This window comes from Ranitomeya imitator, chromosome 1 (genome assembly GCF_032444005.1).
Source record: "Ranitomeya imitator isolate aRanImi1 chromosome 1, aRanImi1.pri, whole genome shotgun sequence".
In the NCBI taxonomy this organism is placed as follows: Eukaryota; Metazoa; Chordata; class Amphibia; order Anura; family Dendrobatidae; genus Ranitomeya; species Ranitomeya imitator.
This window is the reverse complement of record NC_091282.1, coordinates 1248908309-1248980397: the sequence shown is the minus strand read 5'-3', so window position 1 is coordinate 1248980397 and position 72089 is coordinate 1248908309. Positions and strand designations below refer to the sequence as shown.

The 72089-nt window shown below is 44.8% G+C and overlaps 1 protein-coding gene across 1 annotated transcript; it reads left to right on the top strand.

The window, feature by feature from the left end:
- Window positions 1-32394: 32394 nt before the first annotated feature.
- Window positions 32395-68759, top strand: LOC138657452 (vomeronasal type-2 receptor 26-like). The gene is made up of 5 exons (XM_069745250.1): window positions 32395-32569; window positions 33400-33584; window positions 44205-44328; window positions 61730-62632; window positions 68638-68759. The coding sequence occupies exons 1-5, from the start codon at window positions 32395-32397 to the stop codon at window positions 68757-68759; spliced, it is 1509 nt and encodes a 502-aa protein (XP_069601351.1).
- The last annotated feature ends 3330 nt before the right edge of the window (window positions 68760-72089 follow it).

Sequence of the window (72089 nt, the reverse complement as noted above, 5' to 3'; positions counted from 1 at the left end):
GTTTTTTCTGGCATTGGGTTTGCTCTATGAGGAACCTAACCTAGAGATTCAGGCTGAAAAAGCTTTATTGGCTCTCTCTCAGGGGCAAGATGAAGCAGAAATATATTGTCAGAAATTTCGGAAATGGTCGGTGCTTACTCAGTGGAATGAGTGCGCCCTGGTTGCAAGATTCAGAGATGGCCTTTCTGAGGCCATTAAAGATGTTATGGTGGGGTTCCCTGCGCCTACAGGTCTGAATGAGTCTATGACTATGGCTATTCAGATTGATCGGCGTTTACGGGAGCGCAAACCTGTGCACCATTTGGCGGTGTCTTTTGAACAGGCACCTGAGACAATGCAATGTGATAGAATTCAGTCCAGAAGTGAACGGCAAAACTATAGGCGGAAAAATGGGTTGTGTTTTTATTGTGGTGATTCAGCTCATGTTATATCAGCATGCTCTAAACGCACAAAAAAAGGTTGATAAGTCTGTTGCCATTAGTACTTTACAGTCTAAGTTCATTCTGTCTGTGACTCTGATTTGTTCATTATCAGCCATTTCCGTCGATGCCTATGTGGATTCAGGCGCTGCCCTGAGTCTTATGGATTGGTCACTTGCCAACCGCTGTGGGTTTGGTCTGGAGCCTCTGGAAGTCCCTATTCCTTTGAAAGGAATTGACTCTACACCTTTGGCTATGAACAAACCTCAGTACTGGACACAAGTGACCATGCGTATGACTCCCGTTCATCAGGAGGTGATTCGCTTCCTGGTACTGTATAATTTACATGATGTCTTAGTGCTTGGTCTGCCATGGTTACAAACTCATAACCCAGTCCTTGACTGGAAAACAATGTCTGTGTTAAGCTGGGGATGTCAGGGGGTTCATGATGATGCACCTCCGATTTCTATCGCTTCATCTACTCCTTCTGAGGTTCCTGTATTTTTGTCTGATTATCGGGATGTTTTTGAGGAGCCAAAGCTCAATTCACTTCCTCCTCACAGGGATTGCGATTGTGCTATAGATTTGATTCATGGCAGTAAATTTCCTAAAGGACGTTTGTTCAATCTGTCAGTACCAGAGCATACTGCTATGCGGGATTATGTTAAGGAGTCCTTGGAAAAGGGACATATCCGTCCATCTTCGTCCCCTTTGGGAGCAGGTTTTTTTTTCGTGGCCAAAAAAGATGGTTCCTTGAGGCCTTGTATAGATTACCGTCTTTTGAATAAGATTACAGTCAAATATCAGTATCCTTTGCCATTGTTGACTGATTTGTTCGCTCGCATTAAGGGGGCTAAATGGTTCACTAAGATTGATCTTCGGGGTGCGTATAATCTTGTGCGGATAAAGAAGGGTGATGAGTGGAAAACCGCATTTAATACGCCTGAGGGCCATTTTGAGTATTTGGTGATGCCTTTTGGACTTTCTAATGCTCCTTCTGTCTTCCAGTCCTTTATGCACGATATTTTCCGTGAATATCTGGATAAATTTATGATTGTGTATTTGATGATGTTTTGGTTTTTTCTGATGACTGGGAGTCCCATGTTCAGCAGGTCAGGAAGGTGTTTCAGGTCCTGCGGGCCAATTCTTTGTTTGTAAACGGTTCAAAGTGTCTCTTTGGAGTCCAGAAGATTTCTTTTTTGGGGTATATTTTTTCCCCTTCTACTAGGGGGTTCAAGAGAGGCGAGGGGTTCAAGAGAGGCGAGGGGTTCAAGAGAGGCCTGGATGTCTTCCTGGAGCAGAACAATATTGTATCATACAATTAGGTTCTGTAGAAGGACGTAGATCTGGGGATTTATTATGATGGAATATAGGCTGAACTGGATGGACAAATGTCTTTTTTCGGCCTTACTAACTATGTTACTCTGTTACTATGTTACTATTGAGATGGATCCCGTCAAGGTTCAGGCTATTTGTGACTGGACGCAGCCTACATCTCTTAAGAGTCTACAGAAGTTCTTGGGCTTTGCTAATTTTTATCGTCGTTTCATAACTAATTTTTCTAGTGTTGTTAAGCCTTTGACGGATTTGACTAAGAAGGGTGCTGATGTTGCTGATTGGTCTCCTGCGGCTGTGGAGGCCTTTCAGGAACTTAAGCGCCGGTTTTCTTCTGCTCCTGTGTTGCGTCAGCCAGATGTTTCGCTTCCTTTTCAGGTTGAGGTTGATGCTTCCGAGATTGGAGCGGGGGCGGTTTTGTCGCAGAGAAGCTCCGATTGCTCAGTGACGAAGCCATGTGCGTTCTTTTCTAGAAAGTTTTCGCCCACTGAGCGGAATTATGATGTTGGTAATCGGGAGCTTTTGGCCATGAAGTGGACATTTGAGGAGTGGCGTCATTGGCTTGAGGGTGCTAGACATCGTGTGGTGGTCTTGACTGATCACAAAAATCTGATTTAACTTGAGTCTGCCAAGCGTCTGAATCCCAGACAGGCTCGTTGGTCACTGTTTTTCTCCCGTTTCGATTTTGTGGTTTCATACCTGCCAGGTTCAAAGAATGTGAAGGCGAATGCTCTTTCTAGGAGTTTTGTGCCTGACTCCCCTGGAAATTCTGAGCCCACTGGTATCCTTAGGGATGGGGTGATTTTGTCGGCTGTCTCCCCAGATTTGCGACGTGCTTTGCAGGAGTTTCAGGCGGATAAACCTGATCGTTGTCTGCCTGAAAGACTGTTTGTTCCGGATAATTGGACCAGTAGAGTCATCTCCGAGGTCCATTCTTCTGTGTTGGCAGGTCATCCTGGAATATTTGGTACTAGAGACTTGGTGGCCAGGTCTTTTTGGTGGCCTTCCTTGTCGAGGGATGTGCGTTCTTTTGTGCAGTCTTGTGAAGTTTGCGCTCGGGCTAAGCCTTGCTGTTCTCGGGCCAGTGGATTGTTGTCACCTTTGCCTATCCCGAAGAGGCCTTGGACGCACATTTCCATGGACTTTATTTCGGATCTCCCTGTCTCTCAAAAAATGTCCGTCATCTGGGTTGTGTGTGACCGCTTTTCTAAGATGGTTCATCTGGTACCCTTGCCTAAGTTACCTTCCTCCTCTGAGTTGGTCCCTCTGTTTTTTCAGAACGTGGTTCGTTTGCATGGGATTCCGGAGAACATCGTTTCTGACAGGGGATCCCAGTTTGTGTCCAGATTTTGGCGGACGTTCTGTGCTAAGATGGGCATTGATTTGTCCTTTTCGTCTGCATTCCATCCTCAGACGAATGGCCAGACGGAACGAACTAATCAGACCTTGGAAACTTATTTAAGGTGTTTTGTTTCTGCTGATCAAGATGATTGGGTTACCTTTTTGCCGCTTGCCGAATTTGCCCTTAATAATCGGGCTAGTTCTGCTACCTTGGTTTCTCCTTTCTTTTGTAATTCGGGGTTTCATCCTCGTTTTTCCTCTGGACAGGTGGAGCCTTCTGATTGTCCTGGAGTGGACATGGTGGTGGATAGATTGCATCAGATTTGGAGTCATGTGGTGGACAATTTGAAGTTGTCCCAGGAGAGGGCTCAGCAGTTTGCTAATCGCCGTCGCCGCGTGGGTCCTCAACTCCATGTTGGGGACTTGGTGTGGTTGTCTTCTCGTTTTGTTCCTATGAAGGTCTCTTCTCCTAAGTTCAAGCCTCGGTTCATCGGTCCCTGTAGGATCTTGGAAATTCTTAACCCTGTGTCGTTTCGTTTGGATCTTCCGGCATCGTTTGCTATTCATAATGTTTTCCATCGGTCGTTGTTGCGGAGGTATGAGGTACCTGTTGTTCCTTTGCTTGAACCTCCTGCTCCGGTGCTGGTGGAGGGAGAATTGGAGTATGTTGTGGAGAAGATCTTGGATTCTCGTGTTTCCAGACGGAAACTCCAATATTTGGTCAAGTGGAAGGGTTATGGTCAGGAGGATAATTCTTGGGTGGTTGCCTCTGATGTTCATGCTGCTGATTTGGTCCATGCGTTTCATAGGGCTCATCCTGGTCGCCCTGGTGGTTCTCGTGAGGGTTCGGTGACCCCTCCTCAAGGGGGGGGTACTGTTGTGGATTCTGTTTTTGGGCTCCCTCTGGTGGTTACAGATGGTACTGGGTGACTTGTGTTTTCTGCGGTCTCTGGTGTCCACCTGTTCTATCAGGATATGGGAGTTTCCTATTTAACCTGGCTTTCTTGTCATTTCCTCGCCGGCTTTCAATGTAATCAGTGTGTCTTGTTACCTCTGCTTCCCGCTTCTGTAATCTTCAGGACAATCTAAGTTTTTGATTTTCCTGTTCCACGTTTTGCTTAATTTTTGTCTTAGTCCAGCTTGCAGATATGTGATTCCTTTTTGCTGGTTGCTCTAGTGGGCTGATATTACTCCTCATGTTCCATGAGTTGGCACATGAGTTCAAGCAATTTCAGGATGGTTTTTGTAGGGTTTTTCGCTGACCGCGCAGTTCACTTTTGTATCCTCTGCTATCTAGCTTTAGCGGGCCTCATTTTGCTGAATCTGTTTTCATAACTACGTATGTGCTTTCCCCTCATTTCACCGTCATTACATGTGGGGGGCTGCTATTTCTGTGGGGTGTTTCTCTGGAGGCAAGAGAGGTCTGTGTTTCTTCTAATAGGGGAAGTTAGTCCTTCGGCTGGCGCGAGACGTCTAGGAATCATCGTAGGCACGTTCCCCGGCTACAGCTAGTTGTGTGTTAGGTTCAGGATCGCGGTCAGCTCAGTTTCCATCACCCTAGAGCTTGTTTTGTTTTTTGTGCTTGTCCTTTTGTGATCCCCTGCCATTGGGATCATGACAGTATAGCCGGCCCGAAAGTGGTAATCGTATTGGCTGAAGTAGGAGGAAAAGTAGTCTGAGGAAGTTTTTTTTTTTTTTCCCTCAGAGTTTGCTGCCTAGCCTTAATTGCAGCCTGGCTGCGTCTTACCTCCTCTTAATCCCTGAATGGCTCTGACCTTAGCTGTTTATCATGGACGTCCAGAGTTTGGCTTCCAGCCTGAATAATCTTGCTGCTAAGGTTCAAAATATACAAGATTTTGTTGTACATGCTCCTATGTCTGAACCTAGAATTCCTATCCCAGAGTTTTTTTCTGGAGATAGATCTAGTTTTCTGAATTTTAGGAACAATTGCAAGTTGTTTCTTTCTTTAAAATCTCGCTCCTCTGGAGACCCTGCTCAGCAAGTCAAAATTGTTATATCTTTCCTGCGGGGTGACCCTCAGAATTGGGCATTTGCATTGGCACCAGGGGATCCTGCGTTGCTCAATGTGGATGCGTTTTTTCTGGCATTGGGTTTGCTCTATGAGGAACCTAACCTAGAGATTCAGGCTGAAAAAGCTTTATTGGCTCTCTCTCAGGGGCAAGATGAAGCAGAAATATATTGTCAGAAATTTCGGAAATGGTCGGTGCTTACTCAGTGGAATGAGTGCGCCCTGGCTGCAAGATTCAGAGATGGCCTTTCTGAGGCCATTAAAGATGTTATGGTGGGGTTCCCTGCGCCTACAGGTCTGAATGAGTCTATGACTATGGCTATTCAGATTGATCGGCGTTTACGGGAGCGCAAACCTGTGCACCATTTGGCGGTGTCTTTTGAACAGGCACCTGAGACAATGCAATGTGATAGAATTCAGTCCAGAAGTGAACGGCAAAACTATAGGCGGAAAAATGGGTTGTGTTTTTATTGTGGTGATTCAGCTCATGTTATATCAGCATGCTCTAAACGCACAAAAAAAGGTTGATAAGTCTGTTGCCATTAGTACTTTACAGTCTAAGTTCATTCTGTCTGTGACTCTGATTTGTTCATTATCAGCCATTTCCGTCGATGCCTATGTGGATTCAGCTGCTGCCCTGAGTCTTATGGATTGGTCATTTGCCAACCGCTGTGGGTTTGGTCTGGAGCCTCTGGAAGTCCCTATTCCTTTGAAAGGAATTGACTCTACACCTTTGGCTATGAACAAACCTCAGTACTGGACACAAGTGACCATGCGTATGACTCCCGTTCATCAGGAGGTGATTCGCTTCCTGGTACTGTATAATTTACATGATGTCTTAGTGCTTGGTCTGCCATGGTTACAAACTCATAACCCAGTCCTTGACTGGAAAACAATGTCTGTGTTAAGCTGGGGATGTCAGGGGGTTCATGATGATGCACCTCCGATTTCTATCGCTTCATCTACTCCTTCTGAGGTTCCTGTATTTTTGTCTGATTATCGGGATGTTTTTGAGGAGCCAAAGCTCAATTCACTTCCTCCTCACAGGGATTGCGATTGTGCTATAGATTTGATTCATGGCAGTAAATTTCCTAAAGGACGTTTGTTCAATCTGTCAGTACCAGAGCATACTGCTATGCGGGATTATGTTAAGGAGTCCTTGGAAAAGGGACATATCCGTCCATCTTCGTCCCCTTTGGGAGCAGGTTTTTTTTTCGTGGCCAAAAAAGATGGTTCCTTGAGGCCTTGTATAGATTACCGTCTTTTGAATAAGATTACAGTCAAATATCAGTATCCTTTGCCATTGTTGACTGATTTGTTCGCTCGCATTAAGGGGGCTAAATGGTTCACTAAGATTGATCTTCGGGGTGCGTATAATCTTGTGCGGATAAAGAAGGGTGATGAGTGGAAAACCGCATTTAATACGCCTGAGGGCCATTTTGAGTATTTGGTGATGCCTTTTGGACTTTCTAATGCTCCTTCTGTCTTCCAGTCCTTTATGCACGATATTTTCCGTGAATATCTGGATAAATTTATGATTGTATATTTGATGATGTTTTGGTTTTTTCTGATGACTGGGAGTCCCATGTTCAGCAGGTCAGGAAGGTGTTTCAGGTCCTGCGGGCCAATAATTTGTTTGTAAAAGGTTCAAAGTGTCTCTTTGGAGTCCAGAAGATTTCTTTTTTGGGGTATATTTTTTCCCCTTCTACTAGGGGGTTCAAGAGAGGCGAGGGGTTCAAGAGAGGCGAGGGGTTCAAGAGAGGCCTGGATGTCTTCCTGGAGCAGAACAATATTGTATCATACAATTAGGTTCTGTAGAAGGACGTAGATCTGGGGATTTATTATGATGGAATATAGGCTGAACTGGATGGACAAATGTCTTTTTTCGGCCTTACTAACTATGTTACTCTGTTACTATGTTACTATTGAGATGGATCCCGTCAAGGTTCAGGCTATTTGTGACTGGACGCAGCCTACATCTCTTAAGAGTCTACAGAAGTTCTTGGGCTTTGCTAATTTTTATCGTCGTTTCATAACTAATTTTTCTAGTGTTGTTAAGCCTTTGACGGATTTGACTAAGAAGGGTGCTGATGTTGCTGATTGGTCTCCTGCGGCTGTGGAGGCCTTTCAGGAACTTAAGCGCCGGTTTTCTTCTGCTCCTGTGTTGCGTCAGCCAGATGTTTCGCTTCCTTTTCAGGTTGAGGTTGATGCTTCCGAGATTGGAGCGGGGGCGGTTTTGTCGCAGAGAAGCTCCGATTGCTCAGTGACGAAGCCATGTGCGTTCTTTTCTAGAAAGTTTTCGCCCACTGAGCGGAATTATGATGTTGGTAATCGGGAGCTTTTGGCCATGAAGTGGGCATTTGAGGAGTGGCGTCATTGGCTTGAGGGTGCTAGACATCGTGTGGTGGTCTTGACTGATCACAAAAATCTGATTTAACTTGAGTCTGCCAAGCGTCTGAATCCCAGACAGGCTCGTTGGTCACTGTTTTTCTCCCGTTTCGATTTTGTGGTTTCATACCTGCCAGGTTCAAAGAATGTGAAGGCGAATGCTCTTTCTAGGAGTTTTGTGCCTGACTCCCCTGGAAATTCTGAGCCCACTGGTATCCTTAGGGATGGGGTGATTTTGTCGCCTGTCTCCCCAGATTTGCGACGTGCTTTGCAGGAGTTTCAGGCGGATAAACCTGATCGTTGTCTGCCTGAAAGACTGTTTGTTCCGGATAATTGGACCAGTAGAGTCATCTCCGAGGTCCATTCTTCTGTGTTGGCAGGTCATCCTGGAATATTTGGTACTAGAGACTTGGTGGCCAGGTCTTTTTGGTGGCCTTCCTTGTCGAGGGATGTGCGTTCTTTTGTGCAGTCTTGTGAAGTTTGCACTCGGGCTAAGCCTTGCTGTTCTCGGGCCAGTGGATTGTTGTTACCTTTGCCTATCCCGAAGAGGCCTTGGACGCACATTTCCATGGACTTTATTTCGGATCTCCCTGTCTCTCAAAAAATGTCCGTCATCTGGGTTGTGTGTGACCGCTTTTCTAAGATGGTTCATCTGGTACCCTTGCCTAAGTTACCTTCCTCCTCTGAGTTGGTCCCTCTGTTTTTTCAGAACGTAGTTCGTTTGCATGGGATTCCGGAGAACATCGTTTCTGACAGGGGATCCCAGTTTGTGTCCAGATTTTGGCGGACGTTCTGTGCTAAGATGGGCATTGATTTGTCCTTTTCGTCTGCATTCCATCCTCAGACGAATGGCCAGACGGAATGAACTAATCAGACCTTGGAAACTTATTTAAGGTGTTTTGTTTCTGCTGATCAAGATGATTGGGTTACCTTTTTGCCGCTTGCCGAATTTGCCCTTAATAATCGGGCTAGTTCTGCTACCTTGGTTTCTCCTTTCTTTTGTAATTCGGGGTTTCATCCTCGTTTTTCCTCTGGTCAGGTGGAGCCTTCTGATTGTCCTGGAGTGGACATGGTGGTGGATAGATTGCATCAGATTTGGAGTCATGTGGTGGACAATTTGAAGTTGTCCCAGGAGAGGGCTCAGCAGTTTGCTAATCGCCGTCGCCGCGTGGGTCCTCAAATCCATGTTGGGGACTTGGTGTGGTTGTCTTCTCGTTTTGTTCCTATGAAGGTCTCTTCTCCTAAGTTCAAGCCTCGGTTCATCGGTCCCTGTAGGATCTTGGAAATTCTTAACCCTGTGTCGTTTCGTTTGGATCTCCCGGCATCGTTTGCTATTCATAATGTTTTCCATCGGTCGTTGTTGCGGAGGTATGAGGTACCTGTTGTTCCTTTGCTTGAACCTCCTGCTCCGGTGCTGGTGGAGGGAGAATTGGAGTATGTTGTGGAGAAGATCTTGGATTCTCGTGTTTCCAGACGGAAACTCCAATATTTGGTCAAGTGGAAGGGTTATGGTCAGGAGGATAATTCTTGGGTGGTTGCCTCTGATGTTCATGCTGCTGATTTGGTCCGTGCGTTTCATAGCTCATAGCTCGTTTTCATGGCTCATCCTGGTCGCCCTGGTGGTTCTCGTGAGGGTTCGGTGACCCCTCCTCAAGGGGGGGGGTACTGTTGTGGATTCTGTTTTTGGGCTCCCTCTGGTGGTTACAGATGGTACTGGGTGACTTGTGTTTTCTGCGGTCTCTGGTGTCCACCTGTTCTATCAGGATATGGGAGTTTCCTATTTAACCTGGCTTTCTTGTCATTTCCTCGCCGGCTTTCAATGTAATCAGTGTGTCTTGTTACCTCTGCTTCCCGCTTCTGTAATCTTCAGGACAATCTAAGTTTTTGATTTTCCTGTTCCACGTTTTGCTTAATTTTTGTCTTAGTCCAGCTTGCAGATATGTGATTCCTTTTTGCTGGTTGCTCTAGTGGGCTGATATTACTCCTCATGTTCCATGAGTTGGCACATGAGTTCAAGCAATTTCAGGATGTTTTTTTGTAGGGTTTTTCGCTGACCGCGCAGTTCACTTTTGTATCCTCTGCTATCTAGCTTTAGCGGGCCTCATTTTGCTGAATCTGTTTTCATAACTACGTATGTGCTTTCCCCTCATTTCACCGTCATTACATGTGGGGGGCTGCTATTTCTGTGGGGTGTTTCTCTGGAGGCAAGAGAGGTATGTGTTTCTTCTAATAGGGGAAGTTAGTCCTTCGGCTGGCGCGAGACGTCTAGGAATCATCGTAGGCACGTTCCCCGGCTACAGCTAGTTGTGTGTTAGGTTCAGGATCGCGGTCAGCTCAGTTTCCATCACCCTAGAGCTTGTTTTGTTTTTTGTGCTTGTCCTTTTGTGATCCCCTGCCATTGGGATCATGACACCAGGGACAGCACAAGTAGCAGAGGAACAGAGTGTAGGCCGAAGCCTGATTGTAGCAAGTTGAAAGGGAACCTTTAACCCCACCCAAGGCGTTTGTAGCTGAAAGAGCCATCTTGTGCAGCACTAAGGATGCAAAAAGAAAAGGTGGCTCTTTTAATTATGCTCCTTGCAAACACAGAAGTAAACACTTAAAATATGTCTCCTGATACCGTAAAACCGTCCCGGAGGTGGGAATTTCCTTCGTAATGGGACGCAGCACAGCTGTCATTCATATCCCCTTGGTGCCGTGCGCCGCCTCATCAGCGTTGTTTTAAGCTGTCACGGAACCTGCGCTGTTCTGTTATCCCTTGGCCATGCACACTTAGCGGTGCCCGTCTTCTGACATCATTTAGGTGTCAGGCTGGCAGTGCCTGGGCGTCCACGCTGCCCAAGATCCCACCTCACAGTGTCGTCTAATGTAATCCCACTGCGGGCCTGGGATCCATGGGCATGCGCAGTGCATATCCTCTCCTCTCACTCCCCTCCTTCCCTCTTCTTCAGACTGTGTGGCGTCACAGCCGTGGCATGCTATTAGGGATCAGCTGATGGCGCACAGTCTGAAGAAGGCGGAGGGAGATGAGCGAGAGCCTGAGGGGAAGATGTGCACTGCGCATGCCCATGGATCCCAGGCCCGCAGTGTGATTAAATCAGAAGACACTGCGAGGCGGGATCTCGGGCAGCGCGGCCGCACAGGCGCAGGCAGCCTGACACCAAATTATGTCAGAAGACAGGCAGCGCAAATAGGGCATGCCCAAGGGATAACAGAACAGCGCAGGCTCCGTGACAGCTTAAAACAACGCTGAGGAGGCAGCGCATGGCACCAAGGGGGTAGGAATGACGGCTGTGCTGCGTCACATTGCGAAGGAAAGTCCCAGCTCCGGGACAGTATAACGGTATCAGTGAACACATTTTATAAGTGTTAAGTTCTGCGTGTGCAAGGAGCTAAAAAAAAAGAGCTACCTTTTCCTTGTGCAGCATTACTGCTGCACAAGATGGCTCTTTCAGTAACAAACGACGGGGGGGGGGACAGGTTCCCTTACATTTAGGTTGTTGTGCCAGCGTGGCGGTCGCAGGACACATTGCCGGCTACACAGCTGGGGATCAGCTGACGTTACTGAAACCCAATAACACTGGGTCGTATGTTTTTACTGTGCAGCCTGCACTTCTGAGCCGCAACTGGCGGTGTTGAAGCCCAGGAATTACAGTTCAGGTGGTAGAAAGATGAACACATCAGGAGACCTGGATGACACCCAATTACTTAATCAGGCAGAGGAGTGGCAAATTCCTGCGAGATCCAGGCCTGGTTCATTTTCAGAAAAGTAAGCCGGTCAACGTTATGCATGCGACGGTCTGTTAGTACAGTTCAGGTGGTAGAAACATGAACACAGCTGGAGACCTGGATACTTTTGCCAAGCTAGTATTTAGTCGGGAAGAGGAGTGGCAAATTCCTGCGAGATCCAGACCTTGTTCATTTTCAGAAAAGTAAGCCGGTCAACATTATCGGAGGATAATCGCATGCAACGGTCTGTTAGTACACCACCTGCAGCACTAAAGATGCGTTCCGATAATACACTAGCAGCAGGGCAAGCCAGCACCTCCAATGCATACTGGTTAGCTCTGGCCAGGTATCCAGCTTAGAGACCCAAAACTTGAAAGGGGAAGAGCCGTCTGGGAGTACAGTAGGAGGGCAAGACATGTAGTCTGTCACCATTTGACGGAACCGTTGCCTCCTGCTGACTGGAGCCGCCGGTGATGGTGTAGACATTTGGGGCAGGCACACAAAAGTTTGCCACAGTTGTGCCATACTGGTCTTGCCTTGGGCAGAGGCACTGCTTCTGCTCCCTCTTTGTGCAGAGCCTCCTCCACTGCCTCGACGCACTGAGCTGCACTCCTCTCAGTTGGACTGGAGAAGATGATGGAATTCACCAGTGTGTCGTGGTACTCCCGCATTTTGCGCTCCCGGGTCAACGCTGGGATGAGGTTTTGGACGTTGTCCCGGTAGCGAGGATCGAGGAGGGTGTACACCCAATAATCAGGCATGTTGAGAATGTGGTCAATGCAGCGGTCGTCTCTCAGGCACTGCAACATGAAATCATCCATGTGCTGCAGACTGCCAACTGGCCCAGAAACGCTGTCCCCTGCTTGAGACATGAGCTCTGCCCGCTCTTCATCACCCCACCCTCGCTGTACACACTGACCACTGGACAAAGGTGTAACTCCCTCCACTGGACGGAGCTCTTCCTCCTCCATTGACTCCTCCTCATCCTCCTCACAAAGTGTACCCTGCCGACCCCTTTGTGAGGAACCACGTGGCGCTGACTGTCCAGAAGCTGATGGAAAATGTGACTCCTCATCCTCCACCTCTTCCACAACATCATCCCTTATCCCTTGCAGGGTTTGTTGAAGCAGGCAGATAAGGGGAACAGTCATGCTGACTAGTGCATCATCTGCACTTGCCATCCGCGTAGAATAATCGAAAGGACGCAAAACCTGGCAGACGTCCTTCATAGTGGCCCACTCTGTGGTTGTGAAGTCTGTTCGGCGCTGACTGCGACTTCTTTGCGCCTGATGCAGCTGGTACTCCATTACTGCTTGCTGCTGCTCACACAACATATGTAATGTGGAATTCCACCTGGTAGGTCACATATGATGCGATGTTCAGGAAGGCGAAATCGGCGCTGCAGAGCAGCAATGCGGGATCTTGCCAAGCTGGAACGCCGCAAGTGAGCACACTCTAGGCGGGCCTTGTGCAGAAGTGCATCAAGATCCGGATAGTCCCTCAGAAAACTCTGCACAACCAAATTGAGCACATTTGCCAGACATGGCATGTGAGTGAGGTTGCAAAGGGCCAAAGCTGCCACCAGATTTCGGCCATTGTCACACACTACCATGCCTGGCTGGAGATTCGCTGGCACAAACCACACATCGCTCTCCTGCTTGATGGCATTCCAGATCTCCTGCGCTGTGTGGCTTCGATTCCCCAAAGAAACTAATTTCAAGACGGCCTGTTGACGTTTGGCCACGGCTGTGCTCATGTCAGTCGTAACAGGTAAACGTTCACGGGTCCATGTGGAGGTGGACTGTGACGGCTCCTGCAGCGATGATTCAGAGCAACTTGTGTATGAGGAGGAGTCAATGCGTACAGACTGGATTCCTGCAATCCTTGGAGTGGGCAGGACACGTCCTGCGCCACTCGCACGGTCTGTACCCGGCTCAACAACATTAACCCAATGGGCAGTGACGGAAAGGTATCGCCCCTGTCCATGTTGACTGGTCCACGCATCGGTGGTGAGGTGGACCTTGCTACTGACGGCGTTCAGTAGCGCGTGTTTTATGTGTCCCTCCACATGCTTGTGCAGTGCAGGGACGGCTTGCCTGCTGAAGTAAATGTGGCTGGGCACCTTGTACTGTGGGACTGCCAATGCCATCAAGTCACGGAAGCTGTCAGTCTCCACCAGCCTGAATGAGAGCATTTCTAGTGACAGAAGTTTGGCAATGCCTGCATTCAGAGTCTGTGCTCGGGGGTGGTTTACCGAGAATGCCCGCCTTTTCTCCCTTGCCTGTACTATCGATGGCTGTAGACTAGGCTGGGAATGTGAGGATGACTGGGAACGTGGTGCTGTGGGTGGAATTACACTAGATCTCTGGACAACAGTGCCAGAGGTTCTTCCGTGGCGATCCTGGGAGGAAGCCGAACCAGCTGTGCATGAGCTGGAGGAAGAGGCAACACGAGCTGAAGAGGTGGTAGCTGCCGCTGTTGGTTGGCCTAGGTCTTCAGTGTGTTTTTGTAACTCCACCACGTGCCTGTTCCGCACATGTTTCCACATATTTGTGGTATTGAGGTTGCTGACACTTTTCCCTCTTTTGACTTTCTGATGACACAGCTTGCATTTGACAAAACAAATGTCATCTGCAACTGTGTCAAAAAAAGACCAGGCACTGCAAGTCTTGGGAGCGCCCTTTTTGGCTTTTGGAAGAAATAGGCTCCTAACGGGTGCCAAAGTGGAGGCTACAGGCTCCGCAGTCTTCCCCCTCCCTCTCCCTCTTTGGCCTGCTTGGGGAATCTCTTCCTCAGAGCTGCTCCCACCACCTTCCTGTTCCTCACGCCACGATGGGTCAAGGACCTCATCATCTCCAGTACCCTCTGCCACCAACTTGCTCCTCCTGGGTAGTCTCGGCAGCACAGTATGCACCAGAAAGCGGCACCTGAGTTTCATCATCAGATGCGTACTGCGCTGTGGTCACCGCAGGCACTGGCCCACCCACCTCTTCAGAGTCAGAGAGACAAAGCTGTTGGGCATCACTGCACACTGCCTCTTCTTCCATTTCTCCAATACTGCTTGGCTGGCCCCCTGTTTCCAAGCCAAGAGATTCAGAGAACAGAAGTAGAGACGGCTCCTGTCCTGGGCTCTCTGACTGCCTGGCCAATTTGGCAGGTGGTGAAGAGACAGATGGCTGCTCTCCAGTGGTCTGTGCCTGAGAGGATGTGGCACTAATTGAAGTCGATGCCGATGCGTTAGCTGCCATCCATCCGACAACGGCTTCAATTTGATCTTCACGCAGCAGCGGTGCACGGCGCTCTCCGACAAAGTTGCGCATGAAGGACTGTTCCCTGCTGAAACTGAGTGATGACGAGTCACCGGTGCCCGCAGCAGGCACAGAATCACCACGTCCTCTCCCTGCTCCTCTCCCTGCTCCGCGCCCACGCGCCTTACTCCCTGCCCTCTTCATCTTGGTTGACAGATAAAGATAAGCAGAAAAGTACTAAGGCCTTAGTGTGCTTATTCCTGAAATGCTCCTCCTAACAGGTGTAAGAAACACTAATGTTGTAAAGTGTGGACTAGACTTTATTATTGATAAAATGTGGCCTACACAAGTGTTAAGTGGTGTTTGGTGAACTTTACAATTTTTTTTGTGTGCAGATCGGGCTACAGAGCGAGTTTAACTCACACGGGGACCGTGCAGACAGCCGTAAATGGCGCTGCAAGGCCCAAAAACACTCCTCTAGGTTATCCTATGTAGTGTTTTTTCACAATTTAGCTGGAGATGGGTGGAAAGACACTAATAGGAAATTTTGGAAAAAATGTGCAGCAGGCTGCACTGTTTGCATAAAATGAAAAGTTATTTTACGGTATGAGGCAGTGACAAACCCTGAGCTGAATACACCCGGCTGTGGCTGCACACAGACTACAGGGCGAGCTGCGCTTACACAGAGACCGTGCAGACAGCCGTAAATGGCGCTGCAAGGCCCAAAAACCCTCCTCTAGGTTATCCTATGTAGTGTTTTTCCACAATTTAGCTGGAGACGGGTGGAAAGACACTAATAGGAAATTTTTGAAAAAATTTTCAACAGGCTGCACTGTTTGAAAAAAAGGACAAGTTATTTAACGGTATGAGGCAGTGACAAACCCTGAGCTGAATACAACCGGCTGTGGCTGCACACAGACTACAGGGCGAGCTGCGCTCACACGGAGACCATGCAGACAGCCGTAAACGGCGCTGCAAGGCCCAAAAAAACCCCTCTAGGTTATCCTATGTAGTGTTTTTCCACTATTTAGCTGGAGATGGGTGGAAAGACACTAATAGGAAATTTTTGAAAAAAATTTTCAACAGGCTGCACTATTTGAAAAAAAGGACAAGTTATTTAACGGTATGAGGCAGTGACGCACCCTGAGCTGAATACAACCGGCTGTGGCTGCACACAGGTTAAAGGGCGAGTTGCGCTCACACGGAGACCGTGCAGACAGCCGTAAATGGCGCTGCAAGGCCCAAAAACCCTCCTCTAGGTTATCCTATGTAGGGTTTTTCCACAATTTAGCTGGAGACGGGTGGAAAGACACTAATAGGAAATTTTTGAAAAAATTTTCAGCAGGCTGCACTATTTGAAAAAAAGGACAAGTTATTTAATGGTATGAGGCAGTGATGCACCCTGAGCTGAATACAACCGGCTGTGGCTGCACACAGACTACAGGGCGAGCTGCGCTCACACGGAGACCGTGCAGACAGCCGTAAGCGGCGCTGCAAGGCCCAAAAACCCCCCTCTAGGTTATCCTATGTAGTGTTTTTCCACAATTTAGCTGGAGACGGGTGGAAAGACACTAATAGGAAATTTTAGAAAAAATGTGCAGCAGGCTGCACTATGAGCAAAAAAGGACAATGGAGAGAACTGTATGAGGCAGTGTGAACCCCCCCTGAGCTGAATACAACCGGGTATATGGCTGCACACAGACTACAGAGTGAGCTGCACACACACACACACACACACAGAGACCTTGCAGAACGCTGTTAAAACAGCGCTGCAAAGCAAGAGCAAGAGCAAGGTGAACACACAGCGTTTGCTAAATTAGCCTTAGAAAAGCAAAATAAAGCAATTAGCTATCTCAACTGGCCCTCAGTTAGAACACAGCATCCTGTCCCTAACTGAAATCACAGCAGAGTGAGCGCAAAATGGCGGCAGCGTTTTTTATAGTGCATGGTGACATCATTTCAGCAGCCAATCACAGCCTTGCCAGTAGTTACATGCCCACCATGCTAAACAGGATGTGCCCACACTTCCATTCATTCCTCATTGACTGCTGCGTGCAGTTTGAATTATGGGAACTTCCGATTCCGGTATCCGATACGCGGTGAGTATCGGAAATCGGTATCGGAATTCCGATACCGCAAATATCGGCCGATACCCGATACTTGCGGTATCGGAATGCTCAACACTACTTAAGGACCTTGAGTACTGCAGAAATTCTGTTGTAACCTTGGCCAGATCTGTGCCTTGCAAAATTCTGTCTCTGAGCTCCTTGGCCAGTTCCTTTGACCTCATAATTCCCATAGAATGTAAGTCTGCAAGGACAGGGTCCTCTCCCCTCTGTACCAGACTGTCACTGTAAACTTGTTTACTGTAAACGATATCTATAACTCTGTATGTAACCCCTTTCTTATTAATAATAATAATAATAATAATAATAATAATATTAATAATGATTCTCATTTGGTGTGCGCCTTTCCAAATCAAGTCATATAAGTCTAATTAAACACAGCTTGACTCCAATGATGGAGTAGAACCATGTCAAGGAGGTTCACAAATAAATGGACAGCATGTGACTTAAATATGAGTGTCTGAGCAAAGGGTCTGAATACTTATGACCATGTGACATTTCAGTTGTTATTTTTATTAAATTTGCAAAAATTTGTCTTTTTTTACTCAAGGTGGGGTGCAGAGTGTACAGTAATGTGAAAAAATGAACTTTTTTGAATTTACCAAATGGTTGCAATGAAACAAAGAGAGAAAAATTTAAAGGTATCTGAATGCTTTCCATACCCACTGTATATACTGACAAAGCAGTTCTAAGGACATTAATTCTACAGGCAGGGCGCTGCAGAGTACACACAGCGGCTTTTAGCACAGTACCCTAACAGGCGTGTTTGCAGAACACACATTGAGGCTTTTAGCTCAGTACTAGCATAGTACTCCCAAAAATTACAGGTTGCAGAGGAAACACAGCATTTCTTTTTCTGACTGTGTAGTCAGAATGTGTTCCTACACTAATGAGAGCATAATGATTCAAGCCTTTAAACAGGCCAGATCATGTGCTATGCTGGCTAATCACAACCATGACACTAGATGACTTGGCTGTGATGGCTCCGGAAGTGCCCACAGTCTAAAAGCATATTGATTCGCTGTGCTGCAGAATTTCAAAAAGCTTTAGTAGATTGGAAAACATTTACAGGAAACCGGACGTACAATAAAAGGTCCATGTTCGGGGCTCTGTAATGGACAATAAGTGTCTGGTACAGACCTGAATATTCCCGTTCAGGTTCGCTCATCCATATGAACAAGCGATAAGATGATCGCAGCTTACAGTCCTCTAAGAGGACTAATAAATACAGTAAACAGTTACAAAACTTCAAAAAAATATGAACAATAAAAAACATAAAAGTTCAAATCAACACACTTTTCCTCTATTAAAAATATAAAGATTTGTGCTTTAAAACAGTTTGTATCTGCGCTAGAGAACACTCCTAACTGAACATATGAGCCGATATTAAAAGCCAACGCTAAACATGATTATGAAAAAAACAAATAGCAGCCGAATAACCCGAATAAATCAACTGCAACTGCCGTAAAAGTTGTATAAAAGCACCCAGTGTGTATACAAATAAAACCGTGGAGGTATCAAACATACATGATTGAGCGCAAGCTTCAGGTGTAGCTGAAGGAGATTTACCTGGTATGCTTGATTGTGCTGTTTGATATCGTCCCCTTGTATGATATTCGCCTCTTAGGGATATCTGTATTTAGAGGTCAAATGTAAATCCTTCAGATATAGGGACTATATACTCTGCCCCGGCCGGTGGCAGGATGCCCCTGAAGCCTTTACCGGCGTGTGGTAGATACACGCTGCGCTGTAAAGCCGCTCGGTGCACTGTGCGTACAGGACCTTGCGTCAAGAAGTGTTTTGATACTGTACAACAACAGTCGCACTCAAGAATGAAGTCTTTCGATTTTTTTAGCCAAAAAAACATGTTTTTTTATTGTGAACAAACACCAAAATTAGAGCTATCACCACAGTATTTCAAGGTTTCAGGGTAACATTTCGACCCACCGGGTCTTTCTCAAACCCCACTTTCAAAAGTAGAAACCGAAAAGGGCACAGATCCCTGGAGAGATGCAGGAGTCCCGTTAGGGGCTATAATATGGCAGTTGCGGGTGTCTGCGGTGGTGATCTGTGCCATTTTCGGTTTCTACTTTTGAAAGTGGGGTTTGAGAAAGACCCGGTGGGTCGAAATGTTACCCTGAAACCTTGAAATACTGCGGTGATATCTCTAATTTTGGTGTTTGTTCACAATAAAAAAACACGTTTTTTTGGCTAAAAAAATCGAAAGACTTCTTTCTTGAGTGCGACTGTTGTTGTACAGGACTATATTCTGGAGGATCCCTCCATGTTCAGTCTGCACCACAAATAGCGAGAGTGCACGTCTTGCTCTTTACTTAGAAGTGTTTTGATAACAGATGGCTTTGACATTTTTTGTTTCTATTGCGTAGATGTTCATTTATTCTTACATGCAGGGGATGCTTATTTCTACCTATATATAATTTTTCACATGGGCATTTGATCGAGTAAATATCCCCTTCTGTATTGCATGTTATAAAATCCTTAATTGACCAATCGTTGGTTCCGTTAGATTGTGAGAATTGTTTTTTTGTATTTATTAGCTTACAGGGTTTACATTTTCGGCACGGGTAGAAGCCTGAACATCTATGTTGAAAGGAATGCGGGGAAACAATATGGGGATTTGGGACCGTGGGAGCTATTTTACTGCCCAAGTTGTTTGCCTTTCTATAAATAAATAATGGACGTTCAGGCAGTTTATCACCAATAGTTTTGTCCTCCTTTAAAATGTCCCAATGTCTATTCACTATCTTTGTAAGAATATGCGTATTTGCGTTAAATTGTGTAATAATGGGAACCATTTCAGATAGTCTCTGTTTGTCGTTTTTCTCATTGTTCTGAAATAGTTGTGTTCTGGGTATCCTTTCAACTAGTTGTTTAGCCATGGACAGGGAGCTATTGGAATAGCCCTTGTGTACAAATTTACTGGTAAGCATTTCTGCTTCATGATTAAAATCTTGTGTTTTTGAACAATTTCTATGTGCCCGAATAAATTGGCTCCTAGGGACGTTCAGTAAGCAGCTGGGAAAGTGACAACTTTCAAGAGAGATGTAGTTGTTGGCATCTGTGGGTTTATGGTAGGTTTTGGTATGGATTAGCGAAATTAGGATTATTTAGTCTAGAAAAAAGACGACTGAGGGGCGATCTAATAACCATGTATAAGTATATAAGGGGACAATACAAATATCTCGCTGAGGATCTGTTTATACCAAGGAAGGTGACGGGCACAAGGGGGCATTCTTTGCGTCTGGAGGAGAGAAGGTTTTTCCACCAACATAGAAGAGGATTCTTTACTGTTAGGGCAGTGAGAATCTGGAATTGCTTGCCTGAGGAGGTGGTGATGGCGAACTCAGTCGAGGGGTTCAAGAGAGGCCTGGATGTCTTCCTGGAGCAGAACAATATTGTATCATACAATTATTAGGTTCTGTAGAAGGACGTAGATCTGGGTATTTATTTATTATGATGGAATATAGGCTGAACTGGATGGACAAATGTCTTTTTTCGGCCTTACTAACTACTATCTTTCCATTTTCAATAAAAATATTAAGATCTAAAAAATTTATAGATTCCGAACTGGTGGTACCCGAGAAGTTTAAAAAACACTCATTTTTATTTAAATTAGTGATAAAATCTGCCAGTAGTGTGGGGCCACCAGACCAAATAAAAACAATATCATCTATAAATCACTGCCAGAGTACCAGGTTCGCACACATCGATCCCCATGGTAGATGGTGTGATGCTCCCATCTTCCCACGCATAGGTTAGCATAACTGGATGCGAACCTGGTACCCATGGCATTACCCCACTTCTGAGAGTAGTGGTGCACCTCATATCGGAAGTAGTTATGGTTCAATATAAACCTCATACATTCTAAAATAAAGGAAACTTGTTTCCCAGGTAGTGTTTCCTGTGTGTCTAAAAAGAATTTTGCTGCTTCACATCCTTTGTCATGTTGCATGACTGTATAGAGTGCGGAGATGTCAAGTGTACCCATAATATAGTGTTCTTTCCATTCCATTTTCTCCAAGATTTTAAGAATATGGGTACTGTCTTTCAGATGTCTTTCCATCATATCTGAAAGGCCCACAGTATAGAACCATCAATTCAAACTACTTGAAAAGTATGATACAACATTGCTACGTTTGTGCAAAGGAAGATAAAAGTACTCTGCGCTGCTGATTGAATGACGAGCCTCAATGAGAAGAAGATGGTTTAATGTCAACACATTTCAGAGTCACTCCGACTTGTTCTTCAAGAGGTTGTCCTGAAGAAGAAGTCGGAGTGACTCCAAAGTGCATTGACATTAAACTAGAATTTCTTGACCTTACTGTGACTTTTCCTTCAATCAGCAGAGCAGGATACTTCAGTCGCCCTTGGCACATGTGTACTGTACATTTTTTCAATATTTTATATTGTTACGCTTTGGGATCAGGAAAGCGAGATAAGTGAACCAACTGGACCAAAACAGTGAACCTCCCCAGGACGAGTAGACCAGGTGGACCACCCCCTATACAGGGAGCGTTAGGAGCAGGCCCAGGAGAGACTACTGCATGGCAGCCGGTACCAAAGCAGAGGGAAAGGAAAGGTCAGGGCAGGGACGACGGAAAAGAAAACGAGGAAGGAGATGAGGAACGGGAAACTGACAAAACAGACAGAAAATGAGAGATGTTATGTAGGCAATCCAGTGACACAGTGTGCCAGCAATCAGAGCACATACAGTGATCTGACAATAACCCAAAAAACAATAGAACAAGCTCTGAGACGTGGAATCTCTGTAGACCGCAATACCTGAACCTATCCTAAACACAACTAAAGGCAGCTGTGGATTGCGCCTGACACTACCTATGCAACTCGGCACAGCCTGAGGAGCTGACTAGCCTGAAGATAGAAAAACAAGCCTGACTTGCCTCAGAGAAATACCCCAAAGGAAAAGGCAGCCCCCCACATATAATGACTGTTAGCAAGATGAAAAGACAAACGTAGGGATGAAATAGATTCAGCAAAGTGAGGCCCGATATTCTAGATAGAGCGAAGATAGCAAAGAGAACTTTGCAGTCTACAAAAAACCCTAAAGCAAAAAACCACGCAAAGGGGGCAAAAAGACCCAACGTGCCGAACTAACGGCACGGCGGTACACCCCTTGCGTCTCAGAGCTTCCAGCAAAACGAATTAACAAGCTGGACAGAAAAAGTAGCAACAAAAGCAAAGAAGCACTATCTAAGCAGAGCAGCAGGCCACAGGAAAGATCCAGAAGCTCAGATCCAACACTGGAACATTGACAAGAAGCAAGGAAGACAGAATCAGGTGGAGTTAAATAACAAAGCAGCCAACGAGCTCACCAGAACACCTGAGGGAGGAAGCTCAGAAGCTGCAGTACCACTTGTGACCACAGGAGTGAATTCAGCCACAGAATTCACAACAGTACCCCCCCCCCCTTGAGGAGGGGTCACCGAACCCTCACCAGAGCCCCCAGGCCGACCAGGATGAGCCACATGAAAGGCACGAACAAGATCTGGAGCATGGACATCAGAGGCAAAAACCCAGGAATTATCTTCCTGAGCATAACCCTTCCATTTAACCAGATACTGGAGTTTCCGTCTAGAAACACGAGAATCCAAAATTTTCTCCAATTCCCCCTCCACCAAAACCGGGGCAGGAGGCTCAACAGATGGAACCATAGGTGCCACGTATCTCCGCAACAACGACCTATGGAATACATTATGTATGGAAAAGGAGTCTGGGAGGGTCAGACGAAAAGACACAGGATTGAGAATCTCAGAAATCCTATATGGACCAATAAAACGAGGTTTAAATTTAGGAGAGGAAACCTTCATAGGAATATGACGAGAAGATAACCAAACCAGATCCCCAACACGAAGTCGGGGACCCACACGGCGTCTGCAATTAGCGAAAAGTTGAGCCTTCTCCCGGGACAAGGTCAAATTGTCCACTACCTGAGTCCAGATCTGCTGCAACCTGTCCACCACAGAATCCACACCAGGACAGTCCGAAGACTCAACCTGTCCTGAAGAGAAACGAGGATGGAACCCAGAATTGCAGAAAAATGGAGAGACCAAGGTAGCCGAGCTGGCCCGATTATTAAGGGCGAACTCAGCCAACGGCAAAAAGGACACCCAATCATCCTGGTCCGCAGAAACAAAACATCTCAGATATGTTTCCAAGGTCTGATTGGTTAGTTCGGTCTGGCCATTAGTCTGAGGATGGAAAGCCGAGGAAAAAGATAGGTCAATGCCCATCCTACCACAAAAGGCTCGCCAAAACCTTGAAACAGACTGGGAACCTCTGTCAGAAACAATATTCTCAGGAATGCCATGCAAACGAACCACATGCTGGAAGAACAAAGGCACCAAATCAGAGGAGGAAGGCAATTTAACCAAGGGCACCAGATGGACCATTTTAGAAAAGCGATCACAGACCACCCAAATGACTGACATCTTTTGAGAAACGGGAAGGTCAGAAATGAAATCCATCGAAATATGTGTCCAAGGCCTCTTTGGGACCGGCAAGGGCAAAAGCAACCCACTGGCACGTGAACAGCAGGGCTTAGCCCTAGCACAAATCCCACAGGACTGCACAAAAGTACGTACATCCCGTGACAGAGATGGCCACCAGAAGGATCTAGCCACTAACTCTCTGGTACCAAAGATTCCAGGATGACCAGCCAACACCGAACAATGAAGTTCAGAGATAACTTTACTAGTCCACCTATCAGGGACGAACAGTTTCTCCGCCGGACAACGATCAGGTTTATTCGCCTGAAATTTTTGCAACACTCGCCGCAAATCAGGGGAGATGGCAGACACAATGACTCCTTCCTTGAGGATACTCGCCGGCTCAGATGAACCCGGAGAGTCGGGCACAAAACTCCTAGACAGAGCATCCACCTTCACATTTTTAGAGCCCGGAAGGTACGAAATCACAAAATCGAAGCGGGCAAAAAATAACGACCAACGGGCCTGTCTAGGATTCAAGCGCTTGGCAGACTCGAGATAAGTAAGGTTCTTATGATCAGTCAATACCACCACGCGATGCTTAGCTCCTTCAAGCCAATGACGCCATTCCTCGAATGCCCACTTCATGGCCAGCAACTCTCAGTTGCCCACATCATAATTACGCTCAGCAGCCGAAAACTTCCTGGAAAAGAAAGCACATGGTTTCAACACTGAGCAACCAGAACCTCTCTGTGACAAAACCGCCCCTGCTCCAATCTCAGAAGCATCAACCTCGACCTGGAACGGAAGAGAAACATCTGGTTGACACAACACAGGGGCAGAACAAAAACGACGCTTCAACTCCTGAAAAGCTTCCACAGCAGCAGAAGACCAATTAACCAAATCAGCACCCTTCTTGGTCAAATCGGTCAATGGTTTGGCAATGCTAGAAAAATTACAGATGAAGCGACGATAAAAATTAGCAAAGCCCAGGAACTTTTGCAGACTTTTCAGAGATGTCGGCTGAGTCCAATCCTGGATGGCTTGGACCTTAACCGGATCCATCTCGATAGTAGAAGGGGAAAAGATGAACCCCAAAAATGAAACTTTCTGCACACCGAAGAGACACTTTGATCCCTTCACAAACAAAGAATTAGCACGCAGGACCTGGAAAACCATTCTGACCTGCTTCACATGAGAGTCCCAATCATCTGAGAAGATCAAAATGTCATCCAAGTAAACAATCAGGAATTTATCCAGATACTCACGGAAGATGTCATGCATAAAAGACTGAAACACAGATGGAGCATTGGCAAGTCCGAACGGCATCACTAGATACTCAAAATGACCCTCGGGCGTATTAAATGCAGTTTTCCATTCATCTCCTTGCCTGATTCTCACCAGATTATACGCACCACGAAGATCTATCTTAGTGAACCAACTAGCCCCCTTAATCCGAGCAAACAAGTCAGATAACAATGGCAAGGGATACTGAAATTTAACAGTGATTTTATTAAGAAGGCGGTAATCAATACACGGTCTCAGCGAACCATCCTTCTTGGCTACAAAAAAGAACCCTGCTCCCAGTGGTGATGACGATGGGCGAATATGTCCCTTCTCCAGGGATTCCTTCACATAACTGCGCATAGCGGCGTGTTCAGGCACGGATAAATTAAATAATCGACCTTTTGGGATTTTACTACCAGGAATCAAATTGATAGCACAATCACAATCCCTATGCGGAGGTAGGGCATCGGACTTGGGCTCTTCAAATACATCCTGATAATCAGACAAGAACTCTGGGACCTCAGAAGGAGTGGATGACGAAATAGACAAAAATGGAACATCACCATGTACCCCCTGACAACCCCAGCTGGATACCGACATAGAGTTCCAATCCAATACTGGATTATGGGTTTGCAGCCATGGCAACCCCAACACGACCACATCATGCAGATTATGTAGCACCAGAAAGCGAATAACTTCCTGATGTGCAGGAGCCATGCACATGGTCAGCTGGGTCCAGTACTGAGGTTTATTCTTGGCCAAAGGTGTAGCATCAATTCCTCTCAACGGAATAGGACACCGCAAAGGCTCCAAGAAAAACCCACAACGTTTAGCATAATCCAAATCCATCAGATTCAGGGCAGCGCCTGAATCCACAAACGCCATGACAGAATACGATGACAAAGAGCATATCAAGGTAATGGACAGAAGGAATTTGGATTGTACAGTACCAATGACGGCAGACCTATCGAACCGCTTAGTGCGCTTAGGACAATCAAAAATAGCATGAGTGGAATCACCACAGTAGAAACACAGACCATTCAGACGTCTGTGTTCTTGCCGTTCAACTCTGGTCATAGTCCTATCGCACTGCATAGGCTCAGGTTTAATCTTAGACAATACCGCCAAATGGTGCACAGATTTACGCTCGCGCAAGCGTCGACCGATCTGAATGGCCAAAGACATAGACTCATTCAAACCAGTAGGCATAGGAAAACCCACCATGACATCCTTAAGAGCCTCAGAGAGACCCTTTCTGAACAAAGCTGCAAGCGCAGATTCATTCCACAGAGTGAGTACTGACCACTTCCTAAATTTCTGACAATATACTTCTATATCATCCTGGCCCTGGCACAAAGCCAGCAAATTTTTCTCAGCCTGATCCACTGAATTAGGCTCATCGTAAAGTAATCCGAGCGCCAGGAAAAACGCATTGACATTACTCAATGCAGGGTCTCCTGGCGCAAGAGAAAATGCCCAGTCCTGAGGGTCGCCGCGCAAAAAAGAAATAATAATCAAAACCTGTTGAATAGGATTACCAGAAGAATGAGGTTTCAAGGCCAGAAATAGCTTACAATTATTTTTGAAATTAAGAAACTTAGTTCTATCACGAAAAAACAAATCAGGAATAGGAATTCTTGGTTCTAACATAGATTTCTGATCAATAGTATCTTGAATCCTTTGTACATTTGTAACGAGATTATCCATTGAAGAGCACAGACCCTGAATATCCATGTCCACACCTGTGTCCTGAAACACCCAAATATCTAGGGGAAAAAAAAGACTGAACACAGAGCTGAGAAAAAAAAATGATGTCAGAACTTCTTTTTTCCCTCTATTGAGAATCATTAGGTTGGTTCCTTGTACTATTATGTAGGCAATCCAGTGACACAGTGTGCCAGCAATCAGAGCACATACAGTGATCTGACAATAACCCAAAAAACAATAGAACAAGCTCTGAGACGTGGAATCTCTGTAGACCGCAATACCTGAACCTATCCTAAACACAACTAAAGGCAGCTGTGGATTGCGCCTGACACTACCTATGCAACTCGGCACAGCCTGAGGAGCTGACTAGCCTGAAGATAGAAAAACAAGCCTGACTTGCCTCAGAGAAATACCCCAAAGGAAAAGGCAGCCCCCCACATATAATGACTGTTAGCAAGATGAAAAGACAAACGTAGGGATGAAATAGATTCAGCAAAGTGAGGCCCGATATTCTAGATAGAGCGAGGATAGCAAAGAGAACTTTGCAGTCTACAAAAAACCCTAAAGCAAAAATCCACGCAAAGGGGGCAAAAAGACCCAACGTGCCGAACTAACGGCACGGTGGTACACCCCTTGCGTCTCAGAGCTTCCAGCAAAACGAATTAACAAGCTGGACAGAAAAAGTAGCAACAAAAGCAAAGAAGCACTATCTAAGCAGAGCAGCAGGCCACAGGAAAGATCCAGAAGCTCAGATCCAACACTGGAACATTGACAACGAGCAAGGAAGACAGAATCAGGTGGAGTTAAATAACAAAGCAGCCAACGAGCTCACCAGAACACCTGAGGGAGGAAGCTCAGAAGCTGCAGTATCACTTGTGACCACAGGAGTGAATTCAGCCATAGAATTCACAACAGAGAGACAAACCAGAAGACAGGATGATGAAACGAGACCACGGAAGCGCAGGAGACGAAGGCGGAAGGACTAGGCTGAGGATCAGGAACACCGGGGAAATGGAGGCACAGGAGAACTAGAGCTGAAAGGGAAGCACGGAGACAGGCAATGATTAAACACAGAAACGAAAAATCAGAAACAAAAGACAAGCCACTAGGAGAACGCAGAGTACGCTAGGAAGCGTTAGAGCCACAGGCATTTGCTAGAAAAACAAATGACAGACAGGCACAGACAAAAGGAAGAGGTGGCCTTAAATGCAGAGTGGCAGCGTACCTTCTGGGTCATGGTCCTCCAGGACCACAGAGAGCAGGAGAAAGAGCGTCCAGAGAAAAGGGCAGAGTGCACGTGCGCAGAGAAGCCTGGTGCGCGCGCGCCCGACAGGAAGCAGGAGCTGGGAGAGCGAGCAGAGGAGACGGCGCTGGAGGAAGAACAGGAGCGCGCCAGGACGCCGTGGAGCGGTAAGTAAGAACGGACAGCAGGGGCCGCAGCGGTGATAACGGTGACCTGACAGTACCCCCCTCCTTACCTCCCCCCTTTCTAAGACCAGAAAGAAATCTAGCCAAAACTCGAGGAGCTTGGATGTTCTCCCGAGGCTCCAAGGATCTCTCCTCCAGACCAAAACCCTTCCAGTCTACCAGAAAAAAGGTCCTTCCTCTCACTCTCTTCATGGCAAGAATGTCCTTGATCTCAAAAACATCATTAGCGGAGACCGGCTGAGAAGAAAGTGTAGTAGAGGCATGAAACTGATTGAGGCCACGTGGCTTCAAGAGAGAAACATGGAAGGAATTAGGAATGCGTAGCAAGGGAGGCAGCTTTAACTTGTAATAAACATCATTAATACGGGTCAAGATCTCAAAAGGCCCAATATATCGAGGACCTAAATTACGTGAAGGAATCTTTAAGCGAACAAATTTAGAGGATAACCATACCCTATCACCGGGATGATATAACGGAGGGTCTAGGCGCCTCTTGTCAGCATGCCTCTTCATTCTGTCTTGCGCAAATTAAAGAGTGGTCTTCGTCTCCTGCCAGATCCTGGAGAACTCCATGGACAAAAGATCAGCCGCCGGCACCCCCGAGACAGGAGGAACCGGTAGAGGTACACCAGGATGTTGCCCGTAGACGATAAAGAAGGGCGACTTGGAAGAAGATTCACTGGGATGGTTGTTGTATGCAAATTCCGCCCAAGGAAGAAGATCGGATCAGTCACTGTGATGTGAATTGGAAAAATGACAAAGATAAGTTACCAGAGTCTGATTAGTGCGTTCCACTTGACCGTTGGACTGAGGGTGGTAGGCAGAAGAGAAGTCAAGTGAGATGTTCATATATTTACAGAGAGCTCTCCAGAACCGAGATGTAAACTGAACTCCTCTATCCGAAACGATATGTTGAGGGAAGCCATGAATACGAAAAATATGGCGGACCAAAAATTTTTGCCAAATCAGGTGCAGAGGGTAAACCGGGAAGGGTTATGAAATGAGCCATTTTGGAGAACCTGTCCACAACAATAAGGATGACAGTGCAGCCGGAAGAGCGAGGCAAATCGGTGATAAAATCCATTGCAATGTGTTGCCACGGAGCTGAAGGAACTGGCAGCGGAAGTCCAGAGGGCCGTCGTCTAGGAATCTTGTTCTTGGCACAAGACGGACAGGAGGCAACAAAATCTTGAACATCCTGGGAAAGAGTTGGCCACCAGTATTAGCGGGAGAGAAGCAAGAGCGTCTTCTTAAGACCAACATGACCAGCAAACTTGGAGGCATGGCCCCAACGTAAAACTTGCCTCCTGTTGTGCTCAGAGACGAAGGTCTTGCCCGGAGACAGATTGACGGGAGCTACTACAATGACTTTAGAGGGATCCAGAATATGCGAAGCCTCCTCCTCCGAGTCGATAGGCAAAATGGATCTGGAGAGAGCGTCGGCCTTAAGATTTTTATTGCCAGGACGAAAATGTAACTCAAAATTAAAATGAGCAAAGAAAAGGGACCATCTAGCTTGCCGGGGATTAAGTCTCTGAGCCGAATGAATATAAGCTACGTTCTTGTGGTCCGTATAGATCCTGAATGGGTGAACAGCTCCTTCCAATAGGTACCTCCATTCTTATAAGGCCAACTTTATGGCCAATAACTCCCTGTCACCAATCGAATAGTTTCGCTCAGAAGGGGAGAAGGTCTTGGAAAAGAAACCGCAGGTGACAAATTGCCCAGACGAAGATTCTTGAGTAAGTACTGCCCCAGCTCCTACTGCAGAAGCATCCACTTCAAGAATAAAAGGTTTATAAACTTCAGGGCGATGAAGTACGGGAGCTGTGGAGAAGGCTTGTTTCAAAGACAGGAAGGCATCTTCAGCTTCAGAGGTCCAGATGTGAGGGTCGGATCCCTTATGAATCAAAGAGATGATGGGTCTGATTAGAGAATAAAAGTGAGGAATGAATTGTCGGTAGTAATTAGCGAAACCGACGAATCGCTGGATAGCTTTGGTACCAAGAGGACGAGGCCAGTTGAGCACAGCGGACACCTTTTCCGGGTCCATGCATAGACCAGAGTCGGAGATAATGTATCCCAGGAAAGGAAGAGATGACTGCTCAAAGGCGCACTTCTCGATCTTGGCGAATAGACGATTCTCTCTCAGACGCAGAAGAACAAGACGAACGTCCCTTCTGTGAGTAGACAGGTCAGGAGAATAAACGAGAATATCGTCCAAATATACCACCAAGCAGGAATACAAAAGATCACGGAAAATATCATTCACAAATTCTTGGAATACTGCGGGGGCATTGCATAAGCCGAAGGGCATGACGAGGTACTCGTAGTGACCACCTCTGGTGTTGAAAGCGGTCTTCCACTCATCTCCGGAACTAATTCGGATAAGATTGTAGGCCCCGCGAAGATCCAGCTTAGTAAAAATTCGAGCTCCCCGTAGCCGATCAAAAAGTTCAGGAATAAGAGGTAGTGGATACTTGTTCTTAATAGTAATACAATTAAGACCTCGATAGTTAATGCAGGGACGGAGGGTTCCGTCCTTCTTTTTAACAAAAAAGAAACCTGCACCCGCGGGTGAAGAAGACTTCTGGATGAAACCCTTGGCCAAATTCTCCTGTACATACTCGGACATGGCTTGAGACTCAAGAGTATTCAGCCGGTAAATTCGTCCCCTGGGTGGAGTTGAACCAGGAACGAGGTCGATCGGGCAGTCATATGGGCGATGCGGGGGCAAGTTCTCCGCCTCTTTCTTATCGAAGACATCAGCAAAGGAATGATAGGCTGAAGGCAAACCTGCCGGAGGAGAAGTAGACACGGACGACCTTAAAGGAAGAGCAGGACGTAGACAGTTAGTCTGACAGGAATGACCCCAATGGAGGACATCACCAGACCGCCAATCTAAAACTGGCTCGTGTATTCTTAACCATGGAAGACCCAGGAGAAACGTATGAGATAACTATGGCAACACGTAGAAGACAATCTTCTCCCGATGTAAAGCTCCGATTTGCAGTTCCACTTCTTCGGTGACCAAAGTAACGGTCTCCTGCAAGGGCCGACCGTCAACTGAAGCTAACTGCCGAGGAGAGTCCAAGTATCTGACAGTAATTTGAAACCTACTGACCGCCTCGAGTTGAATAAAATTTCCTGCCACTCCAGAATCAACATACGCTACCTCAGAAAAACGAGAGGAACCGATATGCAACTGAACCGAAAGAGTAAAGGGTAGAGAGGAATCACTATCACCTAGGTAAGCCTACCTTACCTGACCTAGGTGGAGGCATTTCCCGGCCTCACCGGACAGGAACATAGAAGATGGGAGGCACTGCCACAGTAGAAGCAGAGACCCTGTGCAAGTCTCTCCTTACGACGCTGTTCTGCCGGCTTGATACGGTCCACTTGCATTGGTTCAGGAGCAGATACCATAGAAGAAGAGACTTGAAGAGAACGAGGAGGACTGCGAGAAGACGGAACTGGACGAGGCAGTCTCCTCTCCCTGGCAGATTCACGGAGACTTTCCTGAAAACGCAAATCAATGCGGGTCGCCAGGGAACTTAGATCCTCCAGAGTTGTAGGAGTGTCTCTACCCGCCAATTCGTCCTTAATTCGACCAGACAGACCGCGCCAAAAAGCCCCAACCAAAGCCTCATTGTTCCAGCCCAGCTCGGAGGACAAGGTACAAAATTGAATGGTGTACTGGCCGACAGAAAGGGTACCCTGGCATAGATTAAAAAGAGACTCGGTAGTAGAAGCCAACCGCCCCGGCTCATCGAAGACCTTACGAAAAGTCTCCAGAAAAGAAGAAAGTTGGGAGATGAGAGGATCATCTCGTTCCCAGAGGGGGTTAACCCAGGCTAGAGCCACACCCTCCAAGTGAGACACAATAAAGACCACCTTAGCTCGGTCAGTAGGGTATTGTTGTGGCAGAAGTTCAAAGTGCAACTGGCATTGGTTTAGGAAACCTCAACACAATTTGGGGTCTCCACTATATCGCGGCAGCTTAGCCAGATGAGGAGGGGGGTGTGAAGCCGGAGTCTGGGCAGGAGCTGAGGCAGCAGTTTGAAGGGTGAGCAGACGGTTATCCACAGAAGCCATGTAATTTAGTATGTGGCCCTGGGTATCACGTTGCTGGGCGAGCTCTTGCTGGAGACCGGCCAGCTGAGTTGGCCTCCCCAGGTCGGAGGGTTGAAGAGCAGATAAACGGGACTCCATAGATTTAAGAAAACCCATAATCTGGTTTTGGTTCTCCCATAGAAACAAGAGTTCCTTTTGGGTGGAAACAGAGGTACCAGCGGGGTCCATGGCCTGTCTGTACTGTTACTCTTTGGGATCAGGAAAGCGAGATAAGTGAACCCACTGGACCGAAACAGCGAACCTCCCCAGGACGAGTAGACCAGGTGGACCGCCCCCTATACAGGGAGCGTTAGGAGCAGGCCCAGGGGAGACTACTGCATGGCAGCCGGTACCAAAGCAGAGGGAAAGGAAAGGTCAGGGCAGGGACAACGGAAAAAAAAATGAGGAAGGAGATGAGGAACGGGAAACGGGAAACTGACAAAAAAGACAGAAAATGAGAGACAAACCAGAAGACAGGACGAGGACACGAGACCACGGAAGCGCAGGAGACGAAGGCAGAAGGACTAGGCTGAGGATGAAGAACATCGGGGAAATGGAGGCACAGGAGAACTGGAGCTGAAAGGGAAGCACGGAGACAGGCAATGATTAAACACAGAAACGAAAAATCAGAAACAAAAGACAAGCCGCTAGGAGAACGCAGAGTACGGTAGGAAGTGTGAGAGCCAGAGGCATTTGCTAGAAAAACAAATGACAGACAGGCACAGCCAAAAGGAAGAGGCGGCCTTAAATGCAGAGTGGCAGCGTACCTTCCGGGTCATGGTCCTCCAGGACCACAGAGAGCAGGAGAAAGAGCGTCCAGAGAAAAGGGCAGAGTGCGCGTGCGCAGAGAACTCTAGTGCGCGCGCGCCCGACAGGAAGCAGGAGACGGGAGAGCGAACAGAGGAGACGATGCTGGAGGAAGAACAGGAGCGCGCCAGGACGCCGTGGAGCGGTAAGTAAGAGCGGACAGCAGGGGCCGCGGATGGGATAACGGCGACCTGACATATATTCTATTGCTCGTGTATCACAAACGTATTCGTACCAAAATCATAAATAGTATCAAGGAATCAAATAAAAAAAAAAAGTGAACATTCCCTTAAAACTTATCTTTCAATAATTGAATTTAAAAAAAAACACCTACTAGTGAACAAACTGGTAAGATACCAATAATATAAAAAAAAACACAAAAAAAGACTACAATGACCCTGCAATAAGCCTATCTGAATGCCTGCCTTGCTGTGGAGCTTGGCATCATAATGAAGAATTTGGCGCCCCCACTCACCGAGGACTGTCCCTCATTCCCCTGACTTACCCTAACAATGAAGGTGGGAAAACAGTATTAATATAGAGGAAGAGATGAAAAAAGCAAGAAAAATTATATAAAAGCTTGCAGGTATATTGGAGGGGAGTGAGGGACAGTCCTCGGTGAGTGGGGGCGCCTAATCCGTCAGTAGGGTGCCAACCTCCACAGCAAGGCAGGCATTCAGCAAGGCTTACTGCACGGTCATGGTAGCCTTTTTTGTGGTCATTTTTATATTATTGGTGCCTTATCAGTTTGTTCACTGGGTAGGTGTTTTTTTTAATATTGGATTATTAAAAGATAAGTTTTAAGGGAATATATGTTCACTCTTTTTTTGTATCACAAACCTATAAGGTGAGCGCACCTACCCTTTTGTTTTCTCTTTTGCCTTTTTTATGTTCTATTACGCAAATGATGTTTGGTAAATCACCATGTAATGTGTTGTTCATTCTCCTAGTATCTTAGAAGACTACAATTTACAGATCCATTAGGAGAAGATGTTAATTTTAATGAGAAAGGAGAAATGACTTCAGTCTATGACATCATTAATTTGGCAGCTGTCCCCGTTGGAAAAATGTCCTTTTCTTTTGTTGGAAAAGTCATTGCATCACCTAAAGGAAATCAGCTGATGTTGCATAGTGAAAACATAGTTTGGAAAAATTCAGATGTAATTATTTTTCATTGATATATTACTAAGTAATGAATGTCATTTTTGCTTTGTCTTTTAACCCCTTCACCACCTTGCGATTTTCCTTTTTTGCGTTTTCGATTTTTGCTCCTCTTTTTCCCAAAGCCATAACTTTTTACTTTTCAGTCAATATGACCGTAGGAGGCCTGCTTGATTTTTCCATGAGTCTTTAGAAATACCCTGGTTTAGGGAAAGAGGGGAAAAAAAAAAAGAGACAAGTGCGGCGCTTCCTCTGAGCGTAATACGTTTTTACCAACAAGTTAAAAACATTTCTTTTATTTGTAGTTATGCTCACCTTCTATCGGTAAGAAATGCACGTTGAGATTCTCAAGGAATCAATTCTTTAGGCAACTCTTCTTCGTATGTTGTATAATCCAATAAGGTGTGCAGCTCACTTTGGAGAACTATGTGTTGATCCTGCTTCAGATCCACATAGGTGGCAATTTCAAAGAGAAAAAAAAAAAAAAAAACTCCAAGTAAATGTGGCGCTAAGCACCTACGGATTTTTTTAAATTCATCCACTTCAAGTGAAAAATGTTAAAAAATTCATTTATTTTCTCAAAATAAAATATATTTGTAAATTTTTTTAAAAAACAGTACAACGCGTTTCGGCTGCTATTTTTACAGTGCAGCCTTCATCAGGTGATGATGTCATTTTATAGTGCTTATTGTATTGTTTGTTCTTTTTGTTTTTTTACTACCTGATGAAGGCTGCACTGTAAAAATAGCAGCCGAAACGCGTTGTACTGTTTTTTAAAAAAATTTACAAATATATTTTATTTTGAGAAAATAAATGAATTTTTTAACATTTTTCACTTGAAGTGGATGAATTTAAAAAAATCCGTAGGTGCTTAGCGCCACATTTACTTGGAGTTTTTTTTTTTTTTTTTTCTCTTTGAAATTGATTTTTCCATGACAAGTTTTACTTTAAGATGACACCATTGATTCAGCCACATAGTGTACTGGAAAGCAGGAAAAAATGTGAAGCCCTGTGAAATTGCAAAAAAAAAGGAGATCCTACAATTGTTTTGTGTTTTTTTTTTATGTTTACCATGTTCACTAAATAGTAAAACTGACCTGCTAACATGAATCCCCAGGGCAGTACAAGTTCTTTTCTATTTAAGTGCTGAATAAAAATCCAAAATTAGCAAGAACTCTTTGGCCACAACGATCAAAGGTATGTTTGGAGAAAAAAGGGCACAAAATTTAAGGAAAAGAACATCGTGCCAACCATTAAGCATGTGGTTGAATCAATCATGCTTTGGGAATGTGCTTCAGTCAATGACACGGGGGAACCTTTCACAGATAGAGGGAAGAATGGATCCAATGAAATTTCAACAAACTCTTGATGCAAAATTAACACTATCTGTAAAAAAGCTGAATTGGAAAAGGAGATGGCTTCCACAAATGTATAATGATCCTAAACACATGTCAAAATCCACAATAGATGACCTCAAAAGGGGCAAGATGAAGGTTTTACAATGAACCTCACAGTCCCCTGATCTGAACATCATTGAAAATCTGTGGCTAGACTTTAAAATAGCAGAGTATGGAAAAAGACTCGGGAATCTCACAGAACTGGAAACATTTTCAGAGGAAGAATGGATGAAAATCCCTCAAACAAGAATTGAAAGACTCTTGTCTGGCTGCAAAAAGCATTTGCAAGCTGTAAAATTTAAAAATGGGTGTGCTACTGGGTTCTATCCATGTTGTGTTTCCAAACTTTTGCATTAACCCATTTTACTTTTTGCAAGTTTGAAAACGTAAGAGATGAAAACATAATTTTATTTGTCTAAAATAGAAAGGAAATGTGTCATCTTTTACGCCTTTTAGAGATCATTTCATCTTCAATTTGCTTAACTGTTCACAATATCAGTAAGTTTGACCAGGGGTGCACACACTGTTACATGCCATTGTATGTTTGTGACAGCATATTTGTCTGTTTAGAATTGCCTTTCTATTACTGTGTCCAGAAAGGCAATATTTTTATGTATAACACATAACATTATTTTTATGAATAGGAAAAACACCCAGAGTGTTAGGGTTGGCGGAATGCACCGAATATATATTTATTAGAAGTAGTAGGTGCGTTCGCAATCCGGGATCCACCGTGTAGGAAAGAACCTGCTGCTAAGTATGGCGGTACAATATAGTACTATAAACAAACTCTGTTACCTCACAGAGTCTGTTAGCAAAGAGAACGCTGTGCCCTGTTTAGCTCACAGAGGAACACGGCTACTTAGTAGAGCAGATAGTGGTCATGCAGTCAAATGTAAACACGCAGCTCCTCTCCGGTGGAGCCGGAATTCTAATACCTATATGCCAGCCTTGAATGCACTCACATGAAACTCCTCGCCGACGGTGCCAGCATTCTAGGGGCTTATTTCAGCCAAGTCCCTGAATACATACACACACAAAACTCCTCGCCGGAGGTGCCAGCAGTCTAGGGGCTTATTTCAGTCGGGTCCCTGACTGCATACAAGCACGATCACACTGGCACTGAGATCATACATAAATTGACACTAGCCCATGGCCGTGCGGACCTGCGGATGTTTTATAGTTGCAGCTCTACAGGACCTTCCTAGAGGACCAATGGGAGCTGCTACAGGGCCTGAGCATGTGACCCGTGACCTCCAATGAAAGGGGCGGTGGGGTGGAAGGGTCTTCGCAGCCCTTTTGGAGAACACGTCTACATAGGGCCAATAGTGATTGGGGAGAGAGGAAAGATCTGCGGGTACCTCGGTTGTAGCAACCTGAATGCACTCCCTCTGACATTTACCCTCACAGGATTTACTTCATCCCAAAATTCTCCCTGAGGACCACTCTATATGAGGAGAATGGTAGCGTAGCCATGGTATCCCCAACAGGACCTCATACATTGTCAATTCCCTCAGGAATGACCAATAGAGAGATAATCTGATGTGATGGAGACATAGAAAGAGTGAAAGGAATGGTTTGGTGTGTAATCTGTGAGAGTAGTGTCGACCCATTTTCCACTCGAACGGTAACTGGTTTGGCGAGCATCACCAGGGGTATTGCGGGTTGCTGGGCGAAAGTGGATGACATAAAATTACCCTCTGCCCCAGAGTCCACGCAATGCTCTGCCATAAGAGTGGATGGACCTATGGTAATTGTCAACTTAGAAGTAAACGTCGCCGTGTCTAGTGTACCTCCTCCAACTGCCACTAGACGCTGACGTTTGCCCGACCGCTGAGGACACCTGGAGGCAAGGTGTCCTGACTGCCAGCAAACATGACAAACCGTAAGTGCACGAGCGGACCGGGACTTTGATCCCACTCATGACACCTCCATGGCCTCATGTGACTCCGATGCCTGGACCGGAGATTCCAAAGGTTTGGTGAAGGTGGGAACCAGCTGAAACCTCTGCCTACACTGGGCTCGCTCCAACCCTCGCTCGTGAAAATGAAGGTAAATGCAAGTTGATATAGCTATGAGCTCCTCCAGTGTGGTGGGAATCTCCCTAGTGGCAAAAGCATCCTTCACATGGTCAGCCAGCCCCCTCCAAAATACCAGGATGAGGGTTTTATCTGACCACTCCAGCTCAGACGCTAATGTCCGGAAGTGGACGGCAAAATGGCTGACCATTGTCGAACCCTGAGTCAATGCCAATAGTTGGAGCGCCGTATCATGGGTGACTTGGGGTCCCAGAAAGACCTGTTTCAGAGTGCCCAGAAACCGAGGAACACTCTGCACCACATGATCATTGCGCTCTCAAAGCGGTGTAGCCCACTCCAAAGCTCTGTCTGACAGGAGAGAAATTATGAATCCCACCTTTGCCCGTTTGTGGGAAAACGTGAAGCCTGGAGCTCGAGATGTATAACACACTGGCTCATGAAACCCCTACAGGATTTACTGTCCCCAGAGTATTTTTCAGGCAGCGGGAGGTGAGATAAGGTCAGAACAGAGGTGGCAGTGGGTAAAGCTGCTGCAGCCACGCTAGCAGCCTGAACATCTATTGCGGTAACATCCACCGCCGCGGTTGCATGCTCGAGAGAAGCCAACCTGCCCTCCAGCAACTGGATGTACCCCTGCAATCGCTGTTCATCCACCATAACTTAGCCAGATCCTGGCGCTAGTGTACTGTTAGGGTTGGCAGAAAGAACCGAATATATATTTATTAGTAGTCGCCGGAGGTGCCAGCATTCTAGGGGCTTATTTCAGCCGGATCCCTGACTGCATAAAAACAAGACCACACTGGTGCTGAGCTCATACATAAATTGACACTAGCGCATGGCCATGCGGATCTGCGGATGTTTTATAGTTGCAGCTCGACAGGACCTTCCTGGAGGACCAATGGGAGGTGCTACAAGATCTGATCGTGTGACCACTGACCTCCAATACCTCCAATAAGAGGTCCTCCCTTGGGCATGCTCAGTGTGTGCAAAGCAGGACTTAGTCCCAGAAAAGCCTGCTTGCTGCAAACCAGTAAAGGGTACAATAACAGAGCCTGGAAAGGCAGCAGTAACCCTTTGTACAATATCAGACTGAGCGAGATGCTGGGACCGATGTCTCCGCTGAGCAGGCTCCACCGCGGCAGATGCAGAATAGGAGACCGCAGCAGACATGGTTTTAGATTCCCCCTGTTCAGCGGCAGGAGCTCGACTCCTAACACAGAGTCTGGGCTGTGGATTATTAATAGTTTAGTTATACATTTACTTTGTCATCAGTATTGTAGTTTGGTCTTTGCTGAGAGTTACCTACATTTTTCAATACTTAAAGAAGCACTTACTTCAAAATTTTTAGGTTAGTATATTGCAATCATCATATTATACTGCACTGTGCAATTACAGTTGCTCATTTTGCCTTTCTACCTAGCTAATTATTCTTTCTCTGCACTATGCAGATACAAGAAGTCTCTTTTTTCCTGCCTGAGTCATTGCCTTCTCCAACTTTTGACCCAGATTTTCCCTCCTCCCCTCTGCCAGGAACACTTGCAGTGACTAATGAGTCACACAGTAAAAATTGACATCCTTTTTCACATGATGCTTAGAACGACTCAGCTAGTCAGTTTTTAACCCCTTCATGACCTTGGGATTTTTCATTTTTCCGTGTTCGTTTTTTACTCCCTTCCTTCCCAGAGCCATAACTTTTTTATTTTTCTGTCAATTTGGCCATGTGAGGGCTTATTTTTTGCAGGACGAATTGTACTTTTGAATTGGTTTTAACATGTCGTGTACTAGAAAACGGGAAAAAAATTCCAAGTGCGGTGAAATTGCAAAAAAAGTGCAGTCGCACACTTGTTTTTTGTTTGGCTTTTTTGCTAGGTTCACTAAATGCTAAAACTGACCTGCCATTATGATTCTCCAGGTCAGTACGAGTTCATAGACACCTAATTTGTCTAGGTTATTTTTTACCTAAGTGGTGAAAAAAAATTCCAAACTTTGCTTAAAAAAAAAAAAAAAGCGCCATATTCTGAATACTCGTAGCGTCTTCATTTTTCATGATCTGGGGTCGGTTGAGGGCTTATTTTTTGCGTGCCGAGATGACATTTTTAATTATAGCATTTTGGTGCAGATACGTTCTTTTGATCGCCCGTTATTGCATTTTAATGCAATGTCATGGTGACCAAAAAAACATAATTCTGGCGTTTCGAATTTTTGTCTCGCTACGCTGTTTAGCGATCAGGTTAATGATTTTATTTAATTGATAGATCGGGCAATTCTGAACGCGGCAATACCAAATATGTGTAGATTTGATATTTTTTTTATTGATTTATTTTGATTGGGGCGAAAGGGGGTGATTTAAACTTTTATATTTTTTTTATTTTTTCACATTTCTTTTAACTTTTTTTTAAACTTTTGCCATGTAGCAGAAAATTAGGTGTGCTGTGAGCGCCGACCACAGGGTGACGCTCACAGCCACCGGTGATCAGTAACCATAGAGGTCTCAAGGACCTCTATGGTTACAATACTGAAGCATCGCCGACCTCCGATCATGTGACGGGGGTCGGCGATGCCGTCATTTCCAGCCGCCCGGCCGGATGCGGTAGTTAAATGCCGCTGTCTGCATTTGACAGCGGCATTTAACTAGTTAATAGGCGCAGGCAGATCGCGATTCTGCCTGCCCCTATTATGGGCACATGTCAGCTGTTCAAAACAGCTGACATGTCCCGGCTTTGATGCGGGCTCACCGCCGGAGCCCGCATCAAAGCGGGGCTTCTGACCTCGGACGTACTATCCTGTCCGAGGTCAGAAAGGGGTTAAGCATGAGATGTCATAGACTTAATTGAAAACTGGAGAAATAACTGGGTAGAAAGCCAAATGAGAAATTGTACGTAAAAAAATAATATATAATATGATGTCTGCAATATATTAGGAGAATAACAATGTTATTAGGATTGATTTTTTTAAAACTAACTAAAAAGAATGCCCCCCATAAAAAAAAATATATATATATATATATATATATATATATATATTGTAGTGCAGCGGTAGCTCCATACGCAGTGAATAGGCAATGACCTTGAAAGATCAAGCACCTCCAGTTCACCTCTGAGCACAGGACATCCACATCACAGACCTGTTACCGTGGACGACTTGCATCGCTGTGTACGTTGCGGGTGCCAGTCATATTGACTCCGCTCACAGACCATGCTCAGCAACACCACCTGCTTTGCACAGTAACAAGCACTAGACTGACTCTGATGTTACACCTCAAAGTAAAAAAGTGACAGCGCTCCATCCGAGTGTAATCCAAATCAGCAACTTTATTCAAGCCATAAAACAGCAGACAGCAACTTTTCGACCCTGTGGGTCTTTATCAAGTATGCCTTGCAGTGCATGGGGCTGGCTATAAATAGTGTATATGCCACACAGGGCACCAATCACTAGTAAGCCGCCCACCACCACATAATTAGCAGTATATAAAAATAAAAACAAACATCAAACATATACCCATTAAAAATCTCCCAACCCAGGTATTAAACATGTGTACATAATGCAAATATTCCCCGCTAGTATATATAAATACAACACAACTCGTAGAGATTCCAGCTGTCAGAAACAGGAGGCGTAGTCATCGTGGAAATGTCCTCCAATAGTCACGCCACCACATGGAGCTGTAAACAACACGTTGCCAATCGATTCCAAGCTCTCATATGCGTCGTGGAACCTAACGACGCAATCAGAAGGGTCCCATGTCCGGAAGTATCTTCACGACCAATAGGGGAACCTGTAACAGAATCAGTGCATCTCTGCATCATAGCTCAGACGCCTCCAGCCCCCAACCACCTCGATCAGAGAGCGCAGGCGCATCACCGCTCAGATCCGCCCCCCAACGGGAACCAATCAAGAGCAGAGAGCGTCACACGCCCATCTCCCGAAGGGTACAGGGCCGGACCGGAGCGTTGCTAAAGTAACCGCAACGCTAACACACCGTAACTAGTGCGTCCTGTAACCGGCTGAACCAGGCGATGCAGCGACGAGGTCAGAACCCCACATAATAATCGGGTAACCAATCAAAGGATGAGCCCGCGCCACACTCACCTCGCGCACCGCACAGGATAAGCAACCACGTTGCCAGGACAACCATAGCCTAGGCATTGTACGTGCAGCGCCGGGATCAATATAAAAGAATATGGAAATCCCAACGGCCTCTCTAAATACAGATCTATAAATTCCAAGAGGGGGCATACCCTGTAGGGGAGAGATACAATTAATATCTGAATACCATCAGTTACTCCCATCCACCCTACCATCATAGTAACAACCCCCAACTACAATAGAAGACCCACACTAGAGAAGTCACAGAATCTAACTAAAAGGCATCACAATAGTCGACTAGCATACTATCACCAATGTGCAACAGTCGAGGGGCACAGGGAAAAGAACCCAATCTGGTCTCATATCATAGTCCGCAAGTATCACATCCTGATGACCGTCGACTGTGGCAAAATATACCTAAACACAAAAAAAAGAAAAAAATGAAAAAATAAGGGGGTATATCACACATATTACATAACATGATAAACCTAGGAAGCGAAGACATTAAAAACAGACACCGACGACAATGGGTCCACAATCCTACCGAGCACAAACATGTAAATTAAAGTCAATATTAAGGCCCTTAGGTTGTAATGACCCTAACGCATAAATCCAACGGAGTTCCTTAAGGTACCGTCACACTTAGCGACGCTGCAGCGATTCCGACAACGATCCGGATCGCTGCAGCGTCGCTGTTTGGTCGCTGGAGAGCTGTCACACAGACAGCTCTCTCCAGCGACCAACGATCAGGGGAAAGACTTCGGCATCGTTAAAACTGTCTTCAACGATGCCGAAGTCCCCGGGTAACCAGGGTAAACATCGGGTTACTAAGCGCAGGGCCGCGCTTAGTAACCCGATGTTTACCCTGGTTACCATCGTTAAAGTAAAAAAAACAAACGCTACATACTTACCTACCGCTGTCTGTCCCCGCCGCTGGGCTTCTCCGCTCAGCGCCGGGGACAGACAGCGGTAGGTAAGTATGTAGCGTTTGTTTTTTTTACTTTAACGATGGTAACCAGGGTAAACATCGGGTTACTAAGCGCGGCCCTGCGCTTAGTAACCCGATGTTTACCCTGGTTACCAGCGAAGACATCGCTGAATCGGCGTCACACACGCCGATTCAGCGATGTCAGCGGGACCTCAACGATCAAAAAATGGCCCAGGCCATTCCGACACGACCAGCAATCTCACAGCAGGGGCCTGATCGCTGCTACGTGTCACACATAGCGAGATCGCTACTGAGATCGCTGTTGCGTCACAAAACTTGTGACTCAGCAGCGATCTCGCTAGCGATCTCGCTATGTGTGACGGGGCCTTTAGTCTTGAGAATTTGTAATCTGTTACCTCCTCTCCCAAGTACTGGTACACTGTCAATCACCCTTAACCTGAGTTGATTCACTGAGTGTTTGTTATCAACAAAGTGTTTAGGTACTGGCAATTCCGTGAGCCCCGTTCTCACTGTACTCTTGTGTTTATTAATGCGTGCCCTTACCTCCATGGTTGTTTCACCAGCATAGGTGAGTCCACACGGGCACACAATCATGTATACAACATAACTTGAAGCACACGTATATCTCTCCTTGAGAAAAATCTTTCTTCCAGTATGCGGGTGATAAAAAAACTCCCAATTCAACATGTTGTTACAGCAAGAACAACCCAAACAAGGAAAATTGCCATTTTTAACTGTACTTAGGGTACTTTGAATAGATCTTTTAGAGGTCCCAATATCTGACTTCACAAGTCTATCTCTGAAGTTACGTCCCCTTCTAAATGACATCATGGGAACGTCTCAAAACTAGGAACAGAGGGCAGACCATGCTGTAATAGGGACCAATGTCGTCTCAGTATATTCCCAACACGATTACTGGCTGAATTGTAAGTTGATACAAAAGGAATCCTGTCGTTAGTTGACTTGACACGAGTCTTGTTCCGGATACTCAACCGAGAGCAACTACTAGCCTTATTCTTATATCTGGTTACCTCCCTTGCTGGATACCCCCTAGAGATGAACTTGTTGCACATTTCACTAAGCCTTAAATCAACCCGTTCCTCATCCGACACAATACGCCTCACTCTCAGGAGCTGGCTCCACGGAAGGGAACCAACCATTTTTCTCGGGTGATTACTATCAAAAGCTAATAATCCATTCCTATCCGTTTCTTTAATGAAGATGTCAGTCTTCAGTCTTCAGTCGTCAGTCTAAAAATTGTATCTGTGTGGTAGACTGAGTCAAGTTGAATTGTAGTTCAGGATATATTTGATTTAGAGACACATGGAAGGCCTCCAACTCAAAAGAGGTCCCCTCCCATACCACAAAGATATCATCAATGTATCGCCACCAGGCTCTGACGTGGCGCCAGAGGCTGGATTGGTACACGAACCCATCCTCCAGTACCGCCATGTAGATGTTGGTATAAGTAGGGGCCACATTGGACCCCATGGCGGTACCTCTTAATTGCAACTCATACCCAAACAGAAAATAATTCCTCCTGAGGATGAATTCAAGCGATGTGAGTTGTGCACACTCCGGGGCCACGTCAGAGTCCGATAGCAGACAGCTGTCTGCTGTTTTATGGCTTGAATAAAGTTGCTGATTTGGATTACACCCGGATGGAGCGCTGTCACTTTTTTACTTTGAGCTTTCGATGGTCCTAGTTGATTCCCTGGACCTGGACGGGCACTCCACCTTGTGAAGTGCGGTTAGCCATCTTGTTTGATTTGGTCTGATGTTACACCTGACACACCCATACCCTATCCTGCAGGTGTTTTAACATAGAAACCTTTTGCCTTCAGCCATATGGAAAATCCGGACCGGAAATAAAATGGACCGCACCACTAACATACTGCAGTCCGTTTCAAAACCCAAATTCCAGAGCCAGTTTTCCCTACATCTGTCTTGGACAATAGCATGTCAAAGACTACACTTATTTGTACTATTTCTGAACTATATTGCAGTCACCTCTACGTATAAAGTGAATATCATGTAATCAAAGATAAATATTCATAATTTTGTACAAAGATTTTAAATAATCAGTATGTACATTATCAATGGTGATTTTACTGCCACATCTTTTTTCTCTGATTTGCACTGTAATAGGTTCCCGTGTCCTTTTGCTCTGCAAAGTGTCTTCTGGGTTACAAAAGAATTCTAAATTCAGGACCATATAAATGCTGCTTTCTATGTGGTAAATGCTCAGATGGAGAAATATCTAATGGAACAGGTAAAAAATCTTAACATAAATTGAATGAATGTAATTGAGGCAACATTGTGATTGCTTAAAAAAGAGGAAAGACATGTACAAAAGATTGATTGTTTTTGTAAAATTTCAACTATATGCATCTTAATTATAAAGAAAAATGATAAATCTAGACAAAACAAACAAAATATTTAAAATGCAAACATTCAGCCAGAACCTGTTTCCTAAGCCAAAATCAATCAATTAGACTCGGATGAAAACGAAAACAGTCATAAAAATACACTGCTCAAAAAATTAAAGGGAACACTTAAACAGCAGAATATAACTCCACATAAATCAAACTTCTGTGAAATCAAACTGTCCACTTAGGAAGCAACACTGATTGACAATCAATTTCACATGCTGTTGTGCAAATGGAATAGACAGCAGATGGAAATTATTGGCAATTAACAAGACACACTCAATAAAGGAGTGGTTCTGCAGGTGGGGACCACAGACCACATCTCAGTACCAATGCTTTCTGGCTGATGTTTTGGTCACTTTTGAATGTTGGTTGTGCTTTCACACTCGTGGTAGCATGAGAAGGACTCTACAACCCACAAAAGTGGCTCAGGTAGTGCAGCTCATCCAGGATGGCACATCAACGTGAGCTGTGCAAGAAGGTTTGTTGTGTCTGTCAGCGTAGTGTCCAGAGGCTGGAGGCGCTACCAGGAGACAGACCAGTACACCAGGAGATGTGGAGGGGGCCATAGGAGGACAAAAAAACAGCAGCAGTACCGCTACCTCAGCCATTGTGCAAGGAGGAACAAGAGGAGCACTGCCAGAACCCTGCAAAATGACCTCCAGCAGGCCACCAATGTGCATGTGTATGCAAAAATGGTTAGAAATCAACTCAATGAGGATGGTCTGAGTGCCTGATGTCCACAGATGGGGGTTGTGAGCACAGCCAAACACCGTGCAGGATGCTTGGCATTTGTCACAGAACACCAGTATTGGCAAATTTGCCACTGGTGCCCTGTGCTCTTAACAGATGAAAGCAGGTTCACACTGAGAAAAGGTGACAGACGTTACATAGTCTGGAGATGCCATGGAGAGCGATCTGCTGTCTGCAACATCCTTCAGCATGACCAGTTTGGCAGTGCGTCCGTCATGGTGTGGGGTGGCATTTCTTTGGTGGGCCGCACAGCCATCTGTGTGCTAACCAAAGGAATTCTGACTGCCATTAGGTACCAGGATGATATCCTCAGACCCCTTGTGAAACCATATGAAGGTACAGTTGGCCGCTCCTTACTCCCCGCAGTCACTGCCCGGCGCCCGCATACTCCCATCCAGCCACCGCTAACACAGGGTTAATGCTGGTGGTAACGGACTGCGTTATGCCGCGGGTAACGCACTCCGTTATCACCACTGGTAACACACTCCGTTACCGCCGCTATTAACCCTGTGTGTCCCCAACTTTTTACTATTGATGCTGCCTATGCGGTTCTCATGTGAGCCAGTTTCTTTGTAGCGCTTGATGGTTTTCGCAACTGCACTAGGGGACACTTTCAAAGTTTCCCAATTTTTCTGAGTGACCGACTTTCATTTCTTAAAGTAATTATGGCCACTCGTTTTTCTTTACTTAACTGCTTTTTTCTTGCCAAAATACAAATTCTAACAGTCTATTCAGTAGGACTATCAGCTGTGTATCCACCAGACTTCTGCTCAACACAACTGATGGCCCCAACCCCATTTATATGGCAAGAAAAAACACTTATTAAACCTGACAGGGCACACCTGTGAAGTGAAAACCATTTCCGGTGACAACCTCTTGAAGCTCATCAAGAGAATGCCAAGAGTGTGCAAAGCAGTCATCAAAGAAAAACGTGGCTACTTTGAAGAGCCTAGACTATAAGACATATTTTCAGTTGTTTCACACTTTTTTGTATATAATTCCACATGTGTTAATTCATAGTTTTGATGTCTTCAGTGTGATTTTACAATTTTCATAGTCATGAAAATACAGAAAAATCTTTAAATGAGAAGGTGTGTCCAAACTTTTGGTCTGTACTGTACATTAATATGTAAGGAGGTGACAGAGGCCACCATATGCCTCCCCCCTCTATACACAATGTTAGCATTGAGTATGAAAGATATAGATATAGAACAGAAGGGAAGCAGTAGAGCAAGACAATCTTGGGTATAGACTAGTGGGGCACAATAGAGGCAGGAAAAGAGAGTGCCAGGATAAGCCAAGCTAGAATAAGAGGTTTTCCTAGGTTGGGAGGAGTTAGCGATGGGTGTAGTGCAGAGAAGTGAGCTATAGCGTGAGACTTCCTGTTTAGTGGGGACTAGTGATGTATCAGTGAGAGAGGGCATACGGATAGGGGTGAAGATTGCAGAGGCAATGAGGATCCCCAGGCTAAGCAGCATGCAAGTAGTCACCATCTATTGAAGTAACCATTCCAAAGCGGATCCAGGGCTAACGGCTGGGACTAGGCAGAGCTGAACATGCCTTTTACATTTTTCCAATGGAAACCAGACAAGGGGAATGGGAGGAAGATGATGGACCTAGGGACATGGACACCTCAGAAGAGAATGGAGTGTTTGCGGGACAGAGGTTGTTGGAAGAGACAGGAATAGCTCAAAGGATACAAGTGTCTTCAGGATGGAAGTTGTCAGAGAAGGCAGGTAGAGCTCAAGGAATGCCAATAAATGTGAACTCTGCTATGTCTGTAACAAGAACCCTGTTTTCAAGTAAAGTTGAACTGTTGAGTATGGACAAGGAGTCTGGAGTTGTTTGTGTGAACCGTGAATCTGGAGCCAGGATTACAGAATCAGAAGGGACCCTGGAATCTAATGTGAGTGTTCTACTTGGGATCCATCACACACAACAGACAGGACTTTGTGTTTCATTTGTGGCGTGCCAGGGTGTGGGAACGCAACAGCTCCTTGCCACGACTACCACCCTGGCCACCTTACATAGGATATATGAAATATGTACATATAACCCTTTCAAAATCTAAGTTATTGATATAGTTTTTAAAAAACTCACCTATAAAAAAACTTGTGCACAAAAATGAAACAAAAAAAGAGAAATCTGAGATACCAGTCAAATACACCCAAGGTCTGAGACACTAAGACCAAAATAGTCTATAAATCCAATAAAGCAAAACGTAGTATGATAAGTAGGTCTCCTCTCTTTGTATAATTTACAATATATAACAACCAAGTAATCTCAAAGCTAAGAATGACAAGTGTACCCAGTTAGGTTATGAAACAGTTTAAAATTCCAAGTCATACCACAGGTGGCCTATGCAGCCTTTGATTGTAAGTTCTACATCAGAAAAATACGTCCTTTAACCCTTTCACGACATGCGCCGTACATCTACTGCAAATGCCGTGAATCCCCCTTTGATGTGGGCTCCGGTGGTGAGCCCGCATCAAAGTCACGACATGTCAGCTGTTTTGTACAGCTGACATGTGCGCGCAATAGCGGCGGGTGAAATCGCTATTCACCCGCTGCTATTAACCTGTTAAATGCCGTTGTCAAACACAGACAGCAGCATTTAACTACCGCATCCGGCCGGGCGGCCGGAAATGACGTCATCGCCGACCCCCGTCACATGATCGGGGGTCGGCGATGCATCAGGAAGGTCACCGTAGAGGTCCTTGAGACCTCTATGGTTACTGATGCAGGCCTGCTGTGAGCGCCCCCTGTGGTCGGCGCTCACAGCACACCTGCATTTCAGCTACATAGCAGCGATCTGATGATCGCTGCTATGTAGCAGAGCCAATCAGGCTATGCAAGCTTCTAGCCTCCCATGGAGGCTATTGAAGCATGGCACAAGTAAAAAAATAAAGTTTTTAAAAATATGATAAAAATATAAAAAATATAAAAGTTTAAATCACCCCCCTTTCGCCCCATCCTAAATAAAACAATAAAAAAAAATCAAACATACACATATTTGGTATCGCCGCACTCAGAATCGCCCGATCTATCAATTAAAGAAAAGTATTAACCTGATCGCTGAACGGCGTAGCGAGAAAAAAATCCGAAACGCCAGAATTACATTTTTTTGTTCGCCTTGACATTGCATTAAAATGCAATAACGGGCGATCAAAAGAACATATCTGCGCAAAAATGGTATCATTAAAAACATCAGCTCGGCACGCAAAAAATAAGCTCTCACCCAACCCCAGATCACGAAAAATGGAGACGCTACGGGTATAGGAAAATGGCACTTTTTTTTTTTTTTTTAAGCAAAGTTTGGAATTTTTTTTCACCACTTAGATAAAAAATAAAATAGACATGTTAGGTGTCTATGAACTCGTAATGACCTGGAGAATCACAATGGCAGGTTAGTTTTAGCATTTAATGAACCTAGCAAAAAAGCCAAACAAAAAACAAGTGTGGGATTGCACTTTTTTTTGCAATTTCACCGCACTTGGAATTTTTTTCCCGTTTTCTAGTAAAAGACATGGTAAAACCAATGGTGTCTTTCAAAAGTACAACTTGTCCCGCAAAAAATAAGCCCTCACATAGCCATATTGACGGAAAAATAAAAAAGTTATGGCTCAGGGAAGGAGGGAAGTGAAAAACGAAAACGCAAAAATGAAAAAGGGCCGCGACTTGAAGGGGTTAAGAGACAGGAAAGATATCTATCTTGGTACCGTGTTGGCCAGTGGATAGAAAAATATTTAGAATTGAGAGTCCTCAGTGGTTGATACCTTTTAATGGCTAACTGAAAAGATGGTAACAAATTGCAAGCTTTCGAGACTACTCAGGTCTCTTCATCAGGCATAGACTAATTAGTGAGTGGGGATTACCGAAAGCTTTGACAAGCCACGGTCACACGAAGGCGATGGTGGGAAAGTGTCACAAGAGGTAGACGATGATGAGACACAATTGCAAGAAAGTCAGGAGTAGGAGCAGGGTATGGATGTGGAAGACAAGGAGTGACTGACCTAACCTGGCAGGAGGATATGCAGAGCAAGGACAGCAGAAGACATGGTAAAGGAGGCATTTCACCCCAACAGGCAAGAAGAAGCAGTGTGGTGGCCAGAGACAGAAGGCGTGCATTCGTTCCTCTTAACACCAATATGAGGGAAGTTGCCATTCCTACAGTTAGATCTCCCCGAGTCTGGTAATTTTATAAAGACTCTACCGATAACCCCAAACAGGCCATTTGCAGCACCTGCCATGCCTGCATCAGCAGGGTTAGCAAAACTACCAGCTTGACCACCACCAGCATGATCAGGCACATCCTTGTCATTGGAACGCAAGCAGAAATACCCAGCCAAAGCCCCACCGGCACCAGTCTTAAATTTTAACATTTCTCTTCTGCATGCGCTTGAAATGTTGCCTTTTAGGTTTGTTGAGATGGAAGCTTTCCACAACCTGATGGTGGAGGCCATCTCAAGGTACTCGGTCCCCAGTCACCACTATTTCTCCCGGTGTGCCATATCATTACACCAGCATGTGTCCCACAACATTACCCGTGCCCTCAACAATGCTGTCACTGGGAAAGTCCACCTAACCATGGACATTTGGAAAAGTGCTTGTGGCCAGGGACGGAATATCTCACTGACGGCACACTGGACTAACATTGTGGAAGCCGGGATACAGTCGGACCTTGTGATGGTACACATTCTCCCGACGCCGATGATTGCGGGCCCTACGTCAATCAGGGTTGCCCCCACAGTCTACAGCTCCTGCACCTCCTCATCCTCCTCCTCCTCTTCAGCCTCCATCCCTGAAATCAAAACATCAGTCAGAAACTGGAAGCACTGCAGCACTGCCTCAGCCAAGCGGCAACAGACTGTGCTGAAGCTAATCTGCATAGATGACAAACCGCACAAAGCAGAAGAGTTGTGGACAGCGCTGAAAGAGCAGTCAGATAATTGGATGACACCGCTGAACATACAGCCAGGCATGGTTGTGTGTGACAATGGCTGCATCCTGGTGGCGGCTTTGAGGCAAGGTGAGCTCACACACGTAACTTGCTTGGACCATGTGCTTAACCTTGTGGTTCAACGTTTTCTGAAAAGCTACCTGGAGCTGCCGGATCTGATAGTGAAAGTACGCCGTCTGTCTTTCCATTTTAGAAAATCAGCTACAGTTTCAGCCACCCTTGCCGTGCTTCAGCAGCATTTACAGCTTCCGGCTCAATGACTGGTGTGTGAGGTCCCCACGCACTGGAACTCTACGATATGATGGAAAGGATTTGTGAGTAGAAGAGGGAAACATCAACAAGGCTGTCGATATTCAGGTCAGACTCCACACATAAGACCTCAAGAGTGGACATGGATGTCAGACATATGTACCATTCAACAAAACTTTGAGGACTGCACCAAGATGGTGAGCAATGATGACACCATAATTAGCATCACCATCCTCTCTGCTCACAATTAAAGAGGATGTATTGCAAGCAGAGCACGAGGACATGGATCAAGGAACCATAAAGGGGTATTACACTCAGCCCAACCTCATATCTTCTCAACGTGGATTGGTAGGCAATGAGGAGGAGCAGGAGGATGAACAGGAGTTACTTTCATGCCCTATAGACTGTTCTACAGGCACAGCTGTCATACCGTCAGTTCAGTGGCAATGGCCTGAGGACAGGGAGGAGGAGGATGATAATGAGGAGGATAACATTGTCAGTCGTCCTGTTGGTGAGGACACGGAAGTCTTGCCTGTTAGCAGTCTGGCAAGCATGGCTGACTTTATGTTGTGCTGCGTTTCATGTGACCCTTGCATTATAAAATTCTTGGGTGACACTCATTACTGGTTGGTGACACTTCTAGACCTATGCTACAAGGAGAACGTTCAATCTCTTCTGCCAGAGGCAGAGAGGTGTACTAAGATGTTGCAGTACCAGAGGGCCCTTTTAGCGGAATTACTTAGAAAATTCCCACGTGAGAATGCTGGCAGCAGACGTCAGAGTTTGTTGTACAACCAAGGAGTCCAAGCGAGAGAGACTAAAGTACAATCCAGCTCAGGCGGGGAGCAATGGCAAAATTCTGGGACAGGTTTCTCAGGCCCTCACATCGTGCCGCCACAGAGGCAAGGGGTGCTGTCACAAGAAGTGCAATGTTTGAGAAGATGGTGATTGAGTACCTTGCAGATCGAACAAACATCCCCCGGGATTCCTCTGTGCCTTTTAATTATTGGGTAACCAATTGGACACGTGGCATGAACTGGCTCTCTACACCATGGAGGTGCTGGTCTGCCCTGCAGCTAGAGTTCTGTCAGAGTGGGTTTTTAGTGCCACCGGTGGATTTATAACAGATAAGCGCATCCGCCTGTCAACTGAAAATGCTGACAGGCTGACTCTTATAAAAATGAACAAAGGCTGGATTGGGAAAGACTTCTGAACACTACCAAGTGAAAACAGCGAAACATAACCTTTATTACATTCTCCTTTCTGGGGAAGTGTATTCTCATGCACCTCTTCAAAAGCACACATGGGTATTCGCTTCCAGATTTGGTCTGTTTGTTGTTATCCTCCTCATTATCCTCATCCACAACCACTAGAACACCAAGGTTAACAGATTCTGTGATGCCAAAGTCACAGTTTTTTTGTGCAAAGGTGTTTTTATGATGCCGTTTTTAATTGGATACCAAAACAAATATTACTCCCACAGAGAGAAATGTCATGAAAAAAGAGATGTACGCCTATTATTCCCATTTATTCTTATATTTTCCATTTTCCCTAACTCTGAACAGTCCTCTAATGAGGTAGTGTATACCTCTACAATCGAAAATAATTCAAAGACTTTTATATTATATTTTTATTTATAGCCCTGTCTCTGAGCTGTTGCTAGGGCCAAACTTATCCCATTGGACACATTCTGGCTTCAAATCTATGAACCTGTGTTTGCCCCTCCATTTTGTTATTTACTTTCATAGGTGGATTCACATTTTTCATTTATTTACTTTATTTCATTTTGATTTATCTTTATGTCTCCTTATTCTCCACCACAAGATCACCAGGCTTAACATCTTCTGTGCTGCTACAGACTGTCAATTTTTTGGCAAGGGTGTCTATGATGCCCATAGTATATTTTAAAAAAACTGCGTGTATGGGCATTACAAGTCTAGGAGACCCACTCCTTTACATTGGGCTTAGTTTTTCATGAGGCCTTCAGCAATATCTCTTCATTCTCGACCACTAGATCACCAGGCTTAACGTCTTCTGTGCTGCTACAGACAGTCAATTTTTTGGCAAGGGTGCCTATGATGCCCATGGTATATTTTTAAAATATTTACCCCCATGGGAAATGTTTTTCAGCCTATACACTTAGTGTATGGGCATTACAAGTCTATGAGACCCACTCCTTTAAATTGGGCCTAGTTTTTAATGAGGCCTTCAGCAATGGCTCCTCATTCTCCACTACTAGATCACCACGCTTAACGTGTTCTGTGATGCTACAGGCAGTACAATTTTTGTCAAGCCTGTCTATAATGTCCATAAAAGATTTTTAAAAAAGGTACGCCCCATGGTGAAATTTTTCCCTGCCCATGCACTTTATATATAGTCGTTACAAGCCTAGTAGACCCACTCCTTATCATTGGGCCTAGTTTTTAATGAAGCCTTCCTCCATCTCTCATAATTTTTCACCACTAGATCACCAGGGTTCACGTGTTCCGTGCTGCTACAGACAGTCAATTTTTTTTCAAGGGTGTCTGTGATCCGAATTAAATATTTTTTTACAAATGTATCCAACATGGGGAAATGTTTGTCAGCCCGTACACTTAGTGTATGGGCATTACAAGTCAAGGAGACATGCTCCTTAACATTGGGCCTAGTTTTTAATAATGACTAACTCCACATAGATATCATCATTCTCCGCCACTAAAACACCATGGTGAACGTGTTCTGTGCTGCTACTGTTGAGGGAGGATCTAAAGTGATCCTTCACGGTTGACTCAGTGATTTCCAAATTAATCTACAGGGCGTTGCCGGCAACTGAAAATGACCAGACGGAGACTCGTGCCTCTGTATGGGGGATCGAGCAGATCTGTGGGCCCCCGTTTATTGTTTATGAGTTTTCATAGTCATAGAAATTATATTTCAACCAATCAGCATAAGAATACGCTCACAGTTCTTAACCTATAAGAATACAGGAAAAACTTAACCCATGAGGATACAGGAAAAATGGAAACTACAGATATGGTCGTGTCTTTTTGGCATAAAAAACATATTAACAGATGCCTCAGTCTTGTATAGCGATACACCCACGAGTCTCTTATCTGGCTCGGCTCGAGTTAGAACACTCAAGGTCTTTATACCAATTATGAACCATAGACTAGCTGAATAACAAAATGTTATCTTTGTGAGTAACAGGACAGAGTTATTTCACGGCAGCTGTAACCTTCTACCTAAGTAAATAACAGAATTTATCTTTAACCAACAACAAAATGGAGTCAAAGCACAAAATGGAGAATCATTCATAATTTGTTCCTTCACATTCCCCACTAGATAAATTTTGTTAACTAATGTCCAGCATCAGAGGTACTATCCCAAGCTATAAGCTCGAGGGGTACTGGTCTTCACATGACTGGTGCCATGTTACCAGCCATGGCTGTTGTGGCGTACCCGTCCCCCCTGTATACTAGAATTTACGAATAACAATTATTGATAACAGTGGTGGGGATCTTTTGAAGATAGCCATGCGCTTGGCTTCAACATCTTCATCAGGTAACTTTGTAAAATCGGTGTAGAGAAGAGCAGGGGTGGCAACGCTTTTGGTTTCATCATTAGTTGTCTTAGTGCAGAATTTCCTAATACATACAGAAATACACCAAAGAACAAGTTTTAGTATTACATACATGACAACGATAAAGGCAGTGATGTGTAACAAACTTTGCAAGATTCCAGCTATCCAGCCGCAAGTCCCTCAAACCAATTGGCTGGATTAAGAAAGAAGAAGGTGTCTGCCCACCAACTGTCCTTATTACGGTCATTGTCATTATCATATTGATCTCTGAGTTTTTTGAATGTCTTCTAACTTTAACTTTAAAGTACTATTGGGATCTGTATAATAACAGAAAGCGGGTCCAATATCCTGACACATATCACCCTGTGCTGCTGTTAAGTAGTCCAGTACTACAGTGTGTTGATTAGTGACTATGATAAGTTGGTTTTGGACGGCGACAGTAGTATTAAGTATATCCAATATATCCCAAATTTGATCATCTGGATAATCTGTGGCCCTAAGCAATTTATCCCACATTTGTGTAATCATAGGGTAAATGAAAATAGAACTGACAATTTTATTGGCTATACCCATCTGTACTACTAATCTTTCATAATATTGTACAAACTTATTATTCAAGGATATTGGGGAATTTAGGCTGTCCCATGTGGTTACCAATATTATTATATGGAAATACGAAAAACCAAAACATTATGTCCCCTTATTTGCTACTAGTCTGTTTGATCAGCTTGCAGTGCGATACGTGGATCCACGTCGGCCTTCCTTCCAGCTTTACTGACATAGGAGTGATGAGGAGAACTTGGTAGGGACCGTCATACAAGGGTTCTAGTCCGTGTTTTCTGACATAGCTTTTCACGACCATAAAACCACCAGGCTTCAAATTGTGACAAGTGTCGGTTTCTGCTGAATCTGGAAGGGAAGAATAAACTAAAACATGGGTGTTAGCAACATTTTTACTAAGCTGAATAACATATTGAACAGCACGGTCAGTTTTTTCTGATAACTACTGAGGCTGGAAATTTGTAACTGAGGGCCTAGCACCAAACAATATCTCATGTGGGGACAGGCCATGTTTTGCAATAGGGGCAGTACGAATGTGCAAGAGCCCTGGCCATGGAGCCGTAGTCTCCTGCATCATTTTGGTCAATTGTCCCTTCAGTGTGCCGTTCAGCCTCTTAACTTTCCCACTAGATTGTGGATGGTACATAGTATGAAGGGCTACAGTGGATCCAAGCATTGTCAGAACCTCCTGATACACATGAGAAGAAAAGGCCGGGCCTTGGTCACTTTCATCAACTTCTGGAACACCATATCTGCATATAACTTCCATCACCAGTTTCTTTGCTGTGGTCTTTGCAGTCATGTTGGTAACGGGGAATGCTTCTGGCCAACTGGAGAACATGTCGACAACCACCAGACAATATTCATACCTTCCAGACTTAGGCAACCTGATGTGGTCCACCTGGAGCCTTTGGAATTGACCGGGATTGCAGGTCTGACAGATATTACATGCACGGTTGAGTGCTGTCAGGACTGTAGAAATACCTGGAGTCCAGTAGAATTTTTGTACCAGGGCAAGGGCCTGTTTTTTTTTTTCCTCGATGTGTGGGCCCATGTGCCCATGTGGCAATAGCAGGATACATCCGCTTAGGGAGACACACAAGTTGGTCCTTTTTCCAGAGACCATTGTCCATACATGCTCCATCAGCTTTCCACTGCTTCATTTCTTCCTTTGGAGACATTCTCTGCATCGTCATTAAGCGGTCTCGCGGGGTCCGGCAGAAAACCTCAGTCTGGCATAGATCATCAGGTTCCTGTAGAGTCAGTGTTTCTTGTAACTGTTTACGCTGAGAGCGTGTGGTCACCATAGCTGGTATGGGCAGTTCAACGGGTAGGAGAGCAGCAGCTTTTGCTTGCATATCCGCAAAGGTGTTACCAACAGTCTTTGGACTGTTCCATAGTACTATGCTCCTTAACTTTGATAATGGCCACCTGGGTAGGTAATTTAATTGAGTCCATGAGGGTTTTAACAGCTTCAACATTCTTCACTGGAGTCCCGGCGATGGTAATAAACCCTAGATTGGCCCATAGAGCTCCGAAATCATGAGCAATACCAAATGCATACTGTTATGATAGGCAATTCAGTAACACAATGTACATAGCGATCAGAGCACATACAGTGATCTGACAATAACCCAAAATAATAGAACGAGCTCTGAGACGTGGAAACTCTGTAGACCGCAATTCCTGATCCTCTCCAAACACAACTAGAGGCAGCTGTGGATTGCGCCTAACGCTCCCTATGCAACTCGGCACAGCCTGAGAAACTAACTAGCCTGAAGATAGAAAAATAAGCCTACCTTGCCTCAGAGAAATACCCCAAAGGAAAAGGCAGCCCCCCACATACAATGACCGTGAGTAAGATGAAAAGACAAACGTAGGGATGAAATAGATTCAGCAAAGTGAGGCCCGATATTCTAGACAGAACGAGGATAGGAAAGATAACTTTGCGGTCTACACAAAACCCTAAAGAAAACCACGCAAAGGGGGCAAAAAGACCCTCCGTACCGAACTAACGGCACAGAGGTACACCCTTTGCGTCCCAGAGCTACCAGCAAAACAAATAGACAAGCTGGACAGAAAAAATAGCAACAAATAGCAAAGAAGCACTTAGCTATGCAGAGCAGCAGGCCACAGGAATGATCCAGAGAAACACAAGTCCAACACTGGAACATTGACAGGAAGCATGGATCAAAGCATCAGGTGGAGTTAAGTAGAGAAGCAGCTAACGACCTCACCAGATCACCTGAGGGAGGAAACTCAGAAGCTGCAGTACCACTTTCCTCCACAAATGGAAGCTCCCAGAGAGAATCAGCCGAAGTACCACCCGTGACCACAGGAGTGAACTCTGCCACAGAATTCACAACAGCATACTATGAGTCCGTGTATATATTAGCCCGCCTGTCTTTGGCCAGAACGCATGCAGTAGACAGAGCCTGAAGTTCTGCTTCTTGTGCTGACAGTGAGGGAGTGAGTGCAGCTCCGTGCACTACAGTGTCTTCCGTAGTAACAGTGTATCTGGTGTGGAATCTGCCAAAATCATCACCATATCTTGAACAGTCTTTCAGGGCATTGTAGAGAGGTTGCATTATGCGGGATGCGTCCGGTATTCACTGACAACAATAAGTACATAGTCCAAGAAAACGCTGGAGTTCAGCATCATCTTTCGGAAAAGGAAGGGAGCTGACGGCTATTTTTCTTTCTTCTGTGAGGTGTCTGACAGACACCCTAAAGGAGACAGTGACCCAAAAATATCACTTGACCAAGGCAGAACCGAAGTTTCGAGGCCGAAACCCAACAGTTCAGATCTGCCAGATACTTGAGAAGGCTAACAGTGGCAACAATGGCTTCCTGCTCTGTCTGTGCACACAACAAAAGATTACCCACATACTGAAGCAGCGTGACATAAGGATATTCTAACTGCCAGGGTAAAAGACACTCGCCCATATTTTTTTCAAACTGATTGGGACTGTTTTGGGCCCCTTGTGGCATAACTGTCCACATCAATTGTCGTCCCTGATAAGTGAATGCAAACAGAAACTGGCAATCTGGGTGTAATGGAATACTGAAGAAGGCATTGGCAAGGTCGATAACTGTGAACCAAGCAGCATCCTGAGATATCTGGGACAAGAGAGTATGTGGATTAGGCACCACCGGAGTTTCTAGAACAGTAGCTGCATTAACTGCCCGTAGATCTTGAAGTAGCCGGTACACAGGGGGTTGGCCGGGTGGGGTCTTTTTCTTAACGGGAAACAAGGGCGTGTTATATAGGGAAACACAGGGTACCAGGGCACCATTATTGAGTAACGTTTGTATTTGACCCTTGAGGCCCCACTCCTGATCATGTTTCAAAGGGTACTGATGGACTTTGGGAAAAGGGGCACCAGATTTAAGAAACACTTTTACTGGTTTTACAGGCATTATTGGGGGTGGATCTGGGCCTATCAGGGCCATCATAACCGTGGGAAGGGCATGTAAAATACAGATCTCATTATGTTCATCTGCATAGGGGTTATATACCGTAAATACCATCTGACCATCATCTTGGAATTATATTCTGGAGCAGAACTGTGATAATAAATCTTCCCCCAGTAAATTTACCGGACATGAGGGAGAGATTACGAACTGAGCAGGAACTTCAGGGAAAGGTCCCACAGGGATGGGTTTTGTGAGAGTATATTTATAGGGTCTGCCATCTACTCTAAAACAAGCTCTTGATCTGAGAATTGACATGGCGGGGCTTGGGAGGGAGATTCCCAGACATAGGGTTAAAATGGATATTGAAGCATGGGACTGGATTTGTGTAAGGTGGGAGGAGGGCAGGAGCTGGAGTCTGGTGGGCCACTGATAAGGAATGGAGCTGCGTCCTTGCAGCTGTAGGGGGGGGCTGAGATTGGAGCAGAAATCGCTGCAGCTACTGATTTAACCCTTGATCTCACTGTTGATGCAGAGCGGGTTAAGTTCTTCTGAAAACTTAGTACTACTTTTTTTCAATGCATCGTACAGGTTCACATTATACATTATGCCACCCTCAATAATTGGAAAATACCCCTCTCCAGCCTTCACCTGGAGTAAGTGTAACAGATCTCTCCGGGGAGTGGAATAAATCTCTCGATTCGCTGCTATTTGTCTATAGAAGGCCATGGGGGATGTTTCTGAATCGGGTAACTAAAGTAGGAGGGGGTGGATACTCATAACCACTAGCAATACTAAGCATAGCAGGGACTGGTGCTGGCGGTGGCTGATAATAAGTTCCTTCAGCGTTTAGCAAGGGAAAGGTGGGGGCTACAACTCCGGGTCTTCTTGCTTCACAATTGTAACAGACCTGTCTCCACTGAGAATTAGTAACTCTGCATACATCACAAATCCACCCGGCAGGATCATAGGGTGGGGGCGCAATGAGTTTTGGCAACTCAGGATATATTGGAGCTTTGGGGTTAAGGGGCACAGAGCTTACAGTCGGGAGAAGAGGCTTGATTTCCTGGGGAGGGACCTTATCATCTAGCAGGGAGACCCCCTGTTTCAGATCATTATTTTTAATTATTTGTCTTTCTAACACATTATTCTCAATCACTTTCTCAGTTCCTTCTTGTACCACAAACATCCAGTTTTTGTCATAGTAATAGACAACTTTCCTTTTTCAACGTAACAAAAACAAATCCGAATTCACTTTCTCTGTTAATCCTTAATTTGCTATATATCAACCATTCAACTTGAAACAGATGAATATTTTACCAATCTTTCAATTACACTGATAACCAAACTATCACTTACAAGTTTCCTTCTAAAACAAGACACCATACTTTACTTTAAACTTACAATAATTCTTTCTAATTCAATACAATATTGTTGTTTTAAACAAAACACAGATCTCCCAGCACATACTACACAAGGATAAAAAATTCCAAGAGAACGCAGCATTGTGCCCCCTCCATACCAGAGACACGGAACAGATAAGAACATCACAGCATTCCTCAACACAAAAGAAAGCAATAGTGCAGATGTTTGACCTACCCCTCCCATCGGATATTTTGGAAATCTACACACAGAAGCAGAATACAGCAGTTCTCAGACTTAATTAATTTCTACAAAACCTTCATCACACAATTCATATGCCAGAACACCTTAGAAAAACCAATGATTGAGAATATTTTCCTCATCTTTGGGCTAACAATATCAGATTCAACACACAAATTCAAAGTCTTCTCTTACTTCCATGGAAACATGATCCTCCTTTAGAGCTAAATATCCTTACTTTGTCGTGCATAGTACTAGAGCGGCCGTATATAGTCTATTTCACTAGGTTTACCTGTCCCCTGCTGGGACAACCCATAAACGCGATACTCAGTGAAAGGAGGAGGGCGTCTTAGACTTCCCTCCGGACACCTCTGGATATATATATACTGTATACTTCTATATATTCCTGAGTTACGCATCCTACCCAATCTTCGATCACCTCACCGCGCCTGATTCTAACAATGATCAGGAATTCAGGATATTTTGACTATAAAGAGAATTACATCACTGGTCAATCCGGGGTGTCCATCCCTTATGAGGTACGGTTCGAGCACTGGGCTCCCAACGGAACTACACCTCTATATGATTCCACCCAAAAATCACCCCACCATCGGGGACAAACCTCAGATCCTCTTTGCAGCACAAACACAGGAAAACCACACCAAACAGTCAATCTGGACAGTATAACTGCCAACTTACCGTGGTTGTTGTGGGGGATGATCAGTCCCAATTTTCCAGTGCCTGTGTCCGCTCCGAGGATCCTTTGTCTTGTTGTCCTCCGGGGGGCAGAGGAGTTCCTATTTGGGGCCCCACGTTACGGGCGCCAAGCTGTTGAGGGAGGATCTAAAGTGATCCTTCACGGTTGACTCAGTGATTTCCAAATTAATCTACAGGTCGTTGCCGGCAACTGGAAATGACCAGACGGAGACTCGTGCCTCTGTATGGGGTTCGAGCAGATCTGTGGGCCCCCGTTTATTGTGTATGAGTTTTCATAGTCATAGAAATTATATTTCAACCAATCAGCATAAGAATACGCTCACAGTTCTTAACCTATAAGAATACAGGAAAAACTTAACCCATGAGGATACAGGAAAAATGGAAACTACAGATATGGTCGTGTCTTTTTGGCATAAAAAACATATTAACAGATGCCTCAGTCTTGTGTAGCGATACACCCACGAGTCTCTTATCTCGGCTCGAGTTAGAATACTCAAGGTCTTTATACCAATTATGAACCATAGACTAGCTGAATAACAAAATGTTATCTTTGTGAGAAACAGGACAGAGTTATTTCACGGCAGCTGTAATCTTCTACCTAAGTAAATAACAGAATTTATCTTTAACCAACAACAAAATGGAGTCAAAGCACAAAATGGAGAATCTTTCATAATTTGTTCCTTCACACTACAGCCATTCAATTTTTGGCCAAGGGCGTTTACGATCCCCATAAATAATTGTTTAAAAATGTAACCCCCATGGGGAAATGTTTGTCTGCTGGGCATCACAAGTCTAGGAGAGACACTCCTTTGTAATGGGACAGTTTATTTATGAGGTCCTCCTCCATGTTTCTTCCAAAGGGGATTGGAGTCCATGCAAATTTGGGGAAAGGTGGAACTTGCATTCAATGCATAAGGAAACAGTATGGCAAGACCAACTGAAGAATGTGAAGTGGGTTTTCCTGTGGCCATCCAGTACCTGGGTTCAAAGGCCTATTGGGGTGCATATAATTTCATAGCAGGGCAGGCCTTGCATTCAGTGCAACATTTTCTCAGGAAGCCCTCCTGTACGTCTAGTAAAAGAGTTATTGTGGTGCATTGTAATTGTTGGCAGCCCAGTCACTCACTTCATAGGCAATAAAAGCATAGGAGACCCACTGTTTAATAATAGCCCTTTAAGAATATTAATGCCTCCTGATGCCCCTCTAAATATAGGCTTTGTGACTTCAAGAGTCCCTCCTTCATAAATGAAACAAGATGTGCCTCCTTATGTGTCACACAGAATTACTTGGATACCTGAAGCCATTAGTGAGTTGTGTTTTGCTGTAATACCAGAGTTCTAAAATATGTCTTTGTCCTAAGACTCTTCAGTAGAGTAGTCCGATAGGGGTTGGTTAAGGTTTACGGTTTGTTTGTTTTTTTGTTTTTAGACAGTGTATCATGCCAAAAATGTCCAGAAGATCAGTGGCCAAATGACATCAATCAATGTGTACCGAAACCTATTGAATTTTTGTCCTACAAAAATGACCCTGCAGTTCTTGTAATTTCTGTCATTTCTGTGTTATGTTTTCTTAAAACATCTGTAATTTTGGGAATCTTTATTCTTTTTCAAGACACTCCAGTTGTTCAAGCAAATAATAAAACTATGAGTTTCATTCTCCTGGCTTCCATCATGTTGAGTTTCCTCTGTGTATTCTTGTTTTTGGGTCGTCCTACACATGTCACCTGCATGCTTCATCAGACTTCATTTGGGATCATCTTCTCTGTAGCCATTTCTTCTATTCTTGCTAAAACCATCATGGTCTACATGGCTTTCAAAGCCACCAAACCTGGAAGAAGATTGATTGGTGTGAAGATTTCAAACTGTGTGGTCTTCTTCTGCTCATTTACACAAGTTTTGCTCAGTATCATTTGGTTATCTACTTCTCCTCCATTCCCAGAGATGAACACTCACTTATATGAGGACAAGATCATATTTCAGTGTAATGAGGGGTCAATGTTGGCCTTTTCCATGCTCCTGGGTTATATGGGACTGCTGGCTGCCATTAGTTTCATTGTTGCTTTTTTGGCCAGAAATTTACCTGATAGTTTCAATGAAGCTAAGAACATCACATTCAGCATGCTGGTGGTCTGCAGTGTCTGGGTGGCTTTCATCCCATCCTACATGAGTGCTACTGGGAAAAATACTGTTCTTGTAGAAATATTTGCTGTAATAACTTCAAGTGTTGGAATTTTAGGCTGCATATTCTTCCCTAAATGTTATATCATTCTGGTGAGACCAGAATTAAACTCAAAGTGCAAATTATCCAGGCAAATAAAAGCAAACACCAAGGGTATGTGCACACTTTGAGTATTTGGATGCAAAAAGTTCAGCACCATTCCTCCATCTCCTTATTCTTTTGAGATGTGGTTTTGCATATGTTTTTCACTTGCTTTTGTCCATTGTTTTTGCACAGCAATGAATTCTACAGAGATAGATTATAGATACACATAACAGATATGCAGTAGCTTGTGGAAATTTCCACCTCCCTAGGCTTTTTATCTATTTTGTTACATTATTTACAACCTGGGTTTAAATATTTTGTTATCTGATTTGTGTGTAATGCACTAAATAGTCTAAGTTGATGAAGTGAGAAACATATAGGAATAAATTACATTTTTGGGATAAGAATTAACAATTGGCATGTGTATATGTATTCAACCCTATTTGTAATGAAGCTCCTAAATATTTCAGGTGCAAACAATTGCCTTCATAAGTCCCATGCTTAGCGACAGGATGTCCCCCTGTGCAATTTAATAGTTTTCTGAAATGCCACAGAGGCTGCAGCACCATTTACAAGAGGCACCACTGACCAAACTCCATAAAGACCAAGGAGAACTCCAAACAAGTCAGGGACAAGGTTGTTGAGAAGTACAAGTCAGGGTTGGGTTATAAAAGAAAACACAATTTTTGATGATCCGCCTGGAGCACCATCAAATCCATTATCACCAAATGGAAAGAACATGGTACCATAACAAAACTCTCAGCCCGGGCAAGGAGGGCATAGATCAGAGGAGGAGCTGCAGAGTTCTCAAGTAGAGACCAGTGGTTTTGTCCATGCAACCATAATAAGCCGTACACTCCATAGAGATTGCCTTTATGGAAAAGTGGGCAGAAAAAAAGCTTTTGCATACACGTAAAAAATGTAAGTCTGCTTTTGAGTTTGCCAAAAAACATTTGGGAGACTCCCCAAATATATGTAGGAAGGTGCTGGAGTCAGATGAGACCAAAATGGAACTTTGGCCACCAATGTAACCACTGTATCTGTCAACAAATAAACACACATCATCACCCCGAGAACAAATATAGCTTAGAGGGGTCCCCAAATATTAAAATATAGCCTTTAATCAATTATTAAAATGATAAATATCACAAACAAACCAAATAAAGTGCTCGTGCAAACCAGTGCTCATTAAAAGATGGTTTGGTCTCACCACTGTTGACCGACAAAAGATCCCGGCCTCCTTCCGGAAGTACCTTGCCGAGAAATGGATCCCCACACACAAAGAAAAAGGAGACTATATATGGGGAGAGAGACATAAGCGGTATGTAATGATTTCCTAGACTCCCTGTCGTGCCCCAGTATTGCTTCTGTCCTAACAAGGACAGGCCCCAAGTGGACCCTATAGTGATACCTCCAATGATACGGGGCTAAATACTCCCTACGCGTTTCTTCCCCAATGGTGGGGATTCATCAGGATAGTTAATATAAAGATCTGGGAAGTATGAAAAAATATGAGCAACATGGGCAGTCACTTTCTCTTACCTGGCACCTTGCCACTGCAGGGCCTTTTTTGACTTACGAGCAGGATTACATTTTTCATACTTCCCAAATCTTAACATTAACTCCCTTGATGAATCTCCACCATTGGGGAAGAAACACATAGGGAGTATTTAGCCCCATATCATTGGAGGTATCACTATAAGTCCACTGGGGCCTGTCCTTGTTAGGACAGGAGCAATACTGGGGCACAACAGGGAGTCTAGGAAATCATTACTTACCGCTTATGTCTCTCTCCCCATATATAGTCCCCTTTTTCTTTGTGTGTGTGGATCCATTTCTCGGCGAGGTACTTCCGGAAGGAGGTCGGAATCTTTTGGCCGTCAACAGTGGTGAGACCAAACCATTTTTTAATGAGCACTGGTTTGCACGAGCACTTTATTTGGTTTGTTTGTGATATTTGTCCTTTTAATAATTTATTAAAGGTTATGTTTTAATATTTGGGGACCCCTAGAAGCTATATTTGGTAGTTAACCCCTGAGGGTAAATTGAATGGTGGTGAGAACCTCACACCATAGCTGATATCACCCCAAGAACACCATCCTCACAGCAAAATATGTCGATGGCAGCATCATGCTGTGGGGATGTTTTTTGGCAGCAGAGACAGAGAAAACAGTCCAAGTCGAAAAGAAGATGGATGGTGCAAAATAAAGTTATTATTTTGAACAAAACCTGTTCCAGTCTGTCAGTGATTTGAAACTAGGATGGAGCTTCACCTTTCAACAACACAATGACCCAAAGCAACATTTGAGTGGTTTAATCCCTTAACGTCCATTGACGGGCAGTGTCCTTCATTGAACGTCTCCCTCTGTTCAGTGTGAGCTTCAGCAATGAGCACGCACCTTTTCCGACACTTGACATCTAATCTGAACAGCTAAAATGTGCACCTCACGACCGTGGGTGGAATTGTGGTTCACCCGCAATTGTTAAAATGTTAAATGCCGCTGTCAAACTCTGACATTTAACATGCACATGCAGGAAGCGCGTCTTTACCTCCTTCCATTGGCACCCGTGTCACATGACCGCTGGTCGCTGATAAGTTGGCATGACAACCCGGAGTCAGCAGGAGACCCCTGTGGTTGTCATAGCTGGATAGCTATGAGCGCCGCACAGTGCTCATAGCAAGTAAGGTATTCTGCTACATACAGGTGATCTGATAATCACCTCTATGTAGCAGCACCGATCGCATTATGGCAGCTTCTAATCTCCCATGTAGACTATTGAAGCAAGTAAAAAGTTGAAAAATGTTTTAAAAAATATTAAAAATTAAAAAAAAAGTTCAAATCACCCCCCTTTCACCCCATTCAAAATGAAACAATAAAAAACAATCAACTATACACATATTTGGTATTGCCACTTTCAGAATTACCCAATCTAACAATATATAAAAATTATTAATCCAGTCGGTAAACGGTGTAGTGAGAAAAATTATCGAAACACCTGAATTTCTTTTTTGGTCGCTGCTACATTGCAATAAAATGCAGTAACAGGCGTTCAAAAGATTGTATGCACAACAAAATGGTGTCAATAAAAATGTCATAAAATATAAGCACCAGATCCCAAAAAATGGCGACGCTATGGGTCTTGGAAAATGGCAACATTTTTTTTTTTTTTTACAAATTTTTTTTTCACCTCTTAAATAAAAAAGAACCAAGATATGTTTGGTGTCGGTGAACCCGTATTGAACTGAAGTTTTATAATGGCAGGTCAGCATTTAGTGAACATAGCAAAAAAAAATCCAAAAAACAATTGTGGAATGCACTTTTTCTGCAATTTCACCGCATTTGGAATGTTTTCCTGTTTTCCAGAACATGATAGGGTAAAATGGTGCCGCTCAAAAGTACAACTCGTCCTGCAAAGATCAAACCCTCACATGGACATATTAACGGAAAAATAAAAAAGTTAATATCCGTGAGAAGAGGAGCAAAAAATGGAAACTCAAAATGGAAAAACCCCTTGTCCTTAAGGGGTTAAGGGGAAATGTGTAAATGTTTTGAAGTGGCCTAGTCATAGCCCAGACTTTAATCCAATGGAGAATTTGTGGTCAAACTTAGAGATCGCAGTTCAGCAGAGGAAACCATCTAAGGCCGGTTTCACACATCCAGATAATTCTGGTACCGGAGAAATTGGTACCGGAGTTATCCGTGTCCGTGTGTCCATGTGCTCACCTAGCACATCAGTGTGGCACCCGTGCGGCAGCCGTGTGATGCCCGTGTGCCGACATAGGACCACACAGACTGTGCAGGAGACAGCGCTACAGTTAAGCGCTGTCCCCTGCTTTTGGTGCTGAAGCCGGCAATCATTCCTTCACGGGGGATGGGAGGCGGGAGGTGACCCCAAACTTTATTTTTAACACAAACAAAATAAACTTGATTTTTCATCTCGTCTCCTGCAGGGGACAAGAGATGAAAGCCGCCTTCAGCACCACACGCAGGGGGGACAGCGCTTACTGTAGCGTATTGCGGTACGTGCTGCCGGCAAAAAGCGGACATGTCTCCATGTTTTGCACACGGACACACAGTCCATGAAAACATGGAGACATGTGCATAGACCCATTCATTTGAATGGGTCTACGTGTGTCATTGTCTCCGGTAAGTGAGAAAACTGTCAGTACACGTCCTGGAGACACAGATGTGTGAAAGAGGACTTACCTAAAGGAGCTGGAGCAGTTTTACCTTGAAGAATGAGCAAAAATCCCAGTTGCAAGGTGTGGAAAGCTCCTAGATACGTATCCAAAGGGACTGGCAGCTGTAATTGGCACAAATGGAGGCTCTACAGACTTCTGAGGGGATGAATACTTATGCAAACCTGACTTGTTCAGTTATTTTGTCTTATTTGTTGTTTGCTTCACAATATAAAGAAAACTAATTGTTCATAGCTATAAACATGTTCTTCACATGAATTAATGCAAACCGTCAAAACCAGTGAAATTCCAGGTTGTGAGGTAGCAAAACAAGAAAAATGCCAAGCGGGTGAATATTTCTGCAATCAACTGTATATTTTTGTATGTCTTGAACCCAGCCTAACAATTAACATTATTGCGCATTGGCATATGTTCTTTTATTTCTATTGAATGGCCTCATGTATAATGTGTCTTAGCATTCAGCTTGTCATCATTTATGGCCCTTAATTAGCACAAGGTAACTGAGTGTTTAGAAATTAAGAGCTCTGTATATTTATCTTTGTCTATGGAAAATATAATATCTGGATACATCAATGCATGTGGCTGTTCTGATTACGTCTCTCAAATATGTCTTAAAATAAGGATATAAATAAATAATAATAATCTTTATTTTTATATAGCGCTAACATATTCCGCAGCGCTTTACAGTTTGCACACATTATCATCACTGTCCCCGATGGGGCTCACAATCTTAATTCCCTATCAGTATGTCTTTGGAATGTGGGAGGAAACCGGAGTACCCAGAGGAAACCCACACAAACACGGAGAGAACATACCAACTCTTTGCAGATGTTGTCCTGGGTGGGAGTAGAACCAACGACTCCAGCGCTGAAAGACTGCAGTGCTAACCACTGTGCCAAGGATTGTAAAAGGTAGGAAATGCAAAAGTTTAGGAGGCCTCTGCCCAGCACCCGCTAAGTGGAGGTGACAGACAAGAGGTAAAGGTAAATGTCATTCCATCTGATAGCCCAGTTAGCGGCACACATGCAAGACATCATATACTGTTATCCTCAGTGTCTCAAGCAAGGACTGCAATCAATTGAAATGGGAAAGTTCATAGTTTATCCCAAGAAGACCTCATTCATATATCAGGTTTTATGATGTATGAGATAAAAGTACTGAGTTATCTGTTATTTTCAGACTTTCATCAGACCGTTATGTGTCATCAGAGATTTGTCAATATTTCTTCATAATTTTATCTTTTTTTTCACTAATGAGTAGAGATGAGCGAATCTGAACTCAAAAGTTTGGGGTTCGTACCGCAGAGCTAGGGCCGGCACTGAAATACACACGTGGACTTCTTCAGGGAATATGTTTTAATGTTCGGAGTTCCGGGGAAAGTCTGGGAGGAGAGAGAGAGAATATTTTCCAAGTCCAAACTTCAGGTTCCCATTGTTTTCAATGGTTTCAGGTTCAAGTTTTGGTCAAGTTCTGGTACCCACACCAAACTTTGGACTAAACTTCAAGTTGAGTACCACAATCTGGACTACCAAGGGTCTGCTCATCCCTACTAATGAGAAAAAAAATCCCACCTTCCTCTATGAGTCAGTAATAATCGGATAACACACGGTTTGAAAAATACTGTAGGCCTCATTCATACAACTGATATTTGGTCAGTTTTCTTAAGCCAGGAATGGGTGATAAATACAGAAGTGGTGACTAGGGTTAAGCGACTTTTACTTTTTTAGGATCGAGTCGGGGTTTCGTGAAACCCAACTATCTCAAAAGTTGAGTCGAGTAAAATCGGCCGATTATGGCGAAAAGTCGCCAAAAGAAGCAGCAATGATACTACTTGACACAGAAACATCTCATCTGTACTCTAATATGGATCCAGAAATGGAGGAAAAAGGGCAATCCCTGGAAAAAGATGTCCTAACATTCCAGAAGCAAGCATCCAAAGAAGAGAAGAAGAAGAAAAGGGACCAAGATGGAGCCACACCGATGAAACACACCTAAGGATGAACAAGGGAAATTGAAGGCCTCGGACAAATGACCCTACATACTTATTGCTAGAAAGTAGGGTTGAGCGACTTTTAGTTTTTTAGGGTTGAGTCGGGTTTCGCGAAACCCGACTATCTCAAAAGTCGAGTCGAGTGAAATCGGCCGATTATCGCATAAAGTCGGGGTCGGGATCAACCGAAACACGAAACCCAATGCAAGTCAATGGGGAAGCATAGTCGGCAGTGAGTGGAGGCCAGGAAAACACCTACAGTGCCCATTTTAATGGCAAAAACATCCATTCTTGTTACTGAAGCTTGTCAATCTTAATTTACCTTATAATAATAGTTAGGCATTGGAAATTGGGGGTCATTTGGCTAAAGTTGTGGGGGGTATGGCTGGTTCAAGTATTTAGTGGGCCCAGGAGACGTGGACCACGTCACGGCAGTGGAGCAGGGAGAGGTAAGTATTTCAACTTTGCAAGTATTGTGATCCTGAGCAAGCAGGGGGGGCCCACTCGTTTGCATTGGCACTGGCACAGGGCCCCTCAAAGTACAGCGGTGTGTTTGCACGGCGGGGGCGCCTCCCACCTGCAGCGACACTTTTGCATAATATGAGGGGCCCTGTGCCAGTGACGTCGCCAACGAGTATTCCCCCTCACCTGATGAAGGAACCTGCACTGTCCACGTGTAAGGTGGTATATTATGCGGGAAGGGGATCTTGACTTTCAGCAGGGTCAGATTCTGGCTGTGTAGCGTGCAAGGGTAATGTAGTGGTCTGGGTCAATGTACCAGCAGACTCATCTAGCCCTGGCTGGGCAATGGGCAGGATGAGGAGGAAACACAGATATAGGCCCAAATAATAAAGTGGGCTAAATGCATTTCAAAATTGTAACAGGACTAACCAGGCGGCATTGATTTGTTCAGTGGAGGACAACTGTAATGAGAAGCTGACACAGTGACTAGGCCCAAATCAGTAAGTAGGCCAAATGCAGTGTAATATTAAAACTACTTAATGAAAGCCTGAAGATAGAACCTCAGGAAAGGAAACCAGAAGAACACCTAGGAGCGGCAAACACCGTTAGTAGGCCCCAACAAAACTAGTAGGGCAAATGCAGTGTAATATTAAAACTACTTAATGAAAGCCTGAAGATTGAAGCTAAGGCAAGTAAACCAGGAGAACACCTAGGAGCGGCAGACACCGTTAGTAGGCCCCAACCAAACTAGTAGGCCAAATGCAGTTTAATATTTTATAAAACATAGGACGAAAGCCTGAAGATTGAAGATAATGAAAAAAAACCAGGAGAACACCAAGGAGCAGCAGACACCGTTAGTAGACCCCAACCAAACTAGTAGTCCCAATGCAGTTTTCAAATTTCGATAGGCTGAAAACCTGACAATTGAATCTCAGCTTTTTTAAGAGGATGACAGCTGTATTGAGTGGCGCAGACAGACGCAGGTAGTAGGCCTTAAACCAAATAGTTGGCTCAAAGCAGTTTAAAAAAGGTTACTGGGGTACATGGGCAGCTTTGGTGTGGTCAGCGGAGGACAATTGGAAGGAGGGAACACAGAAAGACTTACTAGGCCTAAAATTAAAAAAAATTTGGCTCTAAGCAGATTTACATAGGTTCCATGGGTACATAGGCAGCATTGTGGTCAGTGGAGGACAATTGGAAGGAGGGACCGCAGACAGACTTACTAGGCCTAAAATAAAAAAGTATGCTCTATGCACTTTTAAATAGGTTCCAGGGGTACACAAGCAGCATTGGTGTGGTCAGCGGAGGACAATTGGAAGGAGTGTCTGACACAGTTAGTAGGCCAAAATAATAAATTGAGGTTAATGTCTGGCAAAAAAAAAAAATTAACAAATAAATAGGTGGCATACCTAGGTACAGGGGTGGGCTCCTCTGCTGACTTGCAGACAGTGGTATTTGTTGCAAAGTATTAGCTGGTGTAAATGTAGGACAGGGCCCCTGAATATTTTTACTAGCATTATATATGTCAACAAATTGGTATTGGCAGTGCCATTGAAGGATTTAACCGCATAGACTATACAGTGGTGGAGCAGTGAGTGATAATTTTGCAAGTGGTAGAGCACTGTTTGAGCTGGGGGGAACACTCTCTCGTGGCCAGCGGTACTGGCCCAGGGCCCCTCATGTTACAATGGTGTGTCTGACTTTGGGTGCGCACCACCACCACCAGAGACACTTTATTGTACTATGAGGGACCCTGTGCCAGTGCCGTCGCCCAAAAGTGGGCACATCCACCTCTTCAGACAAACGGCACTCTCACGGGTGCTTGCGCCAAGTGGTGACCACGGCCCCGAGGGGGGAGTCAGCCCATTTAGGGAGGTGTAAAAATGTCGTATGCTGGACATACAGCAGCTGCAAATGGAGAAATTGAAACAGTAAGTAAGACCAGTCCAAAAGCAAGACCTTTTTACAGGAAAACTAGGTGACAGCCGGGAAAGGTGGGGCAAAATAATTAGAAATCCATGATTGGTTCATTTTAATGAAGGTTAGATCATCAACATTTTGGGTAGCCAAACGACTCCTTTTTTCGGTCAGTATTGAACAAGCAGCACTGAATAATCTTTCTGATAGCACACTAGCTGTTGGGCAAGCAAGCTTCTGCAATGCATATTCTGCCAATTCAGGCCAGGTGTCTATTTTGGATGCCCAGTAATCAAATGGGAATGACGGGTGAGGGAGAACATCGATAAGGGAGGAAAAATAGTTAGTAACCATACTGGACAAATGTCTCCTGTCACTTTGAATTGATGCTGCAGTACCTGTCCTGTCTGCGGTCATTGCGAAATCACTCCACAACCTGGTCAGAAAACCCCTCTGTCCAACGCCACTTCTGATTTGTGCACCTCTAATACCTCTGCCATGTTGCCCCTGCAGCTTGTGAGAGAACAATCACCGCCGCTGTGTGCTGGGAATGCCTGAATCAAACGGTCATCAAGAGTTGCTTGTTTGGTTGCCAATATTTGCTCAAGGTTCTCATGTGGCATGATATTTTGCAATTTCCCTTTATAGCATGGATCCAGGAGGCAGGCCAACCAGTAATCGTCATCGGTCATCATTTTTATAATGCGGGGGTCCCTTTTTAGGATACGTAAGGCATAATCCGCCATGTGAGCCAAAGTGCCAGGTGTCAATTCACTGCTTGTGCTGGGTTGAGGAGCACTTTCTGGCAAATCAACGTCACTTGTCTCCCTCAAAATCCCTGAACCTGACCTTGCAATGCCACCAGTTTCTATTGCCCCCTGAGAAGCTTCTTCATCCAAAAAATATTCATCCCCATCATCCTCCTCATCCTCCTCCTCTTCGCCCGCCACCTCGTC

What these genes read in the sequence shown, in the direction of transcription:
- LOC138657452 (XM_069745250.1), top strand. Translation starts at nt 32,395, where the DNA reads ATGGTCCTCCAGGACCACAGAGAGCAGGAGAAAGAGCGTCCAGAGAAA. An exon ending in AGAAATATCTAATGGAACAG is followed by an intron (nt 44,329 to 61,729) that starts GTAAAAAATCTT and finishes TTTTGTTTTTAG; the next exon opens with ACAGTGTATCATGCCAAAAA. An exon ending in AATAAAAGCAAACACCAAGG is followed by an intron (nt 62,633 to 68,637) that starts GTATGTGCACAC and finishes ATATGGATCCAG; the next exon opens with AAATGGAGGAAAAAGGGCAA.